This window comes from Malania oleifera, chromosome 9, assembly GCF_029873635.1.
Source record: "Malania oleifera isolate guangnan ecotype guangnan chromosome 9, ASM2987363v1, whole genome shotgun sequence".
Lineage (NCBI taxonomy): Eukaryota > Viridiplantae > Streptophyta > Magnoliopsida > Santalales > Ximeniaceae > Malania > Malania oleifera.
The window spans coordinates 6,344,175-6,416,263 of NC_080425.1; the positions used below are offsets into that span (position 1 = coordinate 6,344,175).

At 35.9% G+C, this 72,089-nt stretch overlaps 5 protein-coding genes across 7 annotated transcripts in view; 3 read left to right on the plus strand and 2 right to left on the minus strand.

Moving 5' to 3' along the window:
* The first annotated feature begins 15,513 nt into the window (after positions 1-15,513).
* LOC131164101 (uncharacterized) lies at positions 15,514-16,053 on the plus strand. The gene has a single exon (XM_058121067.1). It carries the CDS (start codon positions 15,607-15,609, stop codon positions 15,889-15,891), a length of 285 nt encoding a protein of 94 aa, XP_057977050.1. The 5' UTR covers positions 15,514-15,606; the 3' UTR covers positions 15,892-16,053.
* Positions 16,054-19,726: 3,673 nt separating this feature from the next.
* On the minus strand, positions 19,727-38,584 carry LOC131164122 (vacuolar protein sorting-associated protein 55 homolog). 2 transcript variants are annotated; one of them, XM_058121094.1, is made up of 5 exons: positions 38,380-38,584; positions 25,738-25,886; positions 25,614-25,653; positions 20,325-20,409; positions 19,727-20,187 (listed from the first exon to the last, which is right to left on the minus strand). In XM_058121094.1, the coding sequence occupies exons 2-5, from the start codon at positions 25,834-25,836 to the stop codon at positions 19,995-19,997; spliced, it is 417 nt and encodes a 138-aa protein (XP_057977077.1). In that variant the 5' UTR covers positions 25,837-25,886; positions 38,380-38,584; the 3' UTR covers positions 19,727-19,994. The 2 variants fall into 2 exon arrangements, with proteins under 2 accessions (XP_057977077.1, XP_057977079.1); XM_058121096.1 differs by having other exon boundaries at positions 20,325-20,364; positions 38,380-38,578.
* Positions 30,633-30,998, minus strand: LOC131164466 (small ribosomal subunit protein eS17-like). The gene has a single exon (XM_058121672.1). It carries the CDS (start codon positions 30,996-30,998, stop codon positions 30,633-30,635), a length of 366 nt encoding a protein of 121 aa, XP_057977655.1.
* Positions 38,585-55,851: 17,267 nt separating the features above from the next.
* LOC131163871 (uncharacterized) lies at positions 55,852-68,702 on the plus strand. The gene is made up of 9 exons (XM_058120676.1): positions 55,852-56,229; positions 57,601-57,728; positions 57,864-57,935; positions 58,075-58,220; positions 58,337-58,451; positions 58,536-58,616; positions 60,869-61,006; positions 63,903-63,990; positions 68,367-68,702. Exons 1-9 carry the CDS (start codon positions 55,923-55,925, stop codon positions 68,498-68,500), a joined length of 1,209 nt encoding a protein of 402 aa, XP_057976659.1. The 5' UTR covers positions 55,852-55,922; the 3' UTR covers positions 68,501-68,702.
* A 2,449-nt stretch (positions 68,703-71,151) lies between these two features.
* LOC131163872 (probable methyltransferase PMT14) overlaps positions 71,152-72,089 on the plus strand; it is a 14,419-nt gene continuing 13,481 nt past the window's right edge. Inside the window, exon 1 of one of the 2 annotated variants that reach the window (XM_058120677.1) lies at positions 71,152-71,275. The gene's annotated coding sequence lies outside the window, so the exon portion shown is untranslated. The other variant, XM_058120678.1, reaches the window with a different exon arrangement.

The following is a 72,089-nucleotide window of genomic DNA, read 5'->3' on the forward strand; positions in this document are numbered from 1 at the left end:
ATTTGAGGCGTGATATTTACCGGTAGGTCGCAGTACTGAGGATCCAGGATTTTACGGAACTGGTTGACAGGGCCACTATAGCGAAGGAGAGTCTATCTAGATAGACGGAGACACAAAGTCAAAGGAAGAGGACTACGCCCTCGAGTTTTCAGGCGGGTCCCAGCCGAGGCCCTTTAAGAGGAGGTAGATCTGGCGGAGGCCAAAGATAGATGGTAGAACACAGGAGATTTCAGGGCGGACAGCTTCCTGCTATTTGTCCTAGATGCGGATGGAGACATCCTTGTGAGTGCCAACTAGGGGAAAATGTGTGTTATCGATGCAGGAGGCCCAGCCATATGGGTCAATCATGTCAGATGCCATCGAATTATGCACAGGCTCCCAGACCATTTCGAGGTGGATATCAGGCACCCCGCGGTGGTCAGTAGAGGAACACTGCGCCAGCAAGGATCTATGCGTTGACACCAAGAGACGCTGAGACGGCTGGAGACGTGGTCACAGGTACTCTTACTGCTTTACCATATAGAATGATTGTTTTGTTTGATACAGGTGCCACCCACTCTTTTATATCGGCGGGATATGTGAAAATAGCTGGAATAGAGACACAACCATTAAATATAGAATTGTCTGTGGATACGCCGATGGGATCTGTGACTAGATGCAAGAAGGTACTTCGGAATTTTCCAATAAGTATTCAGGAAAGAGTGCTTTTAGCCGATCTTGTGGTCCTGGATATGCAGGGATTTGATGCGATACTGGGTATGGATTGGTTAGCCATTTATCACGCTAGTATAGATTGCCATCAGAAAAAAGTAATTTTCAAACCCCCGGGTGAGTCGGAATTTAGATTTACGGGTTCACATGTGCGTGCCTCGCCACAGCTGGTGTCGGCTATTCAGGTGAGGAGACTGCTACAAGATGGTTGTCAAGGGTATGCCGCATACATAAAAGAATTGCCAAAAAGAGCATTGAGACAAGCTGATATACCAGTAGTGAGGGAATTCTCAGATGTATTTCCAGAGGACTTACCTGGTTTGCCACCAGATCATGAGATTGAGTTTACGATAGATTTGTTGCCGGGATCTGCACCAGTATCTAAAACACCGTACCATATGGCTCCAATCGAGTTGAAAGAACTGAAAGATCAGCTACAGGAATTACTAGATAAGGGCTTTATTATGCCCAGTGTGTCGCCCTGGGGAGCGCCATTTCTGTTTGTGAAAAAGAAAGATGGAACCATGAGATTATGCATTGATTATAGGGAGATAAACAAACTGACAATAGATTGCCATCAGAAAGAAGTAATTTTCACACCCCCGGGTGAGTCAGAATTTAGATTTATGGGTTCACATGTGTGTGCCTCGCCACAACTGGTGTCAGCTATTCAGGTGAGGAGACTGCTACAGGATGGTTGTCAGGGGTATGTCGCATACATAAAAGAATTTCCAAAAAGAGCATTGAGACAAGCTGATATACCAGTAGTGAGGGAATTCCCAGATGTATTTCCAAAGGACTTACCTAGTTTGCCACCAGATCATGAGGTTGAGTTTATGATAGATTTGTTACCGGGATCTGCACCAGTATCTAAAGCACCGTACCGTATGGCTCCAGTCGAGTTGAAAGAACTGAAAGATCAGCTACAGTAATTACTGGATAAGGGCTTTATCAGGCCCAGTGTGTCGCCCTGGGGAGCACCAGTTCTGTTTGTGAAAAAGAAAGATGGAACCATGAGATTATGCATTGATTATAGGGAGATAAACAAACTAACAGTCAAGAATAAAAATCCTCTCCCGAGGATCGATGATTTATTTTATCAGCTCCAGGGGACCCAGGTTTATTCTAAGATTAATCTGCGGTCAGGATACCAATAGGTGAAAGTTAAACCAGAGGACATTTCGAAGACCGCTTTCCGTACCAGATATGGGCATTACGAGTTCTTAGTGATACCATTTGGGTTGACTAATGCACCAGCGGTTTTCATGGATTTGATGAATCGGATGTTCCACCAATATTTGGACCAGTTTGTGGTTGTGTTTATTGATGATATACTGGTCTACTCGAGGAGTTATGAGGAGCACGAGCATCATTTGAGGCTGGTATTGCAGGTATTAAGGGAAAGGAAATTATATGCAAAATTCAAGAAAAGTGAATTCTGGTTAAGACAAGTTACTTTTCTCGGACATGTGATCTCAAAAGCAGGAGTATCAGTTGATCCGAGTAAAATAGAAGCAGTGGTGAATTGGAAGAGGCCGGGAAATGTTCAGGAAGTCAGGAGTTTTCTAGGATTAGCAAGTTATTAGTGGCGCTTTGTGGATGGTTTCTCCAGGCTATCAGGTCCATTAACACGACTTACGAGGAAAAATGTAAAATTTGAATGGACTGATGACTATGAGCAGAGCTTTCAAGAGTTAAAGCAGCAGTTAGTTTCAGCTCCAGTACTGGTTATCCCTTCAGGGGAGGATGGATTCGTAATATACAGTGATGCCTCTTTGAAGGGTCTTGGATGCGTGTTGATGCAACACAGCAGGGTTATTGCATATGCATTTAGGCAACTTAAAGAATATGAGAAGAATTATCCTGTCCATGATTTAGAGCTTGTTGCAGTGGTGTATACTCTCAAGATCTAGAGGCATTATTTGTATGGTGGAAAGTGCAAGATTTTCACGGATCATAAGAGTTTGAAATATTTCTTTACTCAGAAAGAATTGAATATGAAGCAAATAAGGTGGCTAGAACTTATTAAAGACTATGATTGCACGATTAGTTATCACCCAAGAAAAGCGAACGTAGTGGCAGATGCTCTGAGCAGGAAATCAGGGGGATCCGTATTGGCAGCTATGGAGATTCAACACTCGATTCTGGTGGATTTGGAGAGGCTTAGTATAGAATTGATGGAGAAGAGTCCTCAGGCAGTTATTGTCAATCTAGTGGTTAAGCATACACTATATGAGAGGATTAAAGCAGCTCAGGATGATGATGCAGAATTGGCAGCAGTGATGGTTAAAGTACGTGATGGTCAGGGTGAGGAGTTTAGCATATCAGATGATGGGGCTTTGTGATTCTGTACTAGACTATGTGCTCCTATGGATACTGAGATCAGGAGAACTATACCGGATGAGGCTCACAGATCCCTATACACGGTCCATCCCGGCAGTACTAAAATGTACAGGGACCTGCGAGAGTATTTCTGGTGAAGTGGAATGAAGAGGGAGATAGCTGAATTTGTTTAGCAATGCTTGACATGTCAGTAGGTTAAAACTGAGTACCAGAGACCAGCAGGGCAGTTGCAGCAGTTGTTTATCCCAGAGTGGAAGTGGGACCACATTTCGATGGATTTTGTTACGAGGTTACCACCAGTGCGATAGGGATTAAATGCAATTTGGGTGGTTGTTATGTGACGCCCCAATTTTTCGTACAATTTTTTTTCCAATAATAATAAATAATTACATGTCATCCACAACACCCACAAATCAGCCACGTCAACAATCCTACTATCATTCATACGACCCAACCAACATTGGGTACCAGGTAAAAAGTTATTTTATTATACAACCTAACAGCGGAAGACAGTATATACATATCAGTCAGAATACAATACCCAGAGTATCAATATACACATAAATACACAATACTATCTCATATCAAAAAACAACACAACCCTAGGGAATCACACCTCCCTAGTCCAAACTCACCCTGTATATCAGGGTCCCAGCTCCCTATGATCACGGAGCTCTACCACCTGGCCTATCTCTGTCCCCTGAAAAATTCAGATAATTTGGGTGAGACACATCTCAGTAAGAAGGAATAAATTATTTACAGTGTGTGGCCATATGAGTACAATTATAATACACTTTACTTTTCAAATCACCATTTCATCTAAGAAAATACACTGATATACACATTCTCATTATCATATAGATATACAACACAAGCTTTTATAAGTTTTAAAATCATTTATCAAATTTAATGATTTCCAACACATCTTTACCCGCGAAGTTCCTGAGAATAAGGAAGATTACCCGCCCATACAGGTAGCTTCCCTCTGCCCTAACACGTTATGCAGCCGGGTATGGCCACATCTGATACCTATCAGGATTCTCACCTTACTCAGTAAGCCCTCAGGCGAAGAGTTTCACTTCGCCTCAATTATTTATATTATTAACTAACGCGATTCCATTTCTCAATTTTATCATTTTTTATTTGTCAATTTCCATTTTTCTTTCATTTCTCATTTTAGCCAATTTTATCATTCTTTCATTTTTCATTTCCACTTTACTTTCTGGCTCATGAGTATCCTCGGTATCAAATACCAACATCGTGTTTATAACTCATGGCCACCCTGAGGATCTTTTTATATATGCCATGCTTCCCCTCATGGTCAAGGTTGTGCGGCCCGAAGGCTAGATCTAACCGCGGTTGGCTGACCCGGTTAAATCAAATATCATATCACATATCACATCTGTAGTACGACTGGCCGGCCAATAACCCTGATCCGGACTCAAGGGGCCCAACAACCCTACACAATGGCACAATCGACTGTCACGCCACACACTCCAAGAGTCCGTGTGGTTGCACTAACACCACTCGCAACGGTATTGTGCTCAATATCATAACCATCCAACAGGGTTTACCACCACATACCTGCAATCATTATGCGGTATTGGCATTTTATCATTCATATTTCACGTATTTTCACATTTCTCATTTTCATATTGCAGAATAAACATTGCAATACATTTCACATATTCACATTTCAATATCAGTATTCTCAACACATTTCATCATCTAAATAATGTTTTCTCAGTTCGTAATTCATCTCATCTCATACTATCATATACATATATTATTTCACAATTACTCAATATTTCTTAAAACACGTTTTCATATTTCACCTTTCTTCATTTTCTCAGAAAATACATTTCTTGCACATTTTACTTTCATCATTTTCCCACATTTCAATTCTCATATTAAAACAAATTTCAGTATCACATATTTCACAGGGTAAATCATCAAACTTAGTTTAAACATTTCTCAATATAAATCATATGTCACACAAATTTCATTTGATATTTATATCATAATAAATTTCAGGTAAAATAACGTACGCCATTTTCACATATTTCTCAACCTATAATTTTCAATAAATTTCAGGTAAAATAACATATGTCATTTTCACATATTTCTCAACCCATAATTTTCATAAAAAAAAAAACTGTTATAATTTATTCCCCTTACCTGACTTATTGAGAGACTTATTAGGACCCAAATCCTACGCCTTTGGCGCCTGAAATTTAACTCCTGCAATTTGCATTTTTCCCAGATTAATTAATCTATTTCTCCAAAATAATACCCATCTAACCTTCCCTAGCTCCATATACCTCAAATTAATATTTAAACTATTATTTAAAACCCCCACTTAATTTTCTAAATTTTTCCTGCGGGTCTCAAAATTACACCCGCGGCACTCACCCAGGTCCTAAATTCCAGAAATCTTACTTCAGCCCTAGATGCTCAATATTTTAGCATTTCTAAATTAATGTTAATTAATTAAAAATAAGCCCTTTAATAACCTCTGCACCCCAAATTTTGGGTTTTGGTCCAACACCCCCACGAGAATTCCGTCTCGCTAGACTTGTAGAGAATCATCCCTAGATTCTTATAGTGGTGTCTGTTCGTCAATTGGGCTTATATTTTGCAAGAAATTTAAAAAAAAAAAAAAGAGGAAAATGGTTTACCCCAGGGAATGTGCTTACACCACTCCTACCACCGATCTGCTCCGGTAGAAATGACGGCAGCGACGAATGCAGTCCAGTGGTATTTTCGTATTTTCGATTGGGCAAAAATCTGCCACGAAATCGAGGAGAGAGAATGAAGAGAGAGAGAGAGAGAGAGAGAGAGAGAGAGAGAGAGAGAGAGAGAGAGAGTTCAGAGGCACACGTGAAAAGAAAAGAAAAAAAAATAAATGAAGAAGAAGAAGAAAAAGAATGTAGGGGGGGCGTGAATTATAATTGAAGAATATATATATATATATATATATATATATTAATATAATAATAATAATAATAATAATAATAATAATATATTCAGTTAATATTAATAATAATATATTTTATTAATAAAATAAAAATAAATTTTAATTAATTTCTTTTTCTTTTTCTTTTAAATCCAATTAATTAATTAGTCAATTAATTAATTAATTTTTTTATTATTGTTTTATTTTATTTTTTTGGAATCACTCCACTAATCTTTTATAACCCTTTTTGGGGTTATTACATGTTGACCGTTTGACAAAAATCGCATACTTCATCCCTATTAAAATTGGTTATTCCATGGACAGATTAGTAGAGATATATGTTCAGGAAATAGTTCGAGTTCATGGAGTACCAATATCCATAGTCTCATACCGAAATCCTCGGTTTACATCACGATTTTGGAAAAGTTTTCAGGAGGTTATGGACACGCAGCTAGCTTTTAGCACTGCTTTTCATCCCCAGACAGATGGTCAGACTGAGAGAATGATTCAAACATTAGAGGATATGCTTCGTGCTTGTGTGCTTGATTTTGGGGGCAGTTGGATTCAGTTTATGTCATTAGTTGAGTTTGCTTACAATAATAGCTATCAGGCTAGCATCGGTATGGCACCTTACAAGGCATTATATGGCAAGAAATGTCATTCTCCTTTTTTCTGGGATGAAGTAGGTGAAAGGCGAATTTTGGGTCCCGAAATAATACAACAAGCGACTGACAAAGTCCGATTAATTAGAGAAAGAATCAATACAGCACAGAATCGGCAAAAAAGTTATGCAGACACTCGCAGTCGAGAGTTGGAATTTGACGTGGGAAATCGAGTATTTTTTAAGATAGCTCCTTTAAAAGGAGTTATGAGGTTTAGGAAGAAGGGCAAGTTGAGCCTTAGGTTTATTGATCCTTTTGAAATACTTGAGAGAATAGGGTCAATTGCCTACACGCTAACTTTGCCGCTAGCTTTGGCTCGTATTCATGACGTGTTTCATGTTGCCATGTTACAAAAATACGTCCCAAACCCATCCCACATCATTAGCTATGCAGAGATAGAGGTTAAGGAATCATTAGCATATGAAGAAGTACCAGTATAGATTTTGGATAGAAAGGTTCAAACTTTACGTACTAAAGAAATACAGTTAGTTAAAGTTTTATGGAAGAATCATACTATAGAGGAAGCTTCTTGGGAGCTTGAGAAGCAGATTAGACAGAGATACCCGCAGTTGTTCCAAGAGGTATAGAGGTACTCAGGTAAAGTATAATAGTTAGATAAATTTTTTTGCAGGTACATGTATTGATTTTAGTTAATAGATAGCTTTTAGTTTATATATGTAATCTTCCAGAACATAAATGTAACCACGGTATTCCTCCGCCATAAGTGAGGGCAAGTAATAAAATAAGTAGACCTTTTTCCTTTACAAAATGATGGAATGTATAGATGGGGATACAAATAGTAAATTTCGAGGACGAAATTTTATAAGAGGGGAGAATGTAACGACCCAAAAAATAACGATATTTAAATATGAAAGAGAGAGAGAGAGAGAGAGAGAGAGAGAGAGAGAGAGAGAGAGAGAGAGAGAGAAATGGAAACAAAACCAGAAGCTACGGGAAGTGGCACACAGGGACTTGTCGACGAACACAGGGAGTTCGTCGACGAGTGCATTAGGGAATTCGTCGACAAAGCCCTATGTTTGTCAACAAGTGCATAAGGAAATTCGTTGACGAAGTTACGTCTCGTTGACGAGAAAATACCGAGATAGGTTTTGGGGTAGCCTGAATTTCGTCGACGAGGGAGCAAGGTTCGTCTAAGAAATTACTAAAAGATTCATCGACGAGATGACGTGTCTCGTCGACAAAGGCCGCAGTATAAAAAGTGGAAAACCCAGATTTTTATCCATTTTTAACGCTTCTCTCTCTCTTTTCTCTCTCTCTACTTCCCTCTCTCAATTCTCTCTTCGTTTCCGGGCCTGTTTCTCGCCGGATCGAAGATCTAAGGGTACCACGACGCTCCTGGCGAGGTTCTTTGCAAGTCTGCCAAAGCTGATCATTGGAAAAGTTGGGTTGGATTTCGTCCCAATTCCAAAGTAAGGCATTTTATTCAGTATTGGTCTTTCCCTCAGTTATAAGAAATGTTGTAGGTAAGAAAATACTGATATTTTGTTCTAGGGGATTTTGTTTTCAAGATGTTGAGTTAGGAACCCTGTGGGTATAGAGCCAAAATTTTATAGGGGCTTTTCAAAGTTAAGGTAAGGGAAATATGCTATGCTAGGAGTTTTTATAATGCTATTAGAGATTTCATAGACACATATTTATACCAGCTTATTATACAGCATTTACAGAATATGAGTTTAAATACTTGTGTGGCCTGAGTAGATTTTCATGGGATGAAGAAATTTATACAGATTTTATAATGTATCATACTATACTGAATACATCGATATAGACAGTATATACAGTTTATATAGTTTTTCTTAGTATATGGAGTTATGCAGAATATACAGATATAGTTATATATTCATAGAGATTATACAGAGAAATTTACATGCATATACAGCTTTTATACGAATAGTTTCATGGAACATATATATATATATATATATATACATATACATATACATATATACAGTTTTACTCAGATCAGCATATATATTACAGTTTTATACAGAACAGTATATACAGAGTTATAGCATGTCATGTTTCCTATTACCATAACATACAGAGTATACAGACAGAGTATATAGATAGAGTATAAAGACAGAGTATATAAACAGAGTATACAGACAGATATACAAAGGTAGCATCAAGATGCTACAGATACAGTATACAGAGATTACAGTATTTACCGTACAGAAAGATAGCGTTATGGTAATTTTGGAAACATGATGAAAACAGTAAAAGAATATATATATATATATATATATATATATATAGTATCAGATCCCTGTGGAAGGATTACAGACAGACACAGTACAAATATAGATTACAGAACACGGTACCGTTGCTATATACAGATAGAGTGCAACCACATATCTCAAATAGTGTGTGGGTATCGTCGATCGTACTCGGAGAGTATGCAGCTCTCCAGTTCACTGGGTGGAGGGGGTCGATTTGACGAGGTAGTAGCCAGTCTCGAGCCTAAGAGTGGATGCGGTTTGGTCGTGCTAAGGTAGAGTAGAGTATATTAACTTATCTGGAGGGCCGACCAGATGAAGTCCCGTCTACAAGCCACACAACCCTATCATGAGTGGTCAAATCATGACATACAGAGTCCCAGGGAATAAGTACTATTATGTATATGTATACAGTTTTACAGTATATGATGAGTATAGTATGATATTATTAGTATAAAAAGTAGATAATTCAGACGATACAGTATATTTTAAATTGAGAAAGAAAGATATGTTTTACAGATTATTTGTTGCATTACAGTTCAGTTATTATTTTAAAAGTATTTTAACTTAGTTTTCATACACTAGTAATAGCATATTTCCACTTACTGAGTGTCGTCTCACCCTATTATTTTAACATTTTTTAGGTGAGCCAATTAGGCGAGCAGATCAGGCTCGCGGATAGAGACTAGTTTGATTACCCTAGTTATAGGGTGAGTTTTTGTCAGAGTTATGGATATTTTGAGTAAATGATGCTACAGGGGTATTTTTGTGTGGCTATAGTCTGTATATACTGGATTCTGGTATTGTATAGTATATATGTGAATGGTTGTATGATATGTGTTCCCGCTGTTTGGGTATGGATATAGATATATACATAATAAAAAAAAAATGGTAAGAATTTTGAGGGTGTTACAAAGTTGATGCTGATTTTGTTGGTAAAATTGATCATCGTAGAAGTACCATCGGATATGTGTTCACTGTTAGCACAACAGTTGTTAGTTGGATGTCACAGATATAGAAGATTATTGTTCTATCCACTACAAATGTTGAGTATGTAGCAGTGACAGAAGCCAATAAAGAGATGATTTGGCTTCAAGGTTTGTTAACAAAGCTCAGAATAAAGCAGAAGAGAAATGTTTTGCACAGCGACAGTCAGAGTGCGATACATGTAACAACCTGATATTTAACTGGGGTTTTTTTTTTTCCAACCATCAACCTAAGTAGCGAGAAGCGGAAGTCAAATAAACATAACCATATATAATTATACAATACCAGAGCGTATAAATATTCCACAAATATTACATATTTTACTGTACTCTTAAGAACTACTCTTACCACTACCAGGACTAACAAAATTGAATCCCAAAAACACTCACCCTAAAAAAAAAAATAGACTAATAACTCCTCTATCTGCGAGCTTGCTCCGCTCGCCCAACTGGCTCACCTGAAAAATAATTCAACACTAGGATGAGCCAAAGCTCAGTAAGACGAAACATGCTATCACTAGTGTGTGGCTATTGAGATGTGGATCTGTAAAAATTAATCCGAGTTAAGAGTAGTACAAATAACTAAAACTGAAAATGTTGATACTACATAACATATTATAACACCTTTAGCTACATAATTTAACATGTCAAACTGTATGAAATTACTTTTCATAATAATAATACTATTTCAAAAAATCTAATAATACCATAATATCTGAGAATATTTCCCTAGATGGTTGTATGTCATGATTTAACCCCTCATGATAGGGTTGTGCGGCCCGAAGGCCAGATCTATCCTAGCTGGCCGACCAGGGTAAACCACTCTACTCCTTGGTCAGATCAATCCTCCTCAACCCATATCTGATGGGGAGCTTGTCCACAACTAGGCACGATCAATCTCATACCACTTACTATCTAAGTTAAGCAGTTGCACTCTAAACTGAATATCTGTATATCTGTAACTACGGTACCGTGCTTTGCTATCTGATCCACCAGGGTCTAATACCATATAATATGTTTCTATATACACTAACTATTTTACCATGATTCTGTAATAAATATATAGACCATGATGCTGTAATGTTCTATAACTATATCAATTGTATTTCTCTGAGATAAACTGTAAATCTACCTGTTATGGTGCTGTAAAACTATAAAATCATGGTATTCTGAAAGATACTATAGACGCATTTCACTATCTGTATATTCTGTAAAACATATTCCTGAAAATACTGTAAAAACATGTTTCTATACTATTTTCATACTCTCATGCAACACCATAATTTAAAATATTTTAACGTCAATAATAAATTGCATAAATTTCTGCTCTAAATAATAATCTAGTAAAACATAAACTTCATACTGAAATCATACTAGGTTTTCCTAACATTGCATGTTTCCCTTACCAAACTATCGAAAAGCCCCTATCGTATACTGGTCCTACACCCACAGGGCTTCCTATTCCACACCGTGAAAACCACATTTTCCAGAACCAAATATCAATATTTCCTAACCTACATCATTTCCTATAATTTCTAGAAAGTCAAAAACTGAATAAAAGACCTTACCCTGATTCTAAGGAGAAACTTGACTCAATCCCACCAACGATCTGCCCCAGCAAACTTGAAGAGAACTCCACTAGGAGCATCGTGGTGACCTCAGATCATCGATCAAGTAACCAACGGGGCTGAAATCAAAGAGAGATGGAGGGGAGGCCGTAGAAGAGAAAGAGGAGAAGGTTTGTTGTCGTTTTCTCTACGATTAACTGAGTTTAGGGCTATTTATACTGCGGGATTCGTTGACGAGTCACGTCACCTCGTCAACGAGTCCTATAGAAAGTTTGTCGACGAACCTACTCCCTCGTCGATGAATTTCAGACATCCCAATAATCCTTTCTCGGTATCTTCTCATCGACGAGACGGGTCCTTGTCGACGAGGTCCTGAAGAACCCTTGTCGAAGAAACCCCTGTGTTCGTTGACGAGTGCTTGGAAAATTTCTGGGGTTATTATATGCAAAATGCAATATCGTCAACGAAGTCTGCTGCCTCCTTCTGTTATTACTTCCATTTCTCTCCCCCTTAATTATTTGAATAACATTATTCTTCGGGTCACTACAATACATCTGGCAAAGAATTCTGCATTTCATTCCAGAACCAAACACATTGGATTATGTTATCATTTCATCATATCTCTTTAAAGGATGGAGTGTTGACACTGGAAAAAATCCAAGGTAGCAGGAAATCCAGCAGATATGTTGACAAAGGAAGTGACTACAGAGAAGCTAAAGTTGTGCTCAACTTTAGTTGGTCTTCATGCTTGAAGATAGATTTGAGCACATCCTTATCTATATACTGGTTAAAATAGTATTTCCGTCTCCAAGTGGGATATTGTTAAGCTGAAATAGAAACGGAGAAAATGGAAACGAATTAAATGGAAACGGAAAATTAAATGGCCTTGAAGAGGATGAGTTGTAGATGAAAATGAGCCGCGGAGGAGCCAGCTTTCATGCTGTAATGACCCCAAATTACCATTTTTTTTAATTATTCTATATCTTTGATACCATAATAATAATAATAATAAAGTCAACCCAGACCCAAAGTGGAGTACCGGGGATATTCCTGTCTATACTCACATTCTATCTATGCATCGGAGAACATAGCACACCTAATTTATATATACAATACCATAGTACTGAAGTCTCCAAAATATACATACAAACCTCCCAAAAATCCATCAGAAATCCCAAGGATTATACAAACACACCCCTAGTCCCAAAATAAAAACATATCCTGACTATAGTAATCTACTCCTCCTTTATCTTGGAGCTTGCTCCGCCTGGCAAGCCGAATTTCCCAAAATGTTTAAGATCTTTGGGGTGAGACACTACTCAATCAGACGGGATAAGTTATTACCAGTGTGGCAGATGAGTTTTTACACAAATAATGTAACTATTAATTAAATTGTAACTGTGGTAGTAATCTAATGCAAATATATATCATAACTCACACCTATGCCATTTAAAATATATAATTTCTATTTGAACATACTTCTAGCTATAATCCATAGTTTCTGTTTACTGTAAATCTGATTATTATATATATATATATATATATATGTGTGTGTGTGTGTGTGTGTGTGTGTGTGTGTGTGTGTGTGTGTGAAAACTTCCCTAAATGGAAAACTGCAATCATGAATTAACCCCGCATGATCAGGTTGTGCGGCCCATGGGCTGGACTTAACCATGACTAGCCTACTAGGTTAAGTCAAATTATAACTCGTCTATAGTACGATTGGCCTACTCAACCTGGTCCGGACTGTCAGGGAGCTCCTCTACTCTTCTCTGAGGTACAATCGACTGTCAACACCACACTCTATCTATGATATGTGGTTGCACTATCTATACTGTATTAGTTACGGTATCGTGCTCTGTAATCTGTTCTGGTCCATCAGGGTTCTAATACTATTTAATACTATACTGTATATATTATTGTTTTACCATGATTCTGTATAAACTATAATATCATGATTCTATAATAACTGTATTACCATGATTCTATAATACAGAAATATCATGGTTTTGTAATAACTGTAAAATCATGGTTCTATAAATGTTGTAATATCATGGTTCTGTAAAAGCTATAAAAGCATGATTCTGAAAAAGCTATAATATCATGATTCTATAAAAGCTATATAGATTTCTGTATTAAACCTATGTACTATACTGATATTTCTCATGCCACACAATTTAAAAGAAACTCATATACTATAATTTGTATGGGTAAAACTGTACTTCCTGCTATATAATATTAATACATATCATTTATAAAACTTTCCTGTAACCCAAATTTCTGAATTTTCCTAATTATGCATATTATATGAAAAATTATAAGTTTTCATACCCAAAATTTCATAACTTGTAATATCCAGAAAATCATACACTGATATCTCGTTATCTTATACTATACTTTAACCAGTAAAATTTCTAAAACGAACTGGTATAATTTATCCCCTTACCTGATTTCCTGAGGAAACGCACGCAGGAATCCTAAGCTCGTGCCTGCGGCGTTCACACCAAACCCTGTATTCCACAAACCCCAATTCAATCAACTCAGCCCCAGAATAATAATCCTATTCACACTTCCAAGGCCCAAATACTCCAAATAACCAATTAAATCCTAAAATAACTTAGTTACCTTAGTTTTGGAGTGGTGCCCAGGAACCCCAACCCAACAATCTGCTTCGATTAACCTGTAGAGAATTGTCCCTAGAACCTCGTGGTGGTTCCTAATAGTCGAATCGAATTAAAACCTGGCCGAAAATGAAGAGAGAAGGAGGAAAGGCCAAACCCTAGAGAGAGAAAGTGAGGGGGAGTGAGATTTTTGTTGAAAAAAATGACTTAAAGCCTTTATATAGACAGCTATCCATGTGTACTCATCGACGAGTACATAAGATTCGTCGACGAGTCAATAAAGAACACTCGTCAATGAGAGAAGTGATGGGTGGAGGGGACTCACTCAATCACTGGTTGTGATTGAAACTCAGTAAGAATTGCACTCATTTGCAAAACAATTGATTTCAATAATAAACTGGAAATAAATTACAGAGGAAAATCTCAATGCAAAATCTCTCACTCACTAGTTATTCACCCTCTCTACACCACATCTTATATTACACATACACACATCTATATATAGCAAAGGATGGATGATAGGTGAAGATTATAATCAACAATGGTGGGACGGTGGCAGCAAAACTTGACCGCCAGCTGCTCTACCAGCCCAAGCCAATATTGTTGAAATTTTCTGAACTACAGGTAACCTACTCCACCTACCAGTCAATTTCATTGAAGTTAATATCAACCTACCATTCATCCTTTGCTATAAATAGATGTGTGTGTGTGTGTGTGTGTGTGTGTGTGTGTAATGTAATGTGTGGTGTAGAGAGGGTGAAAAACCAGTGAGTGAGAGATTTTGCATTGAGATTTTCCTTTGTAATTTATTTTCAGTTTATTATTGAAATCAATTGTTTTGCAATTGAGTGCAATTCTTACTGAGTTTCAATCACAACCAGTGATTGAGTGAGCCTCATCCGCACACTAGTGGCATCAGATTTGCCAAAGTTAATCCTCATCACTCTGTTTTTTTATATTAAATTTAATGGCAAACGGTTCCACCCAAGCAATCATTTCAAAGTTGACACGGAAGAACTATGACAACTGGTCTATTCAAATGAGAACCCTTTTAGGTGGCTGGAGTTGGTGAGATTTGGTGAGGTTGTTGCCAACTCCAGTCCAAATTCAATAGAGGTGGGCTGCCGGCCATCTCCAATCAAGTTTAATAAAAATATTTTTCATAACTAATAATATACAAGCCTTAAAGGAGCCGACTAATTCAAGGGTCAAAGTTAGAAGGGTCTTCCATTAATTTTAATTTTACAATTTATAAGTATTAAATTAAATTAGATAAAAATTTTAATTCAATAAAAATAATAAGTACAAATTTATAATTGTATAAATTAAAAGTATATGAACGAAACTATATTTTAACTAAAAATATAATGAGAGTAAACAATTTATAATCCAAAGAAAACTACCATTCAAACTCAAAGGGCATTTCCGAAATTTCATTGTCAATTTACAGACAATACTACGAACAAAAAACCCGAAGCGTGAGGTCTGCTGAAAATCTGAAACTCCTTTTCAGGCTTCAGCCATGGGGCTCTTCTCGTGGTGGAAAGGCAAAGAAACTCCCTCCGAGCCCAAACCCGCCCGCAAACCCGACCCGAATCCCAAACCAGTGCCGGGCATGAACGGTGCCGTGGAGGTGCGTCGCCCGCCCGCCGACGTGACGGTCTTCGAATTCGGGTCCGTGGCCGCCTCGTCCGACAAGGTGACGCTCGCCGGATACTGCCCCGTCTCCGACGACTTCGAGCCCTGCCGGTGGGAGATCTTGCCGGCCACCTCTGACAACGCGCCGCAGTTTCGCGTTGTGTTCTAACGGAAAGCTTGTGAGACCTCACCACACATTTATGTGCTTGTTGATAAGAGATGAGGGTTTTTGTTGAACTGTATGGGAAAATCAAACATGTAATTTGAGAACTAGAACATGGAATTACTTTGCGAATTTTGAGACTTATCCACCCAGTTATTTTATGTTTAAGAGCCCCGCTTTTCTTTTTGGAGTTTATGATTTTTATCACTGGGCCAGTTGGTTCATGGGATTGATTTCTACTTTTCCATGTCGTTTCTCACTGTCTCAAGTTGGTTTTTGGATTGTCTACTGTAAAATTCACACACATACGCCCATAATGTTGTTCAAAGGAGATGATTCTATAATCTTATTAGAAGCGGCTTATGGTGTTTGATTTCTGTCTCTACATCTATCGTGTCCTAAAACCTACTAGTTAACTGTTTGCAATGCTGCAATGGTAGTATAATGAAGAACGGCTGTTTTGCTTTGGTCTGTTTGGCAGTTCTAATTTCTTTACGAGCATAAGTGAGGCCAATCAGGGTAGCATGTGCCACAATTGAGGGGTTGGGATAAAGGTTGAGCTAGGGTCTATGTATGTGAACATGTCATATGGCTAACCAACGAGAAGGCGAATCGTGTAGTTTGGTTTTTGTTTGTATCTGTTTTGTTCGGCTGATTTGTTTTCCTGGTGAAATGAAACATGCATGTATGGGACTCATCATTTTTACTTTCTCCTGCTGGTGCAAAATGGCAGAGTTGGTGCAGTGATGAGAAGTTTCATGCTTTAAACCATCATGTAAGGATGATGAACACAATAGTGCCTTTCCCCATGTTCGAGAGCATGATATTTGGACATTTGATTTGGATTTGTGTAGATTTGATAATATGCAATACACAAAATTATGCTAAATTTTGTCTATGTCAGCACAAATCCAAATCTGGGATCCAAATTCCATGCTCCCATGGAAAATGAAATCAACATGATCGACTCTCAATACTTCATCCATTTTGGGGTGAAACAAAACAGTCTTACCATTCCATTGTGTCACATGAATTAACAGACAAGGACTGGTGGATGGATTATATACAGGATATTTTGGATATTTAAGGCTTGTAATGGGATGACAGTGTAGTTTTTGCATGATGATGGGGATATTTTCTCTTTTTATTTTTTAGTTTCATTTTGTGCACCCATGTCAATGCCTGTGCATAATTTGAATATTTTATGAATGAGGTCCATCCACAGCAATTGGGGATTTTTATTTTACGAACATTGAATTATCTGAAACATGGTTTGAGTGAACAGTTTTCTATTGGACCAAGAATCAGGTGTCTTGTTGTTCTTCGATGCAAGATGCGAAGTTCTTGCCAGAGCATGGATATGAGAATGATTTGCCTTTAGATACAACATTTGATAGTGCTAGTGTTTAAATTATGTGGAGTTGAAGTATGGAATGTTTGCTAGCCCACGGTTTTGTGGGGTATTTTAGTTATGCAAAGTTGTATTTAGATGTTCAATTTCACAAAGGATGAGAATTAGAAATTATAATTTCTTGATATTGAGTATAGAGCATTGAAGATGGCATATTGGAAGGTATATGGTAAGATAAGTTCATGTGTGTATGTCCTTAGTTAGGATTCCTTGTTTTGGCTGCCCTTTTGTTTGTTCAAAAAAGAGTAATTAAGAGTGCACAAGATGGATTTTTCGAACTTTCCAGATGACAGATGATGAAGTAGCCTTATTTCTGTATGTTTCTTGGCATTATACAGTTATGCTGCTGATTTGGATAAAAGATTGATAGTGGAGATGCAAATAGATTTGAAGGGGTTTGCATCCTGGGGACTGACTGGGTTGTTTCAATTGAATATTTTCCTTTTAGTTTGTATACCTCTTGAATTATGTATTCTGTTTCTTGGTGAGCTCTTCCTTTGAAGGTTCTCAGCTAAATATTTGATGCTGGAATTTTGACCTCCTGCTAGAATGTAGACGGTGGCCTGGTGGTGTTTCTGCACTGCGGAATGGTCAAATGACATGGGATTCTTGACATTGCTTTTGGGAACAAAAATTTGGGCTGTCAATTTGGACAAATTTTAATATAAGTTTGTATATCTAAGTTGACTCAACTTTTAATTCACCATCCCAAATTTATCTTCCCAATCACAACACTAATGATTTGATGTGTGCTGCCCCACTGCTCTCAAGTTTCCTGCTCACTGGTGGTTTGGTATATGTGCCAATTGCTGCAGCTGCCACCTCTGCTTGCCTGGTGTCCTAATATTTTTGCTTTGGGAACTTATATATGTAATAAACATTATATTCATGCTGCATGTGTTTGAATGATGAGATGTGCCAAATCTAGTCTTTAAACTACATTTTGGAATGCTGTAGGTGTCTCATTATGCACATGGTTTACTAAGCTTTAGTATTGTTTTGATGTTGATTACTGCTCTAGAATCCACAAGAGAGTATTATTGGGGTCATAGAATAATCATCCACAGTTTTATAACCATGGTCATCTTTTCTTTATTTCCAATGTGAATACTTGTGCAAAGTTTTGACATGGAGGCCATAGAAGAAAATATCGGGGGCCAGGTACCACACCAACATCTTGGTTCGTACCAAATAGCCAATACCCATGCACCGCTGTCAAATGGCCCTTATTTTTCCCTTAACGAAGTCATTAAGTGGCTGATGGACGTTTGATAGCCGCCGATGACTTCAAAATTTGAACTCCAAAAAACACCATCTCAGTTTTCTTATCTGCACCTACTTGCTGAATGCTGCTGTAACTTCCCTTAGCTTCTGGCCGGGAAACAATCAAAACCTGGCCGAGTTTCTCATTTTACCATTGTGAATGATATCCTTCCCCTCGCACCTTATCAACGCATTACACATTACATTGGTCTCCCCTGTAGGGTGTCATGTTATTCATCCTTGGAATGTTTAAACGAGAAATTATGTAACCTACATTACTTTTCTATACTTGTTATACCTTTTTTAATCCATAATAGTTTATTGGGATCATATTTTTTTTAATTTTGAGGATATTATTATATAAGAAATTAGTATTTTATTTTATTTAAATGTTTTTTGATATTGCCATCAAGATAGAAATGCCGAAAGCAGAAGTACGGATCAAAAAACAGAAGCTCAATTCAAAAATTAAAATAAATTAAAAGCTTAATTGAACATATGTTTATTTTTGTCATTAGATTAAATAACAATTAAAAAATATGATTAGAAGAATGAAAATGCAAAAGAACACAAATTTTTAAAAAATAGTATGATAAAAAAACGAAAAATAGTTATACAAATTTTACTTTATAGTTCTATTTTAAATCCTCTTTTTAGTGTTCCTAGAACAGTCCCCTTGTATATGAAGACTGAAGAATATATTTTTTAAGTACAAAACCTATTTAAAAAATAAAATCACTTACGCAGAAGTATATATATATAATTTAATAAATGTCGATAATAAGGGATGATAGGGTATTTTTTTTTTTTTTTTGTATTTAACAAAATTATGTACACACACTAAGTTTACCCATAAAAATAAAATTATGTTATTAAAATAGATTTACAACATATGCAAATTGTAAAATCTGATAATAACTAAGAGCTTAGAATGAAAACTAAAAACCAACGCAAATAAATATATAGTTGATGGCGCATGTTTTGATATTTTATTGCAACAAACAAAATAAAAGAAAATGATACCAAACTACCTTATTCATCCAAACATTGTAAGCCCATACGTATTAGTTTTATGCATACTTGAATTGAGAACAAAGAATGCCTAGTTAAAAAATAGAACTTCGTGTTTGAAATGCCAGGAAGTAAACTGAGTAAAAGAGCAGGAAGGGCTTCAAAATCCATTTTTGTACCATAAATGAATTAAACAGTTACATCAAGAACTCGGCATTTTCTCAGTTTCAACATTTGGCAGAACGTCATTACTTGAATGAACAAAAGGACTCGATCAATCAAGAAAATGATATCATTTTTATCTACAAACAAGTACAGAGAATAGATATGCCGCTCTCAGATGAACAAGAAATTGAGAAGCCATATGCAACAGAACAGACACCAACGCCTCACATAAATGGAGAGGACCCGAGTCCGCCATATCTCAAATCATGCCGTATCCATCTTCATCATTCATTCGAATGTAGCAAACTATGGCCAATATAAATACGAAAAAGGACGAGAGCTCCATAGCCAGTGCTCCCCACCCAATGACACCAGCATGCTTTAGGATGGCTGGTATCGCTATGCTTCCAACTGCAGAAGCTCCCGTTAAGAACTTGGTAGCATTTACCCAGCTGTTTTGACCATAATTTAAAAGCAAGAATGGAAGTTGCAGGAATATTTCAGTTCCCAAGCTTAAGTTGAATAGGAGTGTTAAGCATTCCTCAATGTTTAATCCATCGGTAAACTAGTTTGGAAATGAAAGACTAACCTACTCCCAGAATCAGAGAAGAGCGAAGAGGTATTGGACCCTGCGAAGAACAGTAAGGGCATGGGAAGAAGCACATACATCAAAACTGCAAGAAGGTGGTGCATAACATTATTGTCAGAAACTGTTATTTATATCATCAAACGACAGAGAGAGATTTCATGGAGACCCTTATTTGAAAAAAACAATGTAAAGAAAGGAATAACTAATATGCTCACTAGGGCAAATTTGTTCCCTACAATACACAGGGGAAAGACCTCCCTGTTGGGGGTCCTGAGTGAGCCAGTAAGCTGCAAGCCCATACTCAGGTAACAAGGAGAAATGAAAGAATTAAGTACATACAACTATTGAGGGTAATCTATTTGAAAATATTCATAAATGAAGCAAAGCAAATGTGATATTTCATGCTCAGAGAAGTTTACATAGTTGATAAAAGAAATTAGTTTATGACTGCAAGCTATTGAAAATTTCCACAAATTTTTACACAACAAATTTCAGCTTAGAAATCAAAGAGATTGTCATAATAACTGAATCTCAAGTGTGGATCTAAGAAGCATTGATGGTGACATGTGACAAGGAGATGATACAATATAAATAGGATGACAACCATTTTCAAAAAAAAAGAAAAAAACAAGTATACGACACCACAGGGATACATCAAAATTAATTAATTTTAAATATATATATTTAGTATTTCTTTTTATTCTTTTAGATGTAAGTATTGCATTAAAGTAAATTTATGATGAATTATAGGCATTACTAATGTGTGCTACAAATAAATTTCATCTACATTCATTGTATGATTTCATATTTCATAATTTGACCATGCACACTTATAAGAGTACTATGAGATTTATAACATATTCACAAAAGTATCGCCAATAATGAAAAAACACCCAATAATTAATAAAAAAAAATACTAGCAATAAAGAGCAGGAAAAGCATTGGTCCAATAACAAGTAAGAATCTAGAAAAACAAATACAAAATAAATAAATAAATAAATAAAGAAGCACAAAAGATGTGCCAGATCATCTCAGGAAGTGCATGGATCATTTCCAAATTTTGATTTAATTTCAGATAAGTGTCAGAGAGGTGTTGTGCGGTGCTGGACAAGTGTCAGTGTTAGACATGGGCACTCAGAAGTTCTTGGAGTATTGGTGCTTCCCAGGTGTGGATATTGCAATAAGCCAAACTAGTACAACATTCTGATTTCAATAGAAGAAATTTGTCATTGTCATCTCACAAAGAGAATCCTCAACTAAAATAGACAAAAAATAAAAATTGTAGAGGGGTAAAAAGAGAAAAAACATATACTAATATGGAGTGTGAACTAAGAGAAAACTTCAAGAAAAAAAAAATCTAATGCGTCCAAATGCCAAAGCAAATACAAACATGCAACCCACCATCATATCTAAAGTCTGGAGCAAGTAAAATCAACCTTCAAGTTCTAGCACCTTTAATGACTATTAACAAGTGAACCATTGAATTAGTAAGCTTTTGAATGATATGGAGATGGAGAACGGGCTTTTGAATGATACAAAGATAACAGCACAGCAAAAAAATGTTCACTCACCCATGAAAAAGAAAATCACTTTTAAATTTTGTTAGATGGACACACACAAGAGCTAGGCGCAGGGATGTGCTTATTTACAAGAATCCCATGCTAGGTGACATGTCCATCCCATAACCTAGTCCTATGCTTCTCTCACAGAATATTTTTTCACTTTTTATAAGTAACAAAAAATATTAAGGTCCATTTAGTTGTGGAAAATAGTTTTCATTTTTCATTTTTAGCTTTGGAAAGAACTACACAAAAGTTAGCTAATTTTCAGGTTTACAATCTTTATAAAAAAGATGAAAAATTATAAAAAGCTTTCTCACTGTTAAAAAAAAAACTCTCACTGTTAGCTTGTGGAAATAGTTTTCTTTTCCATTATAATTTTTTAATAACTACAAAAATGCCACATTGTTTTCAAATTTTTAAAATTTATATAGGAATGTTGAAAATGATCTTTTTATTATTTTCTAGACTTTTGGTTTCTTACCATGCATTTGGGAGCATAAAATTCAGATTCTAGATTTGGATGTGTAACGTGGACAAAATATTGTATGAAATTGCATCGACTTTCTTCCAAATCAACACAAATCTAAATGTAACCCCAAAAACCCATGCTCTTAAACACTACCTTACAGATGAAAAATTGGTAAACAAGTTGTCTTTTTTGTAATTATTTTGAAATCTAAAAATAAAAATGGAATTTGTTTTGCACAACTAAACAAACACTTTATTTTCTCTTTTTAATATTAATATTTGAAAACTTAAAAAAAAAAAAAAAGTAGAAACTTCTATAATTCTTTGGAAAACTAAAAATAGAAAATGGAAATTGTTTTCCACAACTAAATGAGCCCTTAAAATATCCAAGGGGGAGACCCATCACAACTTAAAAATATATCATCAACAAATTGCACCAAGCATACAAGGCTATCACAACACTTCATCCAGAAATGTATGAGGGGAAGCTATTTACTCTTAATATTCTCCAAAGAGGACTCAATCCTTTCAAATGCTCTTGAATTCCTCTCACCATACCAGCCAGGAAAGTAAACACCTCAGAGAATCCTCAACCTATTCCTGCATTTTGAGCCCCTCCAAGCATCAATCTCCTGGATAACTTTCTCTGCCAGCACCCTCTTTATTCCAGAGCCACATATATCAAGCTCCATAAATTCTTCACCCTTCGCCAATTTTGCAACGTAGAAGTAAATGGTTTATTGTCAATAAAACACCTAAAAAAAAAAAAAAGGGCAGCCTGGTGCACAAAGCTCCCATGTATGCAGGGTCCGGGGAAGGGGTGGACCACGATAGGTCTATATTACACAGCCTTACCTTGCATTTTTGTAAGAGGCTGTGTCCAACGCCTCAAACTCGTGACCTCCAGGTTGTCAATAAAACACTTGCTAACTTTTAAAAAAAAAAAAAGGAACATTTTTTTCATCATATTATCTATATAAGTACTCTACCCCAAGCTCTCTCCCAAGAGGAAAAGGCGACTTTTGAGGCAATCCGATTTTCAAAAATGCTCTCCAAGGAAAGTCAACAACCCCAGCACAGCCTCCATCTGCCAGAAAATTGGAATAGTAAGATTTAATATGAACTCTCCTGAGCTCTTTTGCTCCATTTCTGTATCATTCAGGCTTCTTCCATGTTTAAAATCCCACATGAGCCTTCTCCAACACACACATACTAAATCAAAATGTTTATGGGAACCAACCTAAAGAAACCCAGGAGTAGGTCTTTCAAAATAGTTAGTCCACACCATATATCCCGCCAAAAAAAAAAAACCAACTCTCTGTTCCCTAAATCAAAAAGAAATTGTAGAGAAACAGTCCATCCCTCCCCACCTGATATTCTTCCACGGGCTAACCCCAAGAAGTTTCCAATTATCTTTGTTAGAAGAGAATATGTAGTAATTAGGTTTTCCTAATGGTGGTATTTTGTCCTAAAGACTATTGTTAGTAATAATATATAAGGCAGGCCTGGAGCTGTACATAGACTCCAGGAAACTGCGCTCAGTTTCTCCTCTTTTTCTCTTGTTCTCCTCTTCTCTTCTCTTCTCTTCTCTTCTTTTCTTCTCTCCTCCATTCTAACTTTACAACAATCTTTCACCATCCAGCCATATAGGTTTCACCAAACTGGCAGTTGAGTTTCATTCTCCAAAGATTCTTTTTTCCAAGCATAAAGCTCCACACCCATTTCTCCTGCCTTAAGCCTCTACTTGTGAAAACAAGCATGCTTGAGACCACTTTAAAAGCACTGAAAATCTCACAGTAGAGAATAAGCACACATAGTAATCACACTTATATTTAGTTGCATCAAAATGAATAAGGTGAAATAGAAGTACTGCAAGACTTATGCTACAACATGGTGTGATAGATTATGTTCCTCCCAATAATATAACTTTTTTTAACTTAACTTCTTTTTGTTGATCACAGAAGAAATTCATTAATAGACTAAGAAAGTACAATCAGGAGATGAGACTCCATAACAAAATCTGGGATACCCCAGAGAAACCAAAAGAGAAAAAACCAAAAGGCACAGAAAACAATACAGTAAATGCAGGAGGCTATATCTTGAACAGAATGTAAATGGTTTCACTGGAAGCAGGTGTACATGCACAAGCATCTAAGACGACTTCTAAGAAACACTCAACAACCTTGGACCAAACTAAGCTTTGTGTACTAACAAACTAACAATCATTTGTTACCTTTTTTTTTTTCATATTTAACTTTTATTTGGAAAAGTTAAAAAAAATAAATTAGTATTTCCATTATATGTAGCATATGAAGCATCGGTACTCCAAACAATAAGCCCTGTACCAGCACATAGTCAATATGGGTGCAGCTTGGGTATCCTCTGGTACGTGCATATTTAAACATTTATTTTATCTTTTAAATTATGGATATGTAGTGGGTACAGCTCAGGAACGCCCCAGGCATGGCTTGATTGCTTAAGGGAAAGCTTTATGTTAAGGATAATGTCGCCCTTAATCACCAAACACTTGTCTTTATTTATGCTTAAGGCAATCTAGTACACAGTTACCAAAACCAATTGGTCTTGCTTTAAGCATGCAATACAACAAATTTCCAACCAGAACTAACTCAAATAAACAAGTTTTTGCTCTAATAGATCAATGAACAAGTGTAGTTATTTTGTTGTGTCATGATATGATGACAATGTACAGACAATCTATCTAGACGCCACTTACATGTTTTTTTAACAAAAAAATAGTTTATGTGCATCATGGCAATTCGTAGTATTTTTTTACTCTTTAAGACCACATATTAGTTTTTCTTTACATAAAAAAATTTAATTATTTATTTCTGCATACCCTTCCCATATTTTTACCTTAAGAGTGTTAAAAATTGCCACAACCATGTACCATGTGGTCCATATCACATTGTACCCATATTCAATACAAATATTAGTGCTTCCTAGCACCTAGCCCATGCTCTAAAGGTTTAACAACTAGAAAGAAGATATCAAATTTTAAACTTTAAAAAACCTTTATCCCATGTTTAGGAACTTGGTGTTCAAGCTTTGGATTTGGATTTTATGTGGATTTGAATACAATAAAATATCAAAATGTATTTGGTCCGTCCAAATTCGTATAAATCCATACAAATCCAAGTCCAAGGCCTAACATCCATGCTCCCAAGAACAAACTTAGTAATAACATTTAACACCAAAAGATTTACCTATAAAAAAGCCAGATAATTTCTGAGTCCCTTACCTGTCAGCATTGGCCACCAATTATTGAATAAAGCACATGCCTGCCACATCATGCAAAGATGAATGAGAATATATTGAATTTAAAAAAAAATCATGAGCAATTAACAACAAAAAGAGCAAGTTACCAAAATTTGTAATACAATTCCCCCAGAGACCAAAATCGCCAAGGAAGCAAGTTTTCCGGTATGCAAGCAAGTCATCATGTATCCAGGTAAGTCTGGCATTCTCTAAGATTTCGTCACTCACATCATACAGGGAAGAGAGGCATGACGATCTTAGAGATAGACACACCAGATATTAATTAATTAATAAATTAATTAATTAAGATATTGACTATATCTACAAGAGGGAAAAGGGGGGGAGGGGTGCACAATAAATTAATTAATTAAGATATTGACTATATCTACAAGAGGGAAAAAGGGGGGGGGGGTGCACTAGAGCTGGAAAGGAGATCTTCAAATGAGCAAAATGATGAAAAGAAATAAGCAAAAAATTAATACATACAGTAAATGCCAAACTGATCATATCAATGCTTGGAAATTTTGAAAAGAGAATCTATATTGTTAGAGGTGAAGACTTGGCCCAACAGTGAGGGTGTTGTACGTTGAAGTCATTTTTTCAAATCATGGCAACAGCCTTTCTGTATGTACAGAGGTAAGGCTACGCACATCATGCCCTTTCTAGATCTCAAATGTGATGTCTAAGAGCCTTATCCACTAGGTGTTGCCTCTAGAATCTAATTGTTTTATTTATTAGACTTTTAGTTTATCTAGATGCGATTTATGGTAACTCCACAAGTTTTGATGTTCAAAATCTCAGTTATTTTAATGGCTGAATTTGAACCTAGATAAAGAAGATGGGCAGCATTAGGTCGGCAGCCCAACCTTGTTCAAGGCATTATGCTTGCTTATGACCACTTGTCTCGTGAGCTTTGGATGGGTTTTCATCAGGTAAATACTACTATAGGGTTATTTTTCAAAGATAGTTTTTCCCTAGGCTGAAAAGGGGAGTATGCCTCCTCGATCATATTGATGTTTCCTAGTGCTAGCGTGAGAATTGCATAGAAAGCTCTTTAGGGGAGGATGAGTGTTCATCAACTAGTAAAACTCACTAATCATTGTAAACGTGTTTAGCCTACTAGCCTCCCTCCCTAGACACACATTGTTAACGGAAGTGTTGATCAATGAATTACGTTGCTTCAATGTTTACTGCTTGCATGTCATTACTTTCATAAGTTGCTTAATGCTTCTGTGAAAACGGAATGGAATTTCTGTATTTCTTGAATTCTGAATTATGTACATCCTAATCTTACAATATATAATAAAATCAAATATTCTAAACAAGGAAACAATCTCCCTACAAAATAATATACAATCTTCTACATTTACCCACTTTCCTAATTTACACCATATTCCCACGGATACTCCGGATTTCAACACTCCCCCTCAAGTTGGATCATAGATTTTAATCATCTCCACCTTGCTAATGAAATCATCAAAGTTCTGTCCTGCTAACCCTTTAGTAAAGATATCTGCAGTTTGTTCCTTGGTAGGTACGTAAGTCATATAGATGGTACCTTCTTCAACCTTCTCTTTGATAAAATATCGGTCCACTTCCAAATGTTTAGTCCTGTCATGTTGAACTGGATTGAAAGAGATACTGATGGCTGCTTTGTTGTCACAATAAAGTTTGATAGGAAATTTCACCAAAATCTGTAGCTCTTACAAGAGTTTCCGTAACCACAGTCCTTCACATATCCTTGTGTAACTACCCTGAATTCAGCTTCAGCACTACTTCGAGCCACTACATTCTGTTTTTCACTTCTCCAAGTTACCAAATTTCCCCATACGAAGGTGCAATATCCGATGGTAAACCTTCTATCTTCCACTGATCCTACCAATATGTATTTGTAAAAATTTCTACTTCCTAACTTTCACATTTCTTGAAGAAGAGTCCTTTGCCCGGAGAACCCTTAAGGTACTTGAGGATCTTGTACACAGCATCTAGGTGAGCCTTTTTTGGTGAATGCATGTGTTGGCTTACCACATTTACCGCAAATGGAATATCAGGTCTGGTATGTGATAGGTAGATTAGCTTACCAACCAATCTCTGATACCTCTCCTTTTCAACTAGTATTCCACAGTCTTCGACCCTCTTTACTGTTTCAATCGAGGTTTCACTAGGTTTGCATCCAAGCATGCCAGTTTCGGTTAGGAGATCAGTGATATACTTTCGCTGAGAGACACTAATACCCTTTTCTGATTTAGCAACTTCCATTCCCAAGAAATACTGCATTTGTCCCAAGTCTTTAACTTCAAACTCAGTAGTTAGGACTTTCTTTAATCTTTTCATCTCTACTGTATCATCCCCAGTTAGGACTATATCATCAACATACACTATCAGAATTGTTCTCTTAGCACTTTCAGACTGTTGGAAGAACATAGTGTGATCTGATTGCCCTTATCGATATCCTTGGTTCTTTATTACTCTTGCAAATCTGTCGAACCATGCTCTAAGAGATTGCTTGAGTCCATACAAGAACTTCTTGAGTTTACATACTCTGTTTTCTTCACCTTTCTTACTGAAACCTGGTAGTATTGTTATGTAGACTTCTTCTTCTACCTCGCCATTTAGAAATGCATTCTTAATGTCGAGTTGCTGTAATGGCCAATCTAAGTTAGCTACCAAGGACAAGAGGACCCGAACTGTATTCAAGTTTGCCACTAGTGCAAATGTTTCCGTGTAGTCAATGTCATAAGTCTGTGTAAATCCTTTTGCAACGAGTCTGGCTTTATATCGTTCAACTGTCCCATCAGCTTTATATTTCACTGTGAAGACCCATTTACAACCAATTGACTTCTTCCCTCTCGGCAAATTCATAACATCCCAAGTTCCATTTTTCTCCAAGACTCACATTTCCTCCATGACAGACTCTCTCCATTCAGGAATTTCCAAGGCTTCCTGAATATTCTTTAGGATTTTCATCCTGTCAAGATTAGAGGTAAAAGCACAATATCCTATAGACAAGCTTTTATAAGACATGTACTTAGACCAGGGATATTGAGTACATGACCTGGTTTGTTTTCTGACTACAATGGGTAAATTGATGTCATCATGTACAGGCTTATCAGAAGGGAGCTCATGACCATCTATTACCTGATCGAGATTGGGCATGGACTCATGGTTGCTTGGAGCTATCACCGGTTCCAACACTTTTGGTGCCTCAGATATAAGATTCTCCATGTTCTTTGTGTTTGGTTTTCTTAAGTAAACAAGTATTTCTGTGTTGTTTAGCTTTTCTGCATCTCCCCCAGAGGTTAAGTGATCTTTTGTGCATGACAAGTCAGGAAATGATGCAATGGTAGACTCAGTGTATGGCACAGATTCATTAATAGAGAAATCAAAGAACCGATCTTCACTCCATTTCTCCCCCTGAAGAGAGGGCTTTGGGAAGTAAGGAGTGGTTTCAAAGAATGTGACATCAAGGCTAACATACAATTTTTTCATGACAGGATCATAACATTTATAGCCTTTTAGAGTAGGAGAGTAACCAATAAAAATGCACTTAATGGCACGAGGTTCCAATTTATTCCGATTGTGAGCATGAACATGAACAACTGCAATACATCCAAAGATTTTCATATAGAGATTGGAGTGAAGTTGAGTGTTAGGAAACCATTCTTGGAGTCTTTGGAGAGGAGTTGCAAAAGAAAGGACTCGACTAGGCATTCGATTAATGAGATGTGTAGCTATTAAAATCGCATCGCCCCAAAAATATTTTTTCATGTTTGTAGTGAACATCAATGCCCGAGCTACTTCGAGAATATGCCTATTTTTACGTTCAGCAACCTCATTTTGTTGAGGGGTATCCACACAAGAACTATGATGAACAATTCCATTTTCTTGAAGATAATGTCCCAAGATATCACTGAAATATTCCGTACCATTATCAATACATAGAATTTGAATGTGAGTTTGGAATTGTGTTTGAATCATAGAGTGGAAACTAGTGAAAATGGAACGAACTTCAGTTTTATCTTTCAACAAGTAAACCCAACAAATACGAGTATGATCATCAATAAAAGTAACAAATCAGATCGTGTGAGTGCGATTAAGAGAACGTGAGGGCTCCCATAAATCACTGTGAATCATAGTAAAGGATTTGGATGGTTTGTATGTGGATTTAGGAAAGGAATTATGCTGATATTTTGCAAGTTCACAAAACTCAAACTAAAATTCAAAAAATGTTTGATTTGAAAAAATGGAAGGAAATAAACATCTTAGATATTGAAAATTTGAAAGACCTACCCTAGAATGTCATAACAAAATTTCACTATCACTAAAAACAGATGCAGAATCACAAATAGCAGTTTTACATTGTTCACTCACACTAGCCTCTTCAAAGTAGTAGAGTCCCTCATACTCCTTAGCACTGCCAATCGTCTTCCCCGATGATAGGTCCTAAAAAACACAGTGAGAGGGAAGAAATTTAGCAGAGCAATTGGAGTTTTTAGTCAACTGGCTAATGGATAGTAAGTTGCGGGATAAATTAGGAACATGAAGAAAAGACTCTAGTGTGATGGAGTCAAAGAGTCGAATATTCCCTTTTCCGGCAACAGACGAAAGTGACCCATCTGCAATTTTAACTTTAAAATTTCCAGCACATGGTGAATATGATGAAAAAAAATGATAGGCATCAATCATGTGATCAGAAGAGCCAGAATCGATAATCCAAGGAGTTTTGGATTTAGAGGTTATATTCAAAGCTTGCAAAAAATTACCACTTTGGGCTAAAAAATCCGGAGAAGTATTTGAAGAAGAAGCTCCGTAATAACAAGGTCTGGTCCACCTCAACATGTTGTTATCAATCCCAATCTCTCTGTCAAAGTCTTGCTCCAGTCTTTCCTTTTCTTCTTCTTCTTCTCCTTCTTCAGCCACGCAATGCATTTCTTCCCCTTCTCATCCTACTCGCGCTCCATCGTCACCGGTGACCGCGAACGAGACATGTAGGCGACGCTGACTAGTCGGAGAAATCACTCCCTGATCTTTTTGAGCACATCAGTTCGATTGGTTCATGAACTGAGACGTCTCTACGAGGTTCGAGGGGGATTTGATCCGTGCGAAGATTGATGCTCCTACAGGGTCCACCGTCCCAATAGCCGAATGGAGCAGTCAGCACCGGCACAACCACCGACTCGTCCTCCCTAACTCTGGGAAGATCCATCATGCTGAGCGCGGTGAGTATGTCAGTGGTCTCCTTGTCGACTTTAATCTCGTCGGTCTTGATGGCGGAGATGTCAGGTACAAAGTCCATGCGCCCCTCACACTCTTCCTCTTGCAACTTCAGAGAAATACCCTGAACAAGACCCTTCTGGATCCACTTCATGAGATGGGTAGAGAAGCTGGCGATCTTGTTGCGAAAGCGTTTGGATGGCGTAGATCTGGGAGATGTGACCTTTGCCCTTGACTCATCGTTAGGCAATGCGACCAGGATGCCAGATTACTCCACCTGCAGGATCCCGCGATGACATCAGCAATGCACCTGATTCGTGGTGGCGTCGCCAGTCCAGAAGATGTCGTCTACGTCAAGCTCATCGCCACCGCCGCCATCAATTGCGGTTTTCAGTTGAAATAAAGAGCGGACGTCGAGGAATCGATCAGACGATGGAGCTGGCTAGTTAAGCAAGAGCTTTAACTAGCACCGCATGGAACAAAGGTGTGAAATATTCGGTCTGTGACACTTGGTATCAGAGCTCAATTAATTACTACGTGAATTCAGTTGCCTTCATTATGGGATTGGAAAAGCTTTGGTAAGTGACCATGCCGACCAATGCCAAGAGAATTGGTGTGCTTGAAGCACAAGCTAAGACGGCAGCCAATAATGTGGCCGCAAAGATGGCACGACTTATTGAACGTGTTGATGAATTGGAGGAATCACAAAGACATAAACAAAGTTCGACAGTGGACTTGTCAGAGGCCTTTCACCATACTGTGGAGACCTTGTGGCTTAGATAGCTTATCTGACTACAAAGATGAATGTGATGGTTCTTGCTATAGGAAACTCTTAAGTCTTAACACTCCGGAGTTTAGCAGGACCAAGTTACCAGAACCCATAATGTATGAGGGTGCACGTGATGCCAAGGAGTTTGAGAACTTCTTGTTTGACATGGAGCAATACTTTCACACTTTAAGGACAAACTTAGAACATGTGAAAGTGAACACTGCAACAATATACATGGTTGGTGATGCTAAACTGTGGTGGCGTACGAAGTACGATGAGATTGAGAATGGACGTTGTGTTTTTGATTGTTAGGCAAACTTAAAGAGACAACTCAAGGCCCAATTCTTTCCTGAGAATGTTGAGTACAATGCTAGAAGAAAGTTAAGAGACCTAAAGCATACTATGTCAATCAGGGAATATGTGAAACATTTTTCTACTTTGATGTTGGATATATAGGACACGTCGAAGAAGGACAAGTTCTATTTTCTTGAGCATTTGAAATCATAGTCAAGGATAGAACTTCAAAAACAAAGAATTCAAGACTTGTCTACTGCATAAGCTGCTGCAAAACGCTTGACTGACTATGATGGAAATAACCCCGCTTCGTCCAAAGAGAGTGGCGGGGGTAGAAATAGGGGAAAGTTTTTCAAGAAGGGCAATCCCAAAGGTGGGGGAGCCAAGAATAAGGCGTCAACTTCAAAAGAAGCTTCATTGTCTCGAGTGTCCAACACACCAATGGCAAGGGTAGGATTTCATGCTTCCTATATTGCAGCCTTCAGAGAGTTGCTTAATGCCCTCATAGGTCACCGTTTAATGCCTTACAAGCTTCCATCGTGGATGGGACAATAGAGGATGATGAGGATGAGGAGGATACCCCCACGATGGGTGCAATGCGGCTAGTGAACACATTGGAGAAGCAAGCGAAAGCACCAAAAGTTACACAGGCGAAAGGGTTGATGTTTGTGGACTTAGGATCAATAGGAAGAGCACCTGTACTATGGTTGATACTGAGGCTACCCATAGCTTTGTTTCACAAGAAAAAGCAAGGAGACTCAACTTATCCTTGGAGAAGGATTCAAGACATATGAAAGCAATTAACTTTGTAGCCCAGCCTACTCTGGGAGTAACCCAGCCTACTCTAGGAGTAGCCAAGCAAGTCACTATAAAACTTGGGCAGTGGACAGGGCATGCAAATTTCACAACGATGTCATTAGATGACTTCCAAGTCATTTTGGGAATGGAATCCCTAAGAGAGACAAAAGCAGTGTCGATGCCTTTTGCTAGTTCTCTGTGTCTGATGGGAGATCACCCTAGCATAACGCAAGTCATTGCGAAGAAAGGCGATGAAAAGAAGTTCCTTTCTGTCATGCAACTCAAGAAACGATTAAGGAGGGGTGAACAGACATATCCAGCCACATTGGTCGTAGATGAAGAAGTAGGCCAAGGGCTAATGCCTACAACCATCCAAACTATGTTGGATGAGTACAAGGAGGTAATACTAGATGAGCTACCTCACAACTTGCCTTCACAACGAGGTGTGGAGCATGAGATTGAGTTGTACCCAAGAGTGAAGCCACTTGCTAAGTGGCAATATCGGATAGCGCCTCCAAAGTTAGCAAAACTAAGAACGCAACTTCTTTATTTTTTGGAAGCGAGATATATTCATCATTCCAAAGCACAGTTTGGAGCACCTGTGTTATTTCAAAGGAAACATGATGGGAGCAGGCAGATGTGTGTAGACTACCGTGCGCTCAACAACGTGAAGTGTGCAACAAGTATCCTATTTTGTTGATTGTCGATCTATTTGATCAGCTAAGTCATGCAAAGTACTTCACTAAACTTGACTTTAGGTCAAGCTACTATCAGGTAAGAATAACTTAAGGGGATGAATCGAAGACGACTTGTATGACGCAGTATAGGGCATATGAGTTCTTGGTGATGTCATTCAAATTGATGAATGAGCCTACAACATTCTGTACCTTGATGAATTAGGTATTTCGTGAGTACCTCAACAAGTTCCTCATGATGTACCGCGATGATATTATTGTCTACAGTTCCACTCTAGAGAGACATAAAGAGCATTTACTGAAGGTGTTTGACAAGCTGAAGGAGAACAATCTATATATGAAGAAAGAGAAGGATGCTCTTTCGCTCAGCAAAGCATAAAATTCCTTCGTCATGTGATTGAACAAGGTCATATAAGGGTGGATATGGAGAAGGTAAGAGCTATTCAAGAATGGAAGATCCCAATGACAATGAATGAGATGCATTTGTCTCTTGGTCTTGCCAACTATTATAGGAAGTTAGTAGAGGGGCAGTTGAGGAGAAATTCTTCTTTAACTAAACTACTGAAAAAGAGTCAGTGGCAAAACTGGACAAAGAAGTGTCAAGGAGCCTTTAATGACTTGAAGGATGTCATGATGGGAGATTTGGTACTTGCCCTTTCGAACATCATGAAACCCTTTAAGGTACACACAAATGCATCGGACTATGCCCTTGGAGGAGTCTTGTTACAAGAGGGACATCCTGCTATGTACGAGAGTTGTAAGCTTAATAAAGTGGAACGGAAGTACACAGCTCAAGAGAGGGAGATGCTAGCTGTGATTCATTGTCTTTGTGTGTGGCGACATTACCTACTTGGATCAAGGTTTGTCATGAAAATGGATAACTCATGTGTTAGCCACTTCTTCACACAGCCAAAGTTGTCAGCTAAGCAGGGCCGGTGACAAAAATTCTTAGCAGAATTTGATTTCTTATTTGAGCACAAGGCGGAGTGCATGAACCAAGTTGTTGATGCACTGAGCAAGAAGGCCAAGCTAGTGGCCTTACAAATGATAACACACTTGACGTTAAGTACAATTACCACATGATGCAGGAGTGCATCAAGGAGAACCTAGTGAAAGATACAGTTGCACAGAACCTCATGAAGTTGACAAAAAAGGGCAAAACACGTCAGTTCTAGATGGAAGGCGGATTGTTGATGACCCATGATAGCTAGATATTTGTGCCACAAGTTGGAGATCTGAGGAAGATACTATTGAGTGTCATGACACCATGTGGGCCGGACATCCAAGATAGCAGCGCACTTTGGCATTACTAAAGTAAAGGTATTATTGGCCGCACATTTGTGATGATGTTGTTAATTATACCCGAACTTGTCTCACCTACCAACAAGGTTGAGCGGAAGTCGATTACAGGGCTGCTGGAGTCCCTACCAGTACCACCTAGACCACAATAGAGTGTCTCACTGGACTTCATCACCAACCTGCCCAGAGTGGGAGATGTAGGGTCTATACTTATTGTTATAGATAGGTTTTCAAAGTATGGTACCTTTATACCCGCACTAAAATACTATTTGGTAGAGAACATGGCACAACTGTTCTTCAAGCATATCATGAAGTATTGGAGTGTTCCCCAAGAAATTATTAGTAACCAAGACTCCAGATTCACTAGCAACTTCTAGAAACAACTTTTCAGAACTCTCGGTTCATAGCTTTACATCTCTTCTAGCTATCATCCATCGATAGATGGACAAACAGAGAGATTCAATAGCCTACTAGAAGAGTACTTGCGTCATTTCATCAATGCCAATTATAAGAATTGGGTGCAACTACTTAATGTGGCTCAATTCTATTACAACACCCAAAAGAGCTCAATAACCAACAAGAGTCCTTTTAAGCTTATTACACGCCAACAGCTGTTGTTATCTCACACAGTAGACGAGTTATACGGAGGAAAGAGTCTCTGAGCATACATCTTCACCAAAGAATGGAGACAAAATGCAAAGATTGCCCAAACATACCTAGAGAAAGTTTCAAAGCAAATGAAGAAGTGGGTAGATCAGGGGAGAAGACCATAGAACTTCGACGTGAATGAGTTGGTGCTTGATAAGTTCAATCCTGAACAGATCAAGTCACTACGAGGACGGGATAGGAGAGTACTTCATAAACATGAAAGACGAGTCCCCATCTTGGCCAAAGTCGGGAAGGCCTCTTACAATATTGATCCTCCGGCTTGAATGAAAGTGCATCCCATGTTTCACGTCAGCTACCTTAAGTCATTCAACGCTGACACCGAAGATCCAAGTAGAAGTCAATCAACCAAAGTAGAAGTGAAGATAGTGCAACCCGATAGATGAGAAGTTGAAGACATTCTTGCAAACATAGAGTTCACATCCTGAAGGAAGAAGCAGCAAGAGTTCTTAGTTAAGTGGAAAGGTCTTGGCAAAGAAGAAATCAGCTAGTTTCTACAAAAGAGATGCAACTGTTAGTGGACAACGTTGAATAGTACCTAGCGTCAAAGTCTACGAGGATGTCAACCACATAAGTGGGGTTGGGTCACGAGCCAAGGTTATTCAGGGCATTATGCTTGCCTGTGACTGCTTGTCTTATGTGCTTGAGATGGGTTTCCATCATGTAAATACAATTGTAGGGTTATTTTCAAAGATAATTTTTCCTTAGGCAAAAAATGGGACTATGACTCCTCAGTCATATTAATGTTTCTTAGTGTTAGAGTGAGAATTGCATAGAAAGCTCTTTAGGGAGGATGATCATCAACTTGTAAAACTCACTGGTCATTGTAAATGTGTTTAGCCTACTAGCTTCCCTCACTAGACACACATTGTTAACGGAGGTGTTGATTAATGAATTATGTTGCTTCAATGTTTACTGCTAGCATGCAACTATTTTCATAAGTTGCTTAATGCTTCCACTTCTATTTCTTTGAATGACAATGAAAGTGTTATGTTGATAAACTGTGGTAAACATTACGCTCGCTAGTTAAGCAAGAGTGTTTTTGCCAACGCCACATGAACCTTCACAAAAGTGTGAAATATTCGGCCTGTGACACCTTATAGACCTCAAATGTGATGTCTAGGAGCCTTATCCACTGGGTGTTGCCTCTAGAATCTAATTGCTTTATTTATTAGACTTTCAGTTTATTTAGATGCCATTTATGGGAACTCCACAGGTATTGATGTTCAAAATCTCATTATTTTAATGGCTGTATGTTAGCCTAGATAAAGAAGATGGCAGTACTAGGTTTGCAGTCCAAGTAGCAATTTTAATTTGTAATCTAAGGATAAACTTGGGAGTTCTTCATTAAATGGTTACAAATAAATGCATACAAACAATAAGAATAAATTACTACAGAGCATATTAAAGCAAAGCAAACATTTTGAATATAACAACTATCTTATTCCCTTTTGAATAGGAAGAGAACCCACTGCACAAGGCTCACACCAATGCATGAAAGGTGTGAATCCAATTCAAAGTACTAACATATGCATGGTTCACTACCATGGGTTTTGTCACCTTTACCATAATTAAGTGGTGGCTTTTGGTTTTCAAACTTTATCGTAGCTCCCACTCCCAAGGGAGAGAAAGGGAGGGAGAAATATTGTCAGGCCTTGTAAGTAGTCACACGTAAAAAAAGTGGGACATATGCATCGATGCGCCAAAACCTAATTGCTTAAACTTTTGGGTCATGTTGGAAGCCGACTGATGTCTATCAAGTCTGTGTGCGGTGGACTACATTGCATTAAACCTTTGTTAAGGTTAAGCGAGAGCATAGAACATAGAGAGATCAATAAAGAACCAACAAATCACATGCACGCAAGCACTAGAAACAAAAATGCTTGCATCGCCCAGCAAATGCACAATGTCCGTGCATGTGCGAGGGATAGATAATGCATTAAAAATTAAAAAAAGTACATACACAAAAACCCAACAACTAGAACCCACCCTGAAACAGAACACTCCACCTCTCCCTAGTGTCCAAACCCATAAAATAAAACACAATCCCAACCCGGCATTTCCCGTCTTCCTACGTCTTTACACCCATGCAAAACAGCACTAAGCACTTAGAAAACATGTCAACTTGCTCGCTACCCAAGACCAACCAAGTAATACTAGTTCACTAAGTACTTGACTTACGCAGCAAGCACAATTACACTTCTTAATTATCATTAAAACCCCTTGGTTGTCCAAGAAAATTGGAAAATAAATTCTCTAATCACTAAAATAAAACAAGAAAAAAAATTTTCCATCACATATCAATTTATTCTGCTCCCCAACCCTCTATTTCCATGTTCAATAACACTCATCTTGCACTATTTTTTACTTATCTGAAGACTCAAGTACTTAGTATTAACTAAGAAGGCCCATTGTTACCATGTATAGAGAAGAAACACCCAAGTTATGTGATAAGTACTTCTCCATGTCAAGCTTGCAGACTACACCCAGCCCTCCACTTCTCAAGTTCTCAAATCAAGACGTACACTGGGCTATTGGCTTAAACACCGAATCAAGTATCCACTGCCCTTGCAAAGAATTTGGCTCATTACTTTAGCCTTCAGTTCAATCATACCCTCTCTCTTTGGAGTATGAAACGGGAAATTCATTGTGGATAATTTGAAATTTTCATTACTATGGCGCCTTTTAGAGCCAAATCATCAATTTTCTAATTAGTTTTTTTTTTTCTGATTGAACTCCAACTCGACATATTCAAAACCACAAACACCTTCCAGCAACAAAAAGAAAAACTCTCAATGCCTAATGCTAGCTCTTCTCACCGAAACCAAACATGAAATTCTCCAAACATAGTTACAAATAAAGACACAAACGCATAAAAAACGTCAAATATTCCAAATCATTCATGAATGAAAAATTGAAATAGCTAATGCCGATCCTGATGACCAATTAGACTGAAATTAAGATCCAGGGTTAAGTAGTTAGCAACAAGTATTTAATTTCGGTTGAATGTGTACCAGGGAAGCTCGATTGCGATCGAAAGTGCTTCAGATTGCCCGAAATTCATGTAGGTACACCGAACAATTGAGTCCCGACTGCTTTCTAAGCGTCCATTAAAGCATCTAATGGTCTCTACCCATGAAAATTGGTGCCCGGCCTTAACGCGGAAGGAAAAGAATCATGACAACAAGAAAAGAAAAATGAGGAAATTACCCTAATGGTACTCATGACAACTATTTGGAAAATAACTTTCATATTTGACAAAAAAAAAATTTTATTCCCTCAGTGAATCGGAAGTTCAATTCCAAGTAGATACACTCACGACTCACGGAACCAGCGATACTTATGGATGATAAGAATTTACTCTATGAGTCAGCTGGAACCGTGGATTGTGAGAATTCGCTCTATGAGTCAACGAGGACTGTGAATGGTGAGAGTTTTCTATGAGCCAACGGGGACCGTGGATGGTAATGCAAATATGTCCCGGGGGTCGGGTTGACCGAACGTCCAACTAATGCACTGAAACCGTGTCCGCATTCCGGACTTTTCCTTATCAGCGAGACCTAGGAGGAGGACGCTGATTCATAGATTTGGTGCTGCACTAGGGGGTCCGAAGGACATGATGGTGACTGGAGTTCCTATGTAATCAAAAAAAAATTCTTAATTTCAAAAATTAAATTTAGATTTAAGTAAATTTAAACAAATCTTAATATAATTTTATCGAAATTTAATACAAATCTTATTGTAATATGTGACTCATATCAAGTGGAACACATATACAGAAAACAAATCAGGAAGTTGGTTTGAAGAAAACCATCAACGATTTCCTCCAGAAGTCAATTAGGAAGAAAATTATCAACAATTTTAGTCGGCATCAGATTGTTTTAATTGGTTGGGACAATTAATAAGTTGGGATCCCTGCGGGACGGTAGAGTGGTATTTAAAAAAAATTTCTAATACCTCTATGTGGATATGATTAGTATAAATACATACGATATAACCCTATTTGAATGATAGTGAATTTCGGTCACTGCTTGTTCCCGCAGACGTATGCATTCTGCCGAACAAAATTTATCAAAAATACATAAAAATTCTCCTTATATTTCATTATACGGCAAAACACTTTTTTAAAAGTGTAAATATCTCAAAAATAAATTGTCTGTGAGGTTTGTGAAATTTTTTTTATTTGAGAAAAAATACATGGGACATTTAAAACATTCGTCATTGTCTTTTTGTCAAACCTTATGAGATATTTGTGTTTTTTATCATATAACTTTTATTTTATACCCATCCCTAACTTCAACTTAACTCATCATTAATTTTAAAATTTAAAATAATTTAAATTTTTACCCTGCCATTAACCCCATTTAAAAATTTTAAATGAAATTTTAAGTTAACAATCACCATAGGTCCATAACCAACAAAATTACACTAATAGTTTCTAAACTATCGATCACACATCGCTCATTCCCAAACTATTAACGAAATTTTGCCTGACATTGAAATTTCGAACCGAGTGTAAGATTCAACCAATAGTCTTTGGAGTAGTGCTGCAAAAATTCAAAATTATGTTCCTATTCATAATCCTCAAAATTAACATAAATATTATAAATTATAATTCTATGTCTGGAAGAAATTTTATATTTAAATGTATATTAATTTAAATAAATATAATATAAAATTATACTAAATCTATGAAAATTTAAATTAAGGGTTATAATTTATATTGTGAATGCATTGTCAATGTAATTTATCTTTAAAATATGATTATAATTAATCTTTACTGCTGGGAACTGTTGGTCAATCACATGGACCGTTTCGTGCCGAAGGGCTCTGCAGCGTGGACCATTTGGTGGGTGGTGGCCCAAACTATTTGGACTCAATCGGAAAATATATATATATATATATATATATATATATATATATATATATATTTTGTAAAGAAAATAAAATTGCTTGCATAGTTCCCATAGTCTAAAATATTTTGTTTAGAAAACAATGAAAACTATTTTATCTTATTTTGAAAAAATAAATATAATCTTAGGTACAAACGATATACATTGTTTGTATTATTTTGTATATAATATAGATAGTTAAATATAAAATAAAATATACTTAGATAAAATATACTTTTCCTATATTTGGAAGTATCATTTTCAGATATTAGATTTATATTTTTATTGGTTTTGTTGAAATATAGTATTAAACTATGTAGAATTTCTTTTGAATCTATGGAATTTAGAATTAAAGTCGACTCCAAAACCCATACCCCAAAATACTATCTTACTCTGTGTTTGGGAGGACAATTTTTAGAATTTGAATTTATATTTGTATGGATTTGAATAAAATGTAATATAGAATTTTATTTACCTATGTTTGGAAAGGCTTTTGGATTTGAGAAAAATTAGATCCTCCCGAAGGGCCTAAATTTTTTTTTTTCCTTAAATTTAGATTTGTATTAGATTCAAATAAAATATTATAATAAATTGTGTTAAATTTGTTCAAATCCATCTAAATTCAAGTCTAAAGTATAAAATTCATGTTCATTTTGACATGAACATTTCACTATGCGTGGTTGATGGTAAAAATTTGGTGCCAATTATTTAATTTTAATTAAAGGGCATGTTTGAAGATTTTTGTGAAATGCCTTTTTAGTTTTTAAAAAGTCAAGTTTGGATAAATTTAGAAATTTTTTATGATGAGAAAATGCTTAACACCACAAGTCCATGATCTACAACACAACTATTTGTAGAGGTGGCAAAACAGGTTATCTGGTCAAGTTTAGATAGGTTGTAAATGGGTAAGGGTTAAATGACTTTGGATTCGGATTGACCCGTTTATTAAGGAATGACTAACATATAAACTTAAATCCACCCATTTAATATACGGGTGCCCGTTAAGAATCTGTTTAAAAATATAATTTATTCATTTATAATTTTTTAAAACATTTCATATAAAGTGACATAATTTATAATAAAAAAACAACAATTTTTATTTTTTTCATTAATATTTTAATGAAAAATATAAAATATAGAAAATAGTACATATTTTTAATTAATATTTTTAAATGAAATGCATATATATATATATATATATATATATCAAAATAAACGAATCACTTGGGGGGTACTCAACCCAACCCGTCTAACTCGTTTATTAAATGGGTCAGATTTGGATTGATTCGTTTATACTAAACTCAAACACGATTTAAACGGGCTGGTCACCCATTGGGTTTCGATCCGTTTTGCACCCCTAACTATTTGTGATGTGCTTAAAAATATAAATTTTAATGTTTAAATTGAAAATTTATGTAGATTTAAATCAAATTTAACACAAACCTTGTAAAGCATTTTGTTGAAATTTTTATAAATTCAAATCAAAAGCTTGTACTCCAAGTTTCCTTATACAAACTTAAAGATATATAGCACGAGCTAGGCTTGTACTAAAAATACTATTAATGAACCCAATCTAAAACCTTCAATATGATGTTAGATTTTGATATGTACATGTATGTGATCTTCATGATCAAGTGAGTATATGTATAAATAATTAATCAAAAATTAAATTATATTTTAGTTCATGAATAGATAATAGGTACATTAAGTAAGACCAAGTACCTTATTTACTGATGTACAGACTAAACTAATGTACTCATAATAATTAATGAATAGTCTCTCGAGATACATTGTATAGTAGAGATGCATAGTGAAAGTCATGGATTTCCCAATAAATGTATCATTAAAATGTTATATTTGTGTATGTGACTCTTATACTTGTTGGGGCTCATAAACAAAGGAAGAAGAAAATCATATGGATTCATTGGTGCTAAGCAGTAGGGACTCGTTGACAAGTGTGTCTCACTCGTCGATGAGAAGATACCAAGAGCCTGAGAATTGCAGAAGTTCTAAGATACTGAGAGCAGAAAATCATAAAATGTAAAGACTTGTCGACGAGTGGGATTCACTAGTTGATGAGTATCCTCTTCTCATCGATGAGTGTTTTGGGCTGCGAGGAAAAATTCAAATTTTGAATTGGAACATTGGGCTGGTTGGGTATTTAAAGGGAAACCTCCGAGGGGTTGTTAAAAAGGTCTTTTTGGGCATATTTTGACAAGAGAGAGATCATGGTATTAAGTGTATTGTAAACTTTCATTTTATAGTGAAATTCTTGGCCGAATTGCTCCCGTGGATGTAGGTATTGTCAAACCACGTATATTCTAGTATTGTTTCTTTATTTGTTTTCATATTCACTGGTTGTGTTGTCTTGGTGTTTCATCGTTTGCCGCAATTTACAAATTCCGTTGTGCATCCTATACACGATTTCCACAACAAATTGGTATCAGAGCGTTGTTGTCATAGCGTCGGGATCTTCTTCTACAAGATTTGATGTTGTCAAATTCAATGGAACCAAAAATTTCAGTTTGTGGTAGAGGAGAGTTAAGGATATACTTGTATAACAAGGGACAGTAAAGGCTTTATTTGGTGTTCAACCGAATGGAATGCATGAGGCGAATTGGAGAGAATTGGAGGCAAACACTATTTCTACAATACACTTGTGTTTGGCCAATGAAGTTCTCTATCATGTGATGGAGGAGGATTCTCTAGCAGCTGTATGGTGAAAGTTAGAAAGTCGGTACATATCAAAATCACTTTCTAATAAACTATTTCTTAAGCAGCATCTTTATTGGCTTAAGGTGATTGATGGATCGAACTTAAATCAACATATCAATGCTTTTAATCAAATCATAAGTGATTTGATGCTTGTTGATGTTAAGTTTGATGAAGATGATAAGACTTTGATGTTACTAAATTCCTTGCCACTTATGAAAATTTAGTTACCACTTTTACTTAGGGAAAAGAGTCTCTTAATTTAGAAGAGGTGACAAGTGTCTTGCTGGATTTTCATCAAATGTTGAAAATATGTGATAAAAGAGAAGGACTTGTGGTGAAAGGTAACTATGAGCGTGAGAAAGGAAAATCCAAACATGAATCGAATAAAAAATCTCATACTCAATCCAAGAAAAAAAAAAAGGATATCCAGTGTTATAAGTGCATTAAAAAGGGACATATGAAGTTGAAATATCCGTATTGGAAGAAAAGAAATGCTGAAAAGCATAAAGGGACCTCAAAATCGGTGAATGTGGTTCAAGAAGGAGATTCAGTTTGCAGTGATGGTGATGTTCTTTTGGTTTCGTCGGGACGAATCACCTTACGGACTCATGGATACTTGACTCAGCATGTTCTTACCATATGACTCCAAACAAGGAGTGGTTCAGCACCTACAGGTTGGTAAACTCAGGTTCAGTTTGTAATGACCTCTTTATTTATTTATTTATTATATATATTAACTGTTCTGATAACCCCCTACTATGGAACTCGAGCCTCGGAAGGCACCGAGGTGAATCTGAATATAAAATCATACCTATGCAGCGAAAACGTAATCCATACATCCATACACATCATACAATACCAGAAATCCGTATTTTTATACCCTAACTATATAATACATCTCTCCCCAAAATACCTATCCCAAAATACAAAACCCTACACAAACTTACCCTCTAAACTAGGGTAATCAATATACTCTCTATCTGCGAGCCTAATCTACTCGCCCAGCTAGTTCACCTGAAAAATGTTAAAGTCATAGGGTGAGTCGACGCTCAGTAAGTGAAAATATACTAATACTAATATGTGGAAACTAAGTTAAGAATACTTTTTAAATAACAACTGAACTATAATACAATAATAAATCTGTAAAGCATATCTTTCTTTTCACAATTTAAAATATAATTGTATCATCTGTGTTTTTTACTTTTCATACTACTAATATCATACTATACTCATCATATACTGTAAAGCTGTATACATATACATAATTTTGTTTTATCCCTGGAACTCTGTATGTCATGATTTGACCCCTTATGACAGGATTGTGCAGCCCTTAGGCGGGACTTAATCTGGTCGGCCCTCCAGATAAGTCAATATACTCTACACTACCTTAGCCCGGCCAAACTGCATCCACTCCTAGACTCGAGACTGGCTGCTACCTCGTCAAATCGGCCCCCTCCACCCAGTGAACTAGGGAGCTGCATACTCTCCAAGCACGGTCGCCGGTACCCACATACTATCTGAGATATATGGTTACACTCTATCTGTATATAGCAACGGTAACGTGCTCTATATTCTTTATCTGTATCTGTCTATATTCTTTCCTCAGGGATCTGATACTATATATATATATATATAGACACACACACATATATACTCTTTTACTATTTTCATCATGTTTCTAAAATTACCATAACACTATCTTTCTGTACTGTAAATACTGTAATCTCTGTATACTGTATCTATAGCATCTTGATGCTATCTCTGCATATCTTTCTGTATACTCTGTCTATATACTCTATATGTTATGGTAATAGGAAACATGACATACTATAAACACTATATATACTGTTCTGTATAAAGCTGTAATATATACTTATATGAGTAAAGCTATAATATACTAATTTGGATAAATATCTATGCTATACTAATCTATATAAAACTATAACATACTGAATTGAGTAAAACCGTAATATACTGTTCTAGATAAAATATATGTAATATATTGTCTATATCTGTGTAATAGGTATAGTATGATATACTGTAAAAACTATATAAATTCTTCATCACATAAATATCTACTCAGGCCACACAAGTATTTAAAACTCATATTCTATAAAACTGGGTAATAAATTAGTATGCACATATGTGTAAAATCTTTGATAACATTATAAAAATTCCTAGCATAGCATATTTCCCTTACCTTAGCTCTAAAAAGCCCCAACTAAATTCTGGTCCTATACCCGCACAGTTCTCCACTCAACACCCTGAAAATCAAATCCCCTAGAACAAAACATCAGTATTTTTTCGTGTATTGTATTTCTTATAACTGAGGGAAAGACAAATACTGAATAAAATGCCTTACCCTGAGATTGGGGCGAAATCCAAACCAACTCCACCAACGATAAGCTCCAACATACTTGCAGAAAACTTCATTAGGAGGATCGTGGTGGCTTCAAATCGTCGATCCGGTATAAAATGGGCCCGGAATCGAAGAGAGAAGGGGTGGAAGACGTTTTAGAGAAAGAGAGAAGGACTTTCTTGCGCTGATTTTTCATCAAAAATCCTAGTTTTCACTATTTATAGAGCCGGATTTGTCGACGGGACATGTCATCTCGTCAATGAGTTCTTCAATAATTTCGTCGACGAACACTCTCTCTCATCGACGAATTTCAGTCTGTCTCAAAAACTCTTCTTGATATCTTCTCATCGACGAGTCATAGCTTCGTCGACGAGGTCCCCTTATGCACTCATCGACGAATTCCCTGTGTTCATCGACGAGACCCTAAGTAAGAATTCCGGGTTATTATCTCCAAAGTGTAATGTCATTGACGAAGCCTACTGCGTCCTTCTGTTTGTGTTTCCATTTTCCTTTCTTTTATTATTTAAATACCATTATTTTTTAGGTCGTTACACAGTTCTTATGAGTTGTCACGCCCCAAACCTGGCAATGTGACCCAGGGTGTGATGTAGTAACCTAACTTGTCCATGTATCATACAAAACACAAATGATACTATAATGAATGAGGGTCCTACCCCATGGGATTCCCGTACACCCTATACACATTCACATACATGACATATACGCAGCGAAAAAGTTCATTCTATATATATACATAGTACCATACCAGAGTCTATATAGACAGAGTCTAAACTCCATAATACAAAACATAACTCAAGGTGCCAGCAAATACCCAAAATGACAACCATGTTACAGTCCAAGTACTTACACTAGTACCCTACACAGTAAGCTGACCACAATGCTCCCAACACAAGGACGCTAGTTCCGGTTATTCGAAGGACCTGAAAACATGTACGTACGATAGAGGTGAGACACCTCTCAGTAAGGAAGAATCAGGTATATCGGTGTGTGGCATATGAGTGTTATCATGACATAAAACATACACAATTCAATATAGTTCCAGTATTTTTCACAAAATAGTTCCAGTATAGTTCTCAACACACACATGTCAAGTAACCAGGTGTCGTCACACCCTTCGGCACAAAGCCGACCTGCATTACACGACATCCCCAGCACATGGCATAGCCCCAGGCTCCCATGGCATCGTACCGGTACATCTGGTGGATCCACACCCTTCGGTGATTAGCTTGTAAGAGGTGATATTTCACACCCTCGGATATAGAGTTGGACACTCTTGCCACTGGCAGGTGGTATTTTACACCCTCGAATATAGAGCCAAACACTCTTTCACAACCTAGAACAATTCGGAACTCACGTTCCTATATCTCATTTCAACAAATCACAACTCAATGCATGTTCATATAACAGTTTATTCCACACTCATTTGATAATCTCAAAATCATGACTTTCAAAATATAGTTTAAAACAAGTCAAGGCACGACCATCTCCATAACACAATATATAACACAATGTATCCACAGTTTTCCAACGAAACCAAAGATGCCAACCGATGCCCCCTTTTTCCCAAAACTGTCATATGAAAACCCTGTAATTTTTACCTATTAGATTTCCCCAAATAAGTAGCTAAAACACACAGGATCGTGAACCACAGTTCTACAAAATCCGATTTCAAAAATAACCGATATAAACAAAATCCCCTTACCTTTTCCTGAAAATCCAACCTGAACTCTATGGCTCCTAAACAGTGAACCAAGTTCCCAAAACCTATAAACCACAGTACAATAATTACTTACAATCTTACTCCCTACAGTTCTACTAAAATGGAAATGAAAACCAAACCCTACTTCGATTTTTGGGTTAAAACCCAAAGACCTCAAAACGAAGATCCGTTTCACAAAACATATAGAGATTTCCTTTGTGATCCTCACAGTAATGTTGGTTTGTCGATTCTAACAACAAACGACAAAGAAATCTAGAGAGAAAGAGTGTCACTTCAAGTTCTAGAGAGAGAGAAAAAAAAAAACCTTGACAACTTAGCTTCTAAGCAAATAAATGGATATTTATAGCACCTTTGACTCGCCCAACTTTGTCGACGAGGTGGCATCTTCATCGACGAGCTAGAGAGGGAAATTCATCGACGTAGCGGTGGTCTCATCGACGAGCTTGAGATTTCAGGATTTCCCAAAATCTCTCGACTTCTCTTCGTCAATGAACCTCTGAATTTCGTCACCGAACAATAGAAGGGCCTTCGTCGACGAAACTCTGGCTTCGTCGACGAAGCCTACTTAATTTACCGTTTTACCCTTTTCTTATTTATTTATTCCATATTTCATGGGTCGGGTTCTTACATGGGTAATGGTGTTTCTTGTAAGATCATTGACATAGGAAATGTTAAAATAAAAATGTTCAATAATGCTGTGAGAACCTTGAGTAATGTAAGACACATACTGGAGTTAAGGAAGAGTCTTACTTCACTTGGCACCTTAGATTGTAATGGTTTCAATTACAAGTCCAAAGGTGGGGTTATGAAAGTATGGAAAGGTAATCTGACAGTAATGAAAGGGCAAAAGTTAAATAGGAATATTTACACACTACAAGGAACCACTGTTGTAGGTCGAGCTATAGCCATAGATACTGAATCTGATATAATTGTCTTGTGGCATATGCATCTCGGGCATATAGGGGAACATGGTATGAAGGAACTATACAAGAGGAAACTCTTGAAAGGTATGAAATCATGTCAGCTGGACTTTTGCAAGATTTGTGTTCTTGAAAAACAAAACAGAGCAAAATTTAAATCAGTTGTTCATAAGACGAAAGGTATTCTTGATTATGTGCATTGGGTGGACATGTGTATTATATGAGTTTTGTTGACGACTACTCATGGAAAGTCTGGGTATATTTCATACGACACAAGCCTAATACGTTTGCTAGGTTCAAGTTGTGGAAAGCTGAAGTGGAAAACTAGACAGGGAGGAGAATCAAATGTCTGAGGTCAGTGCAATAGGATTGAGTATGCTAATTCGAGGTTCATGGAGTTTTGTGAGAAGCAAGGCATTAAGAGACACTTTATTGTACGCTGAACACCTCAACAAAACGGTGTGGCTGAACGGATGAACCAAACTCTAGCCAAAAAAGCTCGGTGTCTCAGGCTTAATGTAGGGCTACCGAAGAAATTTTGGGTTGAAGCAGTTAGTATGAATTGTTTTATGATAAACCGATCACCAAGTGCGTCACTAGAGGGTAAAGTGGCATAAGAGGTTTGGACGGGAAATGTAGTAGACTACTCCAAATTGAAGGTATTCAGGTGTATAGCCTATGTTCACGTGTCCAGTGAAGAGAGATTGAAGCTTGACCCAAAATCTAGACGTTGCATCTTTTTGGGATATCAAAATGGTGTGAAGGGATACAAACTGTGGGATCCAGCGGCAAACAACGCGATGATTAGTAAAAATGTAGTCTTTGATGAGAGGGTTATGGTAAAGCGTACTTAAGATTGTGATGATAAAAAATAGGAGCCAAAAAACTGGGGCAGAGATGAACATGTTGTGTAGGTGGAGTTGGAAGCTCAGGGCAATGACAATGATCATGATCCTTTGGTTGCAATGAGCTCTAGCTTGGGAAACCAGCAAGTTAACAGTTTTCCTATACGGAAATCTAGATGCACTATCATACCTCCACTAAGGTATGGATTTGAAGAGTTAATGTCTTATGCTTTCCTTACTAGTTGCAATGATCCAACTACATTTCAAGTGGCAGTGCACGATGAGGAGAAAGGTAGGTGGATGGGTGTAATGATTGAGGAGATGGAATCACTACATAAAAATCAAACTTGGGATTTGGTGGAGTTTTCATATGGTAAGAGACTGATTGATTGCAAATGGGTATATAGGAAGAAGGAAGCAATTTCAAAAAAGAAAGGTTAAAATTCAAGGCATGGTTAGTGGCAAAAGGGTACTTATAAAAGAAGGGAATAGATTATGATGAGATCTTTTCCCCTGTGGTCTGACACACTTCTCTTGGGATAGTGTTGGGGTTGGTAGCTCATTGTGACCTTCATTTGGAACAAATGGATGTGAAGACGGTGTTTCTTCATGGTGACTTGGAGGAACAAATTTATATGGTACAGTCGGATGGATTCAATGAACTAGGGAATGAAAACTTAGTTTGCAAGTTGAAGAAATCTCTTTACGGGTTAAAATAGTCTCCAAGGTAATGGTATAAAAGATTTGATTCCTATATGATGAAGATTGACTACAAAAGATGTGAATATGACTGCTACGTGTATGTGGACAAGTTTAATGATGATTCTATTATTTTCTTGTTGTTATATGTCGATGACAAGTTGATAGCCGCAAAAGATTTAACTGAGGTAAATCAGTTAAAGGAATTATTGCATAAAGAGTTTGACATGAAAGATCTTGGTTTAGCCAAGAAGATACTTGGAATGGAGATTCACAGGGACAAAACTGCAGGGAGGTTATTATATCTCAAGGTAGTTATGTGGAGAAGGTGTTGAATAGGTTTAGTATGGTTGATGCAAAATCGGTATGTACACCTCTAGCGAGTCATTTTAAGTTGTCTATTGTAGATTGCCCAAGTACGAATGAGGATCTTTGGGACATGTCAAAGGTCCCCCATGCTAGTGAAGTGGGGAGTTTAATGTATGTCATGGTGTGTACGAGTCCAGACTTGACACATGTTGTGAGTGTGGTGAGTAAGTTTCTCTCTAATCTAGGAAGACAACATTGGGAAGCTGTCAAGTGGACCTTCAAATACTTATAGGGTACGTCCAGGTATGACATCATGTTCGGCAAGCAACAGGGTAGTCCTTTAGTTATGGGGTTTGTAGATGTTGATTATGTAGAGGATATGGATGAAATAAGGTTTACAACGGGTTATGTTTTAACTTTTGTAGAAGGACTTATATGTTGGAGATCCATGGTTCAATATCTGGTGGCATTGTCCACAACTGAAGCTGAATATATGGCAGTTTCTGAAGCTACAAAGGAAGTCTTATGGCTTACCAATTTGTTCAAAGAGTTAGGCTTACAGCAAGATGGGGTTGTGTTGCATTGTGATAGTCAGAGTGTTATTTACTTAACAAAGAATTAAGTGTACCATACTAGAACCAAGCATATTGATGCGAGATTCCACAGGGTTCGGGAATTGATTACTTTAGGTGAACTTATATTGGAGAAAGTTCATACATTTGAAAACGCAATGGATATTTTGACAAAATCGGTCACTAGTGAAAAGTTCAAGCATTGCTTGAACTTACTCCATGTCTCCAAGTGATAGAAGGGAGACAAACCCAACCGGATGTTTAAAGATCAAGGTGGAGCAATCAAATATGTTTTTCAAGTTCTCCTAAGGGGCGTATAATCACCAAGGTGGAGATTGTTGTATTTGTGTGTGTGGCTCTTATACATGTTTGGGCTTATAAACAAAGGAAGAGGAAAAGCATATGGATTCATTGGTGCTGAGCAGCAGGGGCTCATCAACGAGTGTGCCTCACTCATCGACGAGAATATACTGAGAACCCGAGAATTGAAAAAGTTCTAAGATACCAAGAGCAAGAAATCAGAAATGTAAGGACTCAGTCGACGAGTGGGACTCACTAGTTGATGAGTGTCCTTCTCTCTTTTGTCGATGAGAATAGTTGATGAGTGCCCTATTCTCATCGACAAGTGTTCTAGGTTGCAAGGAAGAATTCTAATTTTGAATTGGAACGTTGAGACAGTTGGATATTTGGAAGGAAACCTTCGAGGGGTTGTTAAATAGGTCCTTCTAGACATATTTTGAAAAGAGAGAGATCATTGTATGAAGTGTATTGTAAAGTTTCATTTCATAGTGAAATTCTTAGTTGGATTGCTCCCGTGGATGTAGGCATTGTCACGTATATTCTCATATTGTTTCTTTATTTGCTTTCATATTCACTGGTTGTGTTGTCTTGGTGTTTCATCATTTGCTGCAATTTACAAATTCCGTTGTGCATCCTATACTCAATTTCCACAACATTAAAATTTATCATATTAAATTGAGAAAATTTAAGATCATGTATGTTGGAAACATAATAGAAGGAAAAATATATACTAATAAAATTAATATAAAATAAAACACAAGTAATTATCAGAAGTTAATACTTAGAAGGATCTTTGTCCTTAAAGCCTATTTCTTTGTCTATGGAGAATATTTCTCGGTGCTATAGTCACTATCCACACAACCTCCAGGATTACTTAACTAACTCGATTTTGTGTACACTCACAAACACTGGAGTTATAAGAGATGTAGTGTAACGACCTAATTTTTTTTCCTTGCCATTTATATATATATATATATATAAACTGTAAAATTACACTGCTCTGATACCTCTTAATTTCAAATCAAACCAACATCACAGTCCAAATAGGACCCGTGAAATCTGAGACACAATAAACTACCTAAGCAGCGAGAAGCAGAATACATACAACCATGAGAATATATACAATACCAGAGTGTCAGAATATTTCCCAAAGTATGCATACACAACCATTCCCAAAATACCCTCATCAGGACTTAGGGACTTCTCAAAAATGACTACCCAAGATACTCACCCTACAATCAGGGCAATACTGAGGTCACCTTTACCTGTGAGCCTGATTTGCTCGACTAGTTGGATCACCTGAAAAATGTTCAATCACTAGAATGAGACAATGCTCAGTAAGACGAAATATGTTATTACTAGTGTGTGGCAGGTGAGTTTACATATTTGTGAAATTTGATTTAGAAATACCATAAATATTTGAACTTGAGAAAATACGTATAAATAATGTATAGTATAACTTATACCAATGTTACTTAACATAAACTGTTTCTTTGAATTTTCTATTCATAATACTTCTAATATTCATAGGTACGTTTACGGTTTCTGTAAATCTGGATATATATATATATATATATGATAACTGAGAAAACTCCCTGAATGGATAACTTAAAGTCATGATTTAACCCCTTATGACAGGGTTGTGTGACCCGAAGGGGGGACCTATCTTGGTTGGCTGACCAGGATAAGTCAACTAAATTTCAAAAGTCAGATCAACCTCCTCAACCCTAACTAACGGAGAGCCTGTCCACAACATAAACACGATCAACTGGTAATATCCACATACTATCTGAGTTATGTGGTTGCACTATGAATTGAAAATAGTTACGGTACTGTGCTCTTATGACTGAATCTGATCCATCAGGGTCTAATATTATATACACATGTAATTGATATATCTATATTACTATTTTACCATAATTTTGAAATAATCATAACACTGTACAACTGATCTGAATATTTGAAAATTTAATATCTGTATAACTGAATTTCTCTCTGAATATCTGAGTCTTTGGGTGCTATGGTTTTGAAATCATGATATTCTGAATTTGCTGAAAATATATGTTTCTGTACATATATTGTAAATCACGATATTTTCGAAATACTATAAATCATGTTTCTAAATATACTATATAATTTCTATCTGTATGTATACTGAAAATTCATCGTTCTATAAAACATGTATATATATCCCATGATATTTTCTACTAATATATTGTAAAACATGGTATTTGTAACTGCATAAATACTGTGCTAATTTGCTTTAATTAAGCTCAGGCCATACGATTTAAATAAATAAATTCACATGTTCTAAAATTTGTATTTTTTGCTATACAAATATTTTATAATCTGGGTAATAGTAATCTAGTAAAACATATAATTTCTACTGATAATCATACTAAAATTCCTAACATAACATATTTCCCTCACCTCGTAATTTAGTCCGCCTACTAACGTTCTAAATCACACCTCTGGCATTTATAATTCCATAATACTGAAAATATTATACATATATATCTTGTCAATCAACCAAATACCCAGAATATTCTTCATTTTTCTATCTTCTTAATTATAAACTATTCATTATTTACCTGAACTTCTGAAAAGATAACCATTGGGGTCCTCAACTCATTCCTGCAAGGTCTCAAAAATACCCTAACTCTGAAAACATCACACCCTAATTTTATTCCACAAAACACCAGTATGTTCTTATATATTCTCTTAACTCAGGTAAACTTGATAATACTAAAAATACCCAAATATTCAACTTACCCTAATTTTAGAAGGGTACCCAAGTTGGCATAATCAACGATCTACTCCAACAGACTTTAAGAGAATCTTCCTAGGAGTAGCATGACAACTTCCGATTGTTAAACCGGTGAAAATCAGAGCCGGAATTGTAGAGAGAAGGGGAGAGGGTCGGTTTTTAGAGAGAAAAAGGGTTTGTTGCACGATTTTCTCTTTGAAAAACCCAGATTAGGCATATTTATAATCCCGAATTCGTCGACGAGACACGTTACCTCGTCGACGAGTCCATAAAGGGAGTTCGTCGTCGAACTCGAATCCCTCGTCGATGAACTTCAAGCTTTACCAAACCCCCTCTCGATAAATTCTCATTGACGAGACACGTGTCCACATCGACAAGCCTACGAAGGATACTTGTCGAAGAGACCCTATGGGTCCTTTTTAAAATTTTCCTGTTCCTCCATTTTTTTATTATTTAATTACTATAATTTTACAGGTCTCTACATGCAGTGTCATTTAGTTGTCTAACAAAATATAAATTGCAAGAGAGAGTAGAATATAGAGTTGTTTTGAAGAAAAAAAAACCGTATATTGAAATTAAATTGGATCACAATTTATATAGGTAAAATTAAGTATAACATTCAGTATCATAAATTTGAAACTGTTAAAATAATAGTTAATATTTTAAAAATGTTAAAACTAATATATTAAATTTAACGTATACTTAATTAAAATAAAATTATTTGCAGTCATATAATATTTATTAAATAGATATTTAAAAAATAAATTAAAACATTCAACATTATTGTGATAATATCAACTACATTTACGATTCCTTCTTTTGGTGGATTGAGTCACTCATAAAACTATACAAAAGGTTTTTAGTTCCTCTCACCATTTAACCAAATTCAGTAGAATTTCTATCACTAACTAAAACAAAAGAGCAAGTAGATGAAATGAAGATCAAATAGTTTCCTCATAATTGAGACTTGAATGCTTAATCAAAAGCAATAGAAAAGAAATAAAAGATACTTGCATCAAAATTTCGTTGTTTTAATAGAGATAAGTTAAGTCATATCTCGAGTTATTTTTTGCATCCTTATTTAATTGTTAGTATCTTTGGTATGTAAATTTTGTAACATACTAAAATCCTTAACTATAACTATGACTAAACTATTCTTAATTGAAATAAATGATTCAACTGACAATTTAGGATCTATTTGGTTTTATTTTTATCTTTTGTTTTCCTTTTCATTTTAGTAGGGCAAAGAAATATATAAATGTGTCACACGTGTTAGAAGTGATTGTATGTAAATAATATAGTGTAAAATATTTTGACAATTTTTTAATACATTTTTAGACTTTTTTTTATAAAAAAAATTAATGCTACATTCTCATAAATTAGTTTAAAAAAATAAGTGTGAATATCCAAAGGTATTTCTATAAGGACAAGAAAAACCCTAAAAAATATAAGATATGATATTACATGAGCATTCTAATTAAAAATTATAACAAATATTTTATTTTAACATTTACATGATATTATAGATAAAAAAAGTTAATAATTACAATTTTTATTATTTTTTATTTTATAAAAATCTTAATACATGATTTCTTTATGAAAATATTAATGATTTTACTATTTCTAAATTGTGATTTGCTACCTGAAGTCTTAATTGTTGTCACATTTTTATGTTTACTTAACAATCAATCAATGAATTTTTTTTTAAACTTAAATAAATTAAATTTTATTATTTAGAGGATACTCCTAGCTCTTTAGTTTTATTTCTAAAATTAATTAATCTTTTAATAACTATGTTATTTATCTGAATGATGTTAGACACTTTAAAATAATTTTAAAATACATAAGAGTAATTTATGCATTTTGTTTCAGGATGTACATTTCATTTGACGTTTATAACACCATTGCATTTATTTTATTTTTCAAATGAATGGACTTTTTAAGCTCAAATCTCGACCCATTCTAAATAAAATTTTAAATGTAGATTTATCTAATGATTTTTAACTCATTTTTTTAATACGAGTCGTGCATGGTCAAATTAGTCCAATTCAATTTGAAGAAAAGTGAAAAATATAGTTAACTAATTTAAAATTATTTTGTATTAGGCATTTTTTTAACTTGAAAAACATAAAAAAGGAAAGAATTTACAATAAATTATAGACATAAATTTAATTTTACATATCATTAATTTTTTATTTTTAAAATTTTTTAATTGTACTAGAAAAACTAATAGAGAATGAATTTCCATTTTTCTTCTTATTTTATTTAAAAAAACAAATTTGTTGATTGAACCGGTTAATCCGGTTCGGTCGAACCGACCAATTGCGCAGGGCCATCTCCGCTCCAGCTGCCCGCTGTGATGCTGTCCCTTGATTCTCCGCCCTGCCTTCCCAGCACCAAGCGAAAGCAACCTCGAATTGTCTTCTGGTCGTTCATCAATGTCTTCCACTCCCAGAAAACGCCTTAAACCCCACCTCAAAACCCCGAAATCTGATCCCATCAATCTCTATAACAACAGCTGCGATCCTGATTCCCCCTCTTCTTCATCTTCTTTCACTTCTCTCAGATTCTTAATGGAACCTTCCTCAAACTTCTTCCCTTCCAAGGACGATTTCTTCAGGCTCCTTGCCGTTCTCGTCATCGCAGCCTCTGTCGCCATGTCCTGTAACTTCATTGTCGGCTTCCTTGGTCGCCAGCCAAAGCCCTTCTGCGATAGCAATGGGAATTCCAGGGATTCTGTGTCAGGCGAGTTTTCGGCTTCTTTCTACTGGCGTCGATTTTCTTTTTGCTGGTGCCGAAATGTTTTGCTTGGCTGCTAAGAAAATGTGCGAAAAGAAAAAGTGATCAAAATTTTCGAGTTTTTGGCTTTGTTGGGGCTAGTGTTTTTCGAAGTACTCTTTCTTGCTTGCTGATGTAAAAATTTCCCCATTTTTGCTCTTTAAAACAAGAAAAAAAAAAAGTACTAGCCCTGAAGTACGTAATTGATGTTGCTTTTGCTGTTTCAAAAATAAAGATTTATCTCGATTTTAGCTCTTATAGTGAGAAATGTACTTCCTAGTAGACAGGCAAACAGTATAAACATTGTATGTGTGGCACCTTCTGGGTACTTCTATTGCTTTGAAAGCAACACTCTGATTACCACAGCTCTGAAACTAGTGATGCTTACCTGAATCCTTAGCCAAACAAGAACTTAATTCTTTAATTATATATGATATGATTTTGGCATGGTTGAATAAAGATTTTCATTTTCAAGAATGAGAGAATGAGGAAGGAGTGATAAAAACTATTTCTTTTTGGAGGTTTTTTCAGTCTTAGCTTTCTTAAGATACATGCATGCATTAGTATGTGCATAAATTTATTCTGCAGGATTTTCTCTCTCTCTCTACATACAACACAGGACACATTTTACGCACATGTGCGCGTATAGAAAAATCTTAAATTAAAATTATTTAATTTAAGCTATGATTTTGGCATGGTTGAACTAAGATTCTCATTTTCAAGAAAGAGAGAATGATGGAAGAGTGATAAAAACCTTTTCTTTTTGTGGGTTTGTTCGGTCTTAATTTGATTAAGATACATGCTTAGAATGTGCATAAATTTATTCTGCAGGATTCTCTATCTCTCTCTCTCTCTTTATATATATATATATATATATATATATATATATGTATGTATGTATGTATGTCTGTATGTGTGTATATCTCATTATCTGCTGTGAATTTCTAAGTTTGAAATCGGTTATAATGCAATGTAACTTTGGTTATTTTCTTTTTATTTGCTTGCTTATCTATTTGAGGTTTGCTATTTCATCTACCTTTTATGTTTGTTTTTTTTTTTTTTTTTGTTTTTCTGTGAAACTATTTGCATACTCATTGATAAATTACAGGTTAGTCATACTGGCAGATGAAAAATGTTTGTACACCTGTTTACCTGTACACAATTTACTATTGGCTCATTTTGCACAACTAAGGTTGCACCAATCATCCCTTTGTTTGATCTTTTTTAATTGAGTAATATTGCATTCAATTTAAAATATCCTATGTGTAGGCAATAGGCTAGAGTGTGGTGTTTATTATTTGTAGAAATGTGCCATTTAACCAATGCACGTCATTACAGATGTCTGTGAGCCTTGTCCAAATAATGGAGAGTGTTATCAAGGAAAGTTGGAATGTGTTCGTGGCTATAGGAAGCATGGGAATTTATGTGTGGAAGATGGAGATATTAGTGAAGCAGCTAAGAAACTTGTGTGTTCTTAACAATATATATATTTTTTTGTTATGCTACACTGATGTTTTTTTTAGGATGCTTAAAGTTTAATTTCCTTCTGAGTTTTATGTGTTCCTTTTCTAATTCGAAATTGCAATATATTACAAGTGCAGTCAGAATGGGTAGAAATGCATGTCTGTGAAGCATATGCTCAATTTTTGTGCGACGGAATCGGGACAGTCTGGGTCTGTCACATTAACCATCCTCTGAAGTTAATGATAATTTGTAGATGCATTTTTTATGTGCATACAACAGTGAATGCAGCAATGCTTTAATTCTTATATCACAACCATAAATAGTTATAATTATTGGTTTATCTTGCAGGTCCGTGAGGATGAAATATGGAATGATTTAGATGAATCCAAGCTGATGGAGAGTTTTGGCTTGGATAGGGCTATTTATGGATATGCAAAACAAAAGGCAATGGAGAAAATTGGTAAATTATTAGAGAAGAGGACAAATTTGCATGGGTATGCTAGTTGTCATTTTGTATCGAGCAGAGTATAAAAATATTAAGAAGTGCTGGTTCACTTGTTGGTGGTGTCTTAAGTTTTCTTCCCTGTGTTCGTTGTTTGTTTTTTTGTAGGATCAAAGAGTTGAAGTGCCCAGAAGTTCTGGTGGAACATTACAAACCATTTATCTGTTGCATCAAACAGTGGATCTCCAAGCATGCTTTAGTTTTCATGCCATCATGTATTCTGGTACTCCATTCTAAAGGGCAGCGTTTCAAATCTTTACTTGTAGCATTAACACATCAAAGCTTGTTGACAATTTTGGAATTACAGCTCCTGGGATGCGCGTTGTTACTCTGGCGAGTACATCAGACCCGATATCTATCAAGTAGAGCTGAACAGATTTACCACCAGGTAAACAAGGTTATGTATTTTTTCTTGATTGTATAGACCTTTTGAAATAGTTTCCTGTTGTCTCATTTTTTTACCCAAAGTTCATGCAGAGGACAGCACGCTCTCATCTTCAAGATATGTTGGTTGAAAATCATCTTTCTAAAAATGGACATTTTGGGCAAAAGAAACACATTCATCCACTGCACATGCACATATAAAAATTTGCTTTGAACTGAATATACAACAACAACAACAACAAAACCAAGCCTTCAGTTCCATTAGGTGGGATTGGCTATATGAATCATTTTCCGTCAATTTATGCTATCTTGGACCATTTCTTTTGAAAAATTTAGGACTATTAAATCATTATTCATTATCTAATTGCATGTTATTTTAGGTCTGCCTCTACCTCTTCTACTACCCCCCATAGTAATTAACTCGCTCTTCCTCACTAGCACACTATGTGGCCTACGTTGCAAGTGCCCAAGCCATCTGAGTTAACCCTCCCTTATCTTATCTTCTATAGGAGCTACACCTAACTTATCGCGATTGTGTTCATTCCTTAATTTATCTTTCAGTGTTATACCACTCATTCATCTAAGCATTCTCATTTCGGCAACTTTTACATTTTAGATATTCTGTTTCTTACTCGCCCAACATTCTGATCCATATAGCGTAGCTGGTTTTATAGCTGTCCTATAAAATTTTCCTTTTAATTTTAAGGGTATTCTACGATTACAAAGAACACTTGAAGCATTTCTCCATTTTACCCAAACTACTTTAACTCTATGCATCACATCATCTTCAATTTCTCCTTCGGATTGCGTAATAGATCTAAGGTATCGAAATCTACAAGTACTATTTATTTCTTCATCATCAAGTTTAACTTTGTCTCCAATATTCCTCCGACCATTACTAAAATTACATTTCATATATTCTGTCTTATTTCTACTTATTCTAAAGTCTCTAGATTCCAAAGCTTCTCTCCATAATTCTAACTTAACCTCTACTCCGCTCCTAGTTTCATCCATCAATATAATATCATTTGCAAACAACATACACCATGGAACCTCATTTTGAATGTTCTTAGTCAGTTGGTCCATCACTAAAGTAAAAAGATAAGGGTTCAAAGTAGATCCTTCATGTACACCTATGGTGATTGGAAATTCTCTAGTTTCTCCATCTATAGTCCTTGTACTAGTCATTACTCTATCGTATATGTCCTTAATGACATTAGTATACCTACTATGGACACCTTTTTTTTTTGCAACTAAAACCCACCATAGAACTTCCCTAGGTATCCTATCATATGTTTTCTCTAAGTCAATAAATACCATATGCAAGTCCCTCTTCTTTTCCCTAAATTTTTCCATTAATCTTCTTAAAAGATATATAACTTCTATGGTAGATCTCCTAGGCATAAAACCAAATTGATTTTCTAAGGCCTTTGTTTCTAGCCTTAATCTTTGCTCAACTACCCTTTCCCATAGTTTCATTGTATGACTCATAAGTTTAATTTCACGATAGTCATTACAACTTTGAATATCTCCTTTATTTTTGTATATAGGTAGTAAAGTGTTTTTCCTCCATTCATTTGACATTTTCTTAGTTTTTATAATTTTGTTAAATAAATTAGTTAACCATATAATTTTATTATCACCTAAGCATTTCCAAACTTCAATTAGGATGTTATCCAGTCCCATACCTTTTCCATTTTTCATCCTTTTTAGTGCAAACTTAATTTCATTAACTCTAATTTTGCGAATAAATTTCATATTTTTAGTATTTTCCTTATTTGTCAATTCTAAGTTTAAGCCTTCTCTTTGGTTTTTATTAAATAACTTACTAAAGTAACTTCGCCATCTATCTTTCATGTCTTCGTCCTTAACCAGGACAATGCCTTGAACTGAATATAAAAAATAAATTCTTACTATCTTATTTGTTTGCTTAGCATCCATGCAAGGGCAACACTCCCTCATTTTCAAGGTTTCTTGGTTGCAAATCTTCTGTTAAGGCTAAGAAAAGATATACACATCCTACATGGAATGCCATCTTTGCACACATGTTAGGAAAATAACTTTTTTACTCTTAACATATATGTATGTATGCTGCTTGTGTACACGTGCATAGCCAAATGCATGAATAACACTATTGCATGCATAAATACATGAATGCAGCATGCATGTTCATACATGTGTGTGCATGTGTCTATGTGTGCAATTTTTAATTTTTTAATTTTTACATATTCAATTGAACTGGTGAAAATATCCCAGGTTTGTGATGTACTCGAGGAGAATGCTTTGATGTCAAAAAGCATGAATGGTGAATGTGAACCCTGGGTAATTGCCTCTTGGTTACGAGATCACCTCCTTCTTCCTAGAGAAAGGAAGGACCCTTTGTTGTGGAAAAAGGTATTCTTATGTTTCAGTGGATCTGGTTCTTGACTTTTTATCTTTTCATTAACTTGTTCTTCCTTTGGATTATGGTTGATGATCCTTGATTGTTTGTGTAAGTTCTTTTCCATTACCCAAATTACTGTGTTTTGAACTAGTTGATGGAGTTTAGACTTCAATCAAAATAGTTGTCTTCGTAATGGTGAATATATCGTGGAGTGGAAAGATTGCAATTGCTCATTTCATGATAGTGGATGTCCTATTGTTGAAGCTGACAAGACATTTTGCATTTGGTTCTGGGCCTGTTTCTACTTAAAATTCTCCTACAATGCCATGTTCTCATCTGCATCCAGTGTGCTGTAGGGACTGCTCTTTCTCCTTTAAGAGTTTTGTTGCTGCCTCATTAGCATTCCCAAAATGAACATTTTGTCCTTTTCCTGCCTTATTGCAAACTCTTTGAGAAAATCCACAAATATCTGTAGTGCCCTCCAGAATAATAAAAATAGATTTCAAAATGACTGTCATCCCCAATTAGCGCGATTTTGAATAATAGGAATTTTATGTTATTTACGTAGGCCATCTTAGGAAAACAAAAAGTGAAGAAATCTAATTTGATCCCAATACTTGGAAAAGCATCCTAAGGAAGATTTAGGGTTCAAGAATTAAGTTACTAGTTGAGGATGATAAAAAAATTAATAGTCAATTCTAAATCAAAGATAAACAAAGCATGTGCCTATATAAATAAACAAATCCAAAATATGACCAAAGCATTCAATCATATCAAATATCACCAATCATAAAACACAACCTCTTTAAAAAAATTGAAATTTTACACTATAATGACAGTGCCTTGTTGCCTAAGCCTATGTTGAGGATTAGTTGAGCAAGTCATGGGGTATCAACAAAAACGAATTAAAACACTGAGTTTAAAAAAATAAAAAAACATGTGAAAGGAATAAAACAAACCAATATACTAGTTTAAAAAGCATAGAAAATGTGAGAAATAAACAACACAAATCAAAATACTAATCTAAAAAGACACAGAGTCATTTTGTTTGTTGATTTGAGTGCATGGCATCCTTGCCCATGAGATTAGTACCGTTTAGGCATGATAAATTTTTGTGGTATAGCCACTTCAGGGTGCATAGAGAGTGATCCTACCGTATTTTATGATCAACTGAAGTATAACTTTTTCTTTTCCATCAAGTTTCTTAGGCCTTTGACATTAGCTCTCATTTCGCTTCATGGGCAATCTTAATTAAGTTGATTGACTTATCATCTTCCTTTTGATATAGCTGCTCATCATAGGTGTCATACTGCTAGTTATTAGGTGCAGAGTTCGTGTCCTTGTGCTAAAAACCTTGTATGAAACTCCTTGAAGAAATTTTCCATCTCTGCATGAGAGACAAGCTGGTTAGCCATTGCTAAAGTATATAGTCTCGCTTCTCTTGTTGCACAACCAATTAGTTAGAGTCCACTTTCGATTTTTTTTTTCCTAATCACCCTCTCACTCACTTTTTTTTTTCTTTTCCTGAACATCAATTTTTCCATTGTTGCAAACTCTGCCTGTGTTTCACTCAATGTACTTATTTTTTCACACATAACTGGTCCCAAGCTCAGGTAAAGGAGCCTCAAGTAGCAAGCAACCAGTGTAAAATTTGTCAGATCTTTGTGATATGAATCCTTGTCGACTATTGATTGTAAAACTGGCAGAAAAGGATTCATGTAGCTGACCCCACCTAGTGGGACTTAAGGCTTGGTTTGTTGTTGTCGTTGTAAATCCTCCGTTGTTGCAAGGCTAACCTAGGTGAAGAAATTCTATAAACCAAACACTATTTATTGATACAAGTGCTTAATTTAAGTAATTTCATAATAAGTACTTATTTTTTTAAGATGTTCCAAACAGGGGCTGATAGGTCTCAAGCAGAAATCACTCTTGTGCACTTTTTCCTCTGTTTGTACAAATGCCATCCTTCTTCTTCAAAAGTGAATTAAAAAAAGTTCAACATCTCTTATCTGCATTCAATTCCCATCCATCTTTGAGGAATTTATTACTAAAAGGGAGACCTAATTTTTGGCCATAGGATGTTGCCTTCCTCAATTATTTGGGATAAGGTTTTCTTTTATCTTTAATCTTTTAGGACTCAGTGAAAAATAATCCATTATGATGAAAAACAATCTGGTCAATCAGTTAGATAGTAAGGCTTAATGAGCCTTTGCTAGAACTTACTAGGTCCTTGAGGAGATTTATGAGCTGTGGTATGGTTACTTAACTTACCTTTAGCCTTTCTGTAGAATCTGGATTCATTGGAACCTTAAATAAAACTTATGAAGCCTTACTGCTCAATTGGAGTTCTTTGGGGTTTGGAGCAGAAACTGTTGGGCTACCCATGTCTCTATGGAGTTCTGTTTTCACTTAATATGTTTATTGATTTGTTGGCAATGCTGATGACTTTTGGAAAGCTATCACAATTTTTGTTTGCCTTGCTTAATTTGCAAGAAAATAATTTGAATCAAATCTTGATAAATTTCTTGTTGAATTTTATGTTTAGGAAAGTCCTGTTAAAGCATGTGAATTTTGAATTATCTCATCAAGTTTTAGAAAACTGGCTTGTGTTTTTTTTGGGTCCATTGGAGGCCCATTTGGTCTGGCTGCACTATGGGGGATAGCCCTCTCCTACCCATTTCCCTCCATTATTTCAATTCCCAAGGCTAGAACCCAAGACATTTAACATAAAATTCACTGACCATTGGAATGCCCTTGAGGGACGAAACTATTTTTTGTTTGTTATATATCATGCAAATTTGTGGAAAGGATTCGTATAGCCGACCCCACCTAGTGGGATTTAGGTCTTGGTTGTTTTTGTTTTAGATTTGAATTTGAATTTCTATTTCATCTCTTCTGTTTCAATAGGTTGAGGAGTTTGTTCAAGAGGATTCTCGCTTAGATCGGTACCCGAGGCTGGTGAAGGGTGAATCAAAAGTGGTATGGGAATGGCAAGGTATGAGCGATAGTGTTCTAGTTCATTTAAAACAGTCCCAACAAATTTACTCTCATCCCTGATTTTCAACTCTTGTAAAAATAATGTAGCAGAATCAGTGTTTTGTGAATTCAGGCTGTTTAAGATATGTATCTTATTATATCTACAAAATATTCAAGTGGTATCCAATTGATTGTTTGAATGAAATCTAGCCTTAGCATAAAATTAAAGTAGCACAAGTTTCACATAGAGACTAAATACAAAATTGTGGGCAATTGCTGAATGGAGTTACCACTCTGAAACTGTAAGAATTTATTTATAAGTTTAGCTGTTATTACCCTCTAAGGGTGCAGTAACACTATTATATTGATGTCCTAGTCTCTATTTAAATTTCTATGAGTGTCAAGTAGATTTTTTCTCCCTTCTTTGTGGAGGTTGTGGCCTTATCTAGTCTTCCATATTTAATAGTGGAATTTTTTTTTTATTGTTCTTACTGGCAGTTGCAAGTTAGTTATTTCATAGTCTGTTGGTTACATAGCCGTTCTCAGCCTGTACATTATTTGAATTTATTGCCTATTACATTAAAAATATTTTGATAAGAGAAATGACTTATCTTGACAGGAAAAATGACAACACAATCATAAAATCAGCATTCCATTTTTGTGAACCTATGTTTTTTTATATCCATGCTTATGCTGTGTCATACTCATATCCAACCATATACTTCAGTAATTTTAAGTGTCCGTTATTTTGATGAGATTTTTTTATAGTGCACTCCACTCTTCTGAGAATGTTTAATTAGATGTTCTTGAGGTGTTGAGTTGTTCTTAACCTATTGCTACGGATATGGAAAGCCTTGTGTTGCTTCCCTTGTACCTCTAGCTCTATGTGAGTGCTCCATTAAAAAGGAAATCGGTGTGGAAGCTGATCGTAGAGTGTTATTAGACAATATTGATAACTCGAGAACTTCTTATTCGCTAGGTGCTCAGGCAATTAACCCCATTCTTATTAGAAGCTTGCTTGTGATGTTGTGCATATATTTGTTGGTATTTCCAGTACTCTTTTGATAGCTTGAAATTGAGAAAATCTAAATAAACTTTGGTAATGAAAAAGAAAGCACATTATATTTCATTTGGTGAGTTAAAGACTTGATTGTATTATGCATGCTATGGAAGGTGTTGGTAAGATGGAACTTTCATTGATCTCACCATTCAACTTCAACAATTTTGAGATAAATACCTTTAGAAATTCAAGAATTGTGACAAATTGTTGAGAAGAGGCATTACCTAAACATGGCACATTCCAATTCGTGGAATGCAAACATGGTTGCGATGCATGCTTTTATAAATCTATGGGCGAAGATTATAACACTTATATATTTTGAGAGAAGATGTTGAGATGTTTATAATTTGAAAAGATATTTTCTTTAGTGAAGTGGATTCATAGTGACTGAAGAGAAAGCTGTAGCGCTACTTTTAGCAGTAAAGAACATTTCATGTGGAAAATATTGAATTAAAACTTCAAATCATTACATTTAGTGTTCTGGGATGAAAATGGGCCATGTGATGGAACATTCTAACTAATTTGCAATTCTCTGGGACAATAAGGTCCTTTAATAACTATAGGTGATTCTATTTTAAAAATTCTAGCTGCTGCAGTTGCAGGCATCATGGTGCAGGTGCGGCATTAAGGATCTGCAGGCATGGAGAATGTAGGAGAGATAGAGAGGAAGAAGGAGAGAGAGGGAAGAGAGGAGATAAAACGGGGAAATGTCATGTTAATATCTCAATTCAAATTCATCAACCTCCTTCTACATGGCCACTTACTATTTATAAGAAAGCCTCTACACATGAAATTACACAAAGACCTCTAAAACAACATGAAATTACAAACATACCCCATACACAAATATAATAAACAAGCCCCCAAATACATATAGGAGTACTAATTAAACTAAACACACAGTTAACTACTAACTAAACCTGTCAATTCCTTGGCTCACTTCTTAATTATTCTCTAACAAGGATCTTACCAAGGTCTTGCTTCTTATTGTAGGTCACATTAGAAAACCATTTTCTTTTTCCTAGGTTAAATTCTCTGTCAAAGGAGCCATCAAGCCATTGATAGTGGGGGACAATTGAGCAACAATGACATTTCGTGATGTGATCTAGTGTGTGGATTTTTCTCTACCAATTGTTAAAGGCACACTATTGTGCAAGGGTACTGTCATAGTTCACATTTTTTGGATTTTTATTTTGTTTGGGATGTGCTCATTTGTTTTTTCATTTTTGTCCCCAGGATTGGAATTGGAATAGTCAATGATCTTAGGTTCCATTGGTAAAGCAAATAAAAATGCAATATGTTCTTTGAATCCAGAACAAGGAATAGACAAGACAAGAAAGGGGCAGCTCAAATGGTTTGAGCACATGAATGTAGGACAAATAGTGCACCAATGATGATGAGTGAGCTAGTTATCGTTAATGGTGGTAGAAAGTGTAGTGGTTAGACCTAAATTACTTGCAATGAGATATTGATTAAGGATTTTTTAGTCCTCAAGTTGTTGTAGGAAATTGCCCACGATCGTTTAAATTGGTGGGACTTAAAGTCTCAGTTTGTTATTGTTGTTGTTTATTGTTATAGTAACAAGGAATTTCATGATGAGAATATGTCTTCCTTTCCTATTCCATGATGGAATAACTCAATTTTTACATGAGCAGTTTCTTTCCAAATTATTGCACCCTTATACAATTTTTGTTACATTCTCGTTGTATTCCATCTTTTATTCCTAGGAATAGGTATTCCGCAACTAAATATAACCTTAGCCCAATGACGAATTCTCTCCTCCCTCCCCCCCACCCTTTTTTTGAAAGATGAAGGATCGGAATTGGAATCCATAATGATCTAATGCTTAGCCTAACAATATTCATTAGTGCCTTCTTGTTTGGATTGATTTGACTATTTCTTTTGCATATTTTTGGAAATTTTCTCAATTCATCATTTTATCATGGTTGGAATGCTGATTTTTCCTGACAATTATGTTAGAAAAAAGCTTCTGTTACACCCCCCCCCAAGAATACAGTCGTAGATAATATTTTATGGTTAATCATGTGGGATGTCATTGGTGCAATGGAATTACATCTGGAATTGATTAATCATTTTCAGATTCATTGCTACATTTATGCCAACGCTTTCAGAAGGAATCATGGTAAACTCAATGAGTCCAGGTTTATGCCTTTCTTCAGAAGTTTGAATCTTTGCTGCCCTTCACTGTATGAGCTTAGACCTGTCAAAGGGGTTTGCATTACTAGTTTTCATGGATCTTGATACTTTCACGCAACTTTTACTTTTGGAGACAGGTCAGTGAGTGGTTATAGTTGTTAAGTGAAAAAATATGGAGATCTTCAAATAACTGATTAATCTTAAGCTGTCAAGTTGAGCACCGGCAATGGTATTTTTTGAGGCTTGATGGACATTGTTGGTCCACTAGAAAGAACTGATTTGTCATGTAATGTTTGGTTTGGGGAATGGAATGTGGTAGGAATGAAATGAAAATTTGAATGAAGGACATGGCGAAGTTGAGTGATAAATTTGATTCCATTTTTCCTGATTTCATTCCATTCCTATGTGCCAAAAATGTACTTAAAATATTGAGCTGTCAATGGGGCTTTATGGACATTTTTGGTCCACAACTTACCAACTTAAGCTTTGGATTAAGTGCGAACTAAAACAGTGTCAGTCTTGGTTGCCAGCAAGTCTTGGATTCAGTTCTCGTTACTTGCATTTATGACATGGTTGCTGAAAGTTATCTTCTTCCCAAGACCGTATATGGTGTTTATTTCTGTATGTGCAATTGGACCACATGGGGGTGTTGAGGCTTCATGTAGATTGCTGACCCAAAATCTAGCAGCTTAAGCTTTTTTGAAGAATGATGAAGCATACACCCATCGCCTAACCCTCAGCATTGAATTTAATTTCAGTTAGAAGGATGGGGTGTGGTGAATTTAATTTTAGACCTTTTGGTCAAGGCTTCAGTACATTTGAAAGGACTAATTCAACCAAAAGCTCAAAATGTTCTATGATGAATGATTTTTTAATATCATGGACATGTCAAGAGGAATTTAGAGATGTTGAACTATTGATACTTGTACATACTGAAGCCATCTATGGAGATGTCAATAAATTAAGGTTATAGCTTTTACTATGCGGCATCTACACTTCGGATGCTGCTATGGATCTTTAAACATTTAGTGGAATGTTAATTCCAAGCAAGATATTTCATTAGAATTTTCTTATCCTCCTTTCCTCAGTTTTCATTTTTATTTTTATTTTTTAAAAAAGTATATATTACTGCTGCATTTTTCAGTTTTCTACATGTTAATTTTTCCCCCCTTTTGTAGTTGAAGGCTCTCTGAGGTCATCCAAGATGAGGAAAAAACTTACTCCTGGGAAACTGAAGTCCAGTGAACCAATGGACATGAATTCTAATGGACAATTATCAGCACTGAAGGATGGTGGGCTGCTGAACTGCTGAATTTTTTCCCTCAACGAGCATGCTTTTGTTTATAACTCTTCTAAATCTGCTTTCTTCTTCTTCTTCTTCTTCTTCACAAGCTTTTTTGTATGCCCTATAATATGATAATTCAGTGTTTGAGAGAGATTATGATTGGGTGTCACGCCCACAAGCTTGACACTCAAGCTTAATCTTTTAGGTGGATGGGTTCTTTGCCATGGTATTAGTGCTTCTTTGACCATAAAGTTTGGTATGTTTTAAAATTTAAAAATTAAATATGTGAAACGATATCAATTTAAATGAATTTTAAGTTGAGATTTTAACCAAGCCTTTGAATAAGTGTACAAAAAATTTTACTAAAATTTGGTACTAACCAAACGCTGCACAGGGACACCCATACGGGCCTCTTGACAGATTACAAAATGTAAGTCATTTTGTCTGTATGCTCTGATTGAGGCGTGGAGGCTAAAAACTGCATGAATGAAGGGTGGGAGCCTCTAAATGATGGGGCAGGTGTCCCTGAAAGTCTTCATTCCCCATGTGCTTTCTTACCCAATGGTCCACCCACACAAACTCATCATGCCCCCTCCCAAAGAAAATGACCCTTTAGAACCCATTGGCCGTGTAGCGACAAGTCCTTTTTGCCACTAATCAAGTCCACTTGATGTCGGTCTTTTGGTAGATTTTTATGATACATTGCATTATTTATAATTACTTCATCCACTATTTCAAATTTGTTCTCATTTTTCGGCCTATTACTACGGTTTAGAAAGTATTTGGTCGAAGCCGTTGGAAATTTTCGGCCCATTGATATGGCTAATGATCATAGTTGGCAATCTTCGACCGAATTTTATTTGTTTTCAACATAAACTTGGATTTTATTTTCTTCTTTTGATGGTTTTCTTTTTAATGTTAAAAGTTGGTAATGTTCCGCATAAGAGTGATATTTCTTTTTTAAGTAATTTGAAAATATTGGTGCAAATGTTAATTTCATCGCAAAGTAAGCCCTTTTTAACTTACCTAATAAAAGTGATTTTTACAGGTGAATTTGTGATTTAAAAAAAACGTAAATTAAATTCAAATGTGATTGTCACAATGCAACTAAAAGAAACACTTACATCATTACAAGAAAACAAGGCTGCATTGATTGTCAAAATTTAGCTTTGCGCTGAAAATCTTCTACAATGTTCATAAAAAAGTTGTCACCATCTTCAATGATAATAGGTTAGTTTCACTTTTAATAGGGTTTTCTGAATGGTAAAAAGCCAATGTTTAAAAGGGAGAAAGCTTTGGCAATATGATTTAGCGATAACTTGATCAAAATGACGACGTAAGGTCAAAAATAAAAAATCTATTCACAATGATTTTGAATGTTTTAGTTATGATTTTGATTACCTTTATTACTTATTAACAACAAATGCAGATGTCTTTAAAAGTTTAAAGGTGTTGCAAAAATTATATTTTTCAAATTTTAGTGACATTGTTTTTTTTTTGGATTACGCACCGGGTATCCAAGTGTCTGTTTTACGATTCACGTGACTAATCCTGCACTCCTTGAAGTTGACCCCACAACTCCAAAGGGAGGGTAAATTCAGGAGTTCAGGGGCGGAAAATTACAATCTTTTCTCCTAATAAACATTATTAAAGCTTGAGATATGTACATGTTGGAACTCTCAAATCTGAATCTTGTGGGAGGTAACTATTTGATGGGAAATGAGTTACTTTATTGTATCATCCAAATCCAAATTCAATATGAACTTCCATGACACCACCCCCACTCCTCAAAAAAAAAAAAAAAAAAAAAACAAATAGTGAAAACTATATTCTCTTTGGATCATATCGAATATACTTGTAAAAGGCTCACAATAATAAATTTTTTTTTTCAAAAAAAATTCTTCATACGATTAAATACATGGTGGTAAGTTAACAATATCTTTTAAGATAAAATGTGATTCAAGCATTCATTAAACTCCAAGTTCACTTTGAATTCTCTTTTTGGCAAGAAAATTAATGAAGGCATGTAATTTATTAAGTCCATGATTTGTCACCTCAAATATAAAAAAACCCTAAAGTTAAATGAACACATAATTTTGATGAGACTAGTCAAAAACCTTACTGTATTATTATTTCTACATATTTATTGATCTTCCGGGAATACTTTTAATTAAATTCATTAGTTGAATTTAAGAGCTACATAATCATTTTGACTCTACTAAATCAAACTCTTTTTATATTTTGACCTTTCGGTTCTTTTTCTTTTATTGCACTCGTTGAAATATTTTTTAATGCCTTGTTTTTTGCCTATTATTATGCAACATTTTTGGCTCTTTAGAAATGCTTTTATTTTTGTTTCTTTCTAAAATTTGTTATCCTTTTAATTTTTTTTACTTGGAAATTTAATTGGTAAACATATTTTTATTCTTATTTTTGAAAACTTTTACTGAGTGCTAATAATATTTAATTTTCAAATCCAAACATATATAATAGAGGAATTTGTCATTTTTGGTTTTTTAATTTTAAACCTGACCGTTGCAGGGATCTAGATCTCCTCCGGTTTAGCTTTAAACCTGAGCGCCGCAGAGATCTCCGCCGTTAGATCATCCGACTTTACAGCATCCAATCGTACTCCCGCAACCACTGTATAATACCATGCTATTGCTAACATTATCAAAACAATAAATACCCATCAGCTCCTGTATCTTTCTCCCTGCTTTTAACACTCACCCTCTCACACTCAACACCTGTGAGAGGGTGCGTCTCTTCCAGCAACTGGAGAGCTGTCTGCTTTTTCTTCAGGTCTGCTTTCGACCCATTTCCCTATTCTTCCCCTTCTGCCCTAATCATTCTTTTTTGCCTTTTCTTTTTGTTTTTCTGATTCCAATAGAGCAATTGGAGACTTACTTCATTCAATCATTCTGATTGTGTGTTTCTAGTTTTGATTATGAGCTCTCTTTGGTTTTCTAGCTTAAGGCTGTTGGAATATTTACTTCTCTTGCCCATTTGTGTCTTTTGTCATTTGGAGAAGTTCACATTAAGTTCCAGCCTTTTTTTTTTTTTTCCTAAGATAATTATCTAGCTAAAATTTGCTGCAGAAATGTTGATTTTTTTTTTAAATCGGGTAGTGGGCGTGAGTTTTCTAATTTATCTTGATCTTGAATTGCTTGTTTTATTGGGGGTGGTCTAGCTTGATCTTGAATTGTAGCAGATCATACTAATGTGACTTAGATAGAGTATGTGATCTTGAGAGGTGTGAGTTTTGTCCTTGAGATGAACCCCAGATACAGAAAATGGAAGAGCATACTAGTTGTATTTGGGAGATAGAATTTTCAGTGTTGATCTTTGATGTAAACCCGTAATGATTCGGTATAAATAATTTTTCCCTCGATCCTTGTAGCTTTACATTCATTGATAACTCAAGTCTATCTAGTTGATGATGCTCTTGCCTATCTCCTTGATCACATCACTACATCTGCTTGACACCCCTTTAGTTTCAAAAACCTGTCATGTTATCACCTTAAAAAAAAAAAATCTTTGATGTTCTCTTTTCTTAGACCTTTTAGCACACTGTGCTCCCATAAATACAACCTTGTATTTGTCTGGGTGGAGGCAT

Coding starts and splice junctions, on each gene's coding strand:
- LOC131164122 (XM_058121094.1), bottom strand. CDS start 25,836: ATGCCAGACTTACCTGGATACATGATGACTTGCTTGCATACCGGAAAA. Junction 25,654..25,737: donor GAATTGTATTACAAATTTTG/GTAACTTGCTCT, acceptor ATGATGTGGCAG/GCATGTGCTTTATTCAATAA. Junction 20,410..25,613: donor TTGGTGGCCAATGCTGACAG/GTAAGGGACTCA, acceptor ACCTTCTTGCAG/TTTTGATGTATGTGCTTCTT.
- LOC131163871 (XM_058120676.1), top strand. CDS start 55,923: ATGTCTTCCACTCCCAGAAAACGCCTTAAACCCCACCTCAAAACCCCG. Junction 58,221..58,336: donor AAGAGGACAAATTTGCATGG/GTATGCTAGTTG, acceptor GTTTTTTTGTAG/GATCAAAGAGTTGAAGTGCC. Junction 58,617..60,868: donor CTGAACAGATTTACCACCAG/GTAAACAAGGTT, acceptor AAAATATCCCAG/GTTTGTGATGTACTCGAGGA.
- LOC131164466 (XM_058121672.1), bottom strand. CDS start 30,998: ATGAAGTGGATCCAGAAGGGTCTTGTTCAGGGTATTTCTCTGAAGTTG.
- LOC131164101 (XM_058121067.1), top strand. CDS start 15,607: ATGGGGCTCTTCTCGTGGTGGAAAGGCAAAGAAACTCCCTCCGAGCCC.